Raw genomic sequence first — 72,089 nt, forward strand, 5'->3', positions numbered from 1 at the left:
GTATGCCAATTAGTCTATATTGCAAGCAACTTACATGAAAAATCTTATTTTTCACTGTCATACAAGGTGTCAAGGAATGAACTCTGTCATTTAGGATTCACTAATAATTATAAAGGGGAGTTTGACAGATTATGATGTGATTCCATAAAGTAGTAATATAAAATAGCTCCTCACCAAATGATAAAAGCTTTTATACTTCAGCAGCTTTTAAAAAGGTATACATGGTAATAGAAACTCACTTTGCAAAAAGACAAATAAATCTGCGGATGCATATGCTTTGTGTCAGTTTCATGTGGTTCCTAAACAAGATTTTTACTGAAAATGTTCTCAGTGCAAAAAGATAATAACATAGAGAAAAGCACATTCATCAAGTAGAACACATGAAAAAACAAGACCTCTCTTTATTCTTCTGGGATAAACAGAAGAAAGTTAATAATCTCTTCATAGTCATTGAATTCACAAACCCAGAATACAAAAGGTACTGTAAAGGGAAAGAAGGACTTTCAGACTACATTATGCAAATACCACATGCTTCAGGAGACCATACAGTTCAGCTCACAGCCAAAGATAATCAGTTTCATCATTTGAGTTTAAATTCAAAACAGAAGAATGAATTGTAGGATCTATTATACTTCTAAAATTCTTAGACATCCCAAAAGCTCAGCCTACTTCTTCCAGGCCTTGCCAGTGATTTTGAATGGCTTGTACAATGATAAATGGAAATCTAATTCTTATTTTTAGCTGAGAGCTTCATTTGGCTTTTGTCTTTTGAAAAGCATAAGCAGCCTTTGTTGAAGGTTCATGACAGCACTTAATTAGGTATAAACATGTAATGAGTGTATTAATTTATATTACCTACATACCACTTTGTCTTAAATGAGTAGGAACTTTTATGGTCCCCAAAAATAGTTTTACCAAATAAGCCTTGACAAGACCATTTCTGTCTGAATGATTAGGGCTAAGCTACATTTGCACATCTGGGAAATGATTTTACTCAAAGCAAATATCACCCGTGACTCTCACAGAGAAACACTTGGTCTAGCTTCCTTGAGTCCAGCACAAGGTGTGACTCAGTACATCTGAGGTGTGATTCAGTACATCTACCTTATTCTAATCCCTCCATGAATCCATACCCTTTTTCTGCAACTATATTGATTTTTTTTTTCATTTGTGGTAAATAACTATTTGTTTATTATCATGGAATCTGAAAAGGGAAAATAAAAATTTACTAGGGAAGAAGAAGGCAGAAAGAAGCATGATAGATGAAATCAAGAACATTCATCTGTGACAAAGAATTATAGACAACTACAGAATATCAGAAAGGAAGTCATGATTTCTTGAAAATGCCCATCGTTCATAGAACTGATTAGTGCCTGATGATTTTGAAAAAATACACTCTTTCTCCATATATTTGTTTAAACTATTTCATTGGAAAGAATTTCCAGCTGGTTCTATGATGTATTCATGATCATCAATTATTACTCCAAGGATGCAGCTAGTAATAAGTTTTGAATGCTTTGTTTAAAGTGCTGGAATTTTTAAGCCACAAATATGAGAAATGTCTTTTGAAATACTTGAAAATGCTGAGACCTAAACAACAGCCCATGCCCCTGGGATTTGCTCCTGTCTGAATCCCTGAGACAGAGAAGAAAGCCCATGTCACCACATCATGGGTCATGACGCCCTCTGAGTTTGTAGCATACTGAATATTTCATTTGCATGGACAGTGGGTTAGAAATGGAAAAACACAAGTTATTATATAAGCTAAAGACCCACCTTGTTTCTGTTGTGCATAAGTACCTGAATGAAAGGATACACTTCTCTCAGTTGATTCATTGTTTTGTATTTGTTTCTAACTGTAAAAAAGGCATCTTCATGAAGGCAGAGAAGAAGTTCTGTGAGTATTTGTTGCAGTTTTCCCTTTCAAAGCTTTCAGGTGTGTTTTAGAAGAGTGAAGTTGTGCTAAAACCAAACAAACAAACCCCAAGTGAGTGTTCAATACTTCTTTATTACATGACAGCATGGTAGTAGGAGAGCCCTCCTTTTTTTATTATTATTATTTTTTTTTTCACTCATCATTTGCCTACTGCTGCTCGCTCAGGAGTGTTTTTTCAGACATGCCAATCTCAGCTTTAGTTTGCCCTCAAGTTCATCTGATTGAAGTGCTTGGGAACACCTCAAGGACTGTCATATAGTCCCTGCATACAAGGACTCAGGGAAGAATCTGGAAAGAGTATCTTTAAGAAAACATGTTTCAAGATAATAGTACTAATTTCATCAGCCAAGTATAACCCAGAGGGACTGTAGGTACAATTGTAGTCATAATTTGGAATGTAATAGATGTTCCCAGTCCCACAACAGAAATATACTCTGATAAGGATTGTGTTACTCTATTGTCAGTCTTTGGTTGCAAGAAGATAGTATTTGCTGCCAAATATTGCTGAATTATTTTCCTGGCGCACACTTTGCAATGTATTTCTAATGTGATCACTTATTATTTAGTTCTCTCTCTATTTGATTAAAGCATAAATTAAGATAAAGTTCATCAAGGTTACTGATTCTTTCTGATAATAAACTAAAAATGTTGATTAAGCAGATGATGAGTTTAAGTCAACATCCTTTGTATTAAAATATTTGATGTGCATTTATGGACTAACCTCACAAAAGTTTCACAAGTATAAAAGAAATGTTAAATAATGATAAAGAATATTTTACTTTAGCATAATTTAATATCTACAGTTTTCATACAGAAAGTCATTTAAGTAAGAAAGGACGTAATTAAGCCCTATCAATATACTGAACTGTTTATTTTTTAGATTAAAACATCACAAGTATTCTTGTTCTTTCATCTTGATTCTTGATTAGGCAATGTATTTGTTTTGGATTTTCATGGATATCTAATGAATGTTATCTGATTAAATTAATCTTTTCTTTTTTCTCCCACCCCTCCACTTTTTTTTTTTTTTTTTTGTTTGTTTTCTTTAAGAACAATATAAGAATTAGGTTTTTCGTATTACTGAACTTCCAGGTACAAACCCAGCAATATCTGTACTAGGAATAAACTCTCTTCTTCTCTTCTTGGGAAATTAGAATCAAACCTGAAATGGGAGGTTGTTTTTTTTTTGTTTTTTTTTGTTTTTTTTTTTTTTTTTTTAATGAAGCAGTTACTTTATACTTCTTTTGGTAGTTCCTATCTTCACCAAGAGCTTTTCTACCATCTCTCTCCCAGGCTGCTCTTTAGACCAGATCAGATATTTGTCCATGCTGCTTACTTAAAGCAAACGCCCCTGAGGCCAGTTTTGGAAGGATTTGAGTTTCCTTGGATGTCTTCAGGTGGATTCCCTTCATTTTAGATCATCTCTGTTTCACAGCAGAGAACATATGTGGACAGCCATGGGTACATGCTGCCATCGTGTGCCACGTTCAGCTGTGAGCTGTGCTTCCGATTCTTTAGGTCATGGGGCCTGTCTAGATTGTTTTTGATGTGTCCTCTTGTAATAAAAACAAAGACAACAAAATACATCTCTGGTCTGAACTCAGACTGAATTTAGATGCTTACCTGGTGCCACATGGATATGAAATATTGGCCATAACTTTCTCTGTAGAGCCTTTTCAGTATAAGCCTATCTATGAAGCAGGATCCCTGCTTGTTTGAAGTTCTTTTAATTTCAGTTTCCTTCAGAGAAGCACATTCATTTTATCGTTGTTTGAAATGTACTTTAAATTTATGGACTTTATGGACTTTAATGTACTTTAAATTTATGGACTTCACTATTCACTAAATAAGCAAACTTCAACAATGTATATTGGTCCCTTTCTTTCCCTGGACCTTCCTCTTCACACTTTGTATTCAATCCCTCATGTAGGTAGATTAGCTCGTTACAGCCAAGAGAAAGAGAAAAAGAAATGGTTTGAGTGTATTCAATAACTGTTCAATGTTATTAGTGGTCCCAAAATGATGTTTAATACGATAACATGTTTTCTATCATAACAAAAGTTGAGGTTATTTGTTATTGTTAAAATACAAATAATAAGTAATTAATTTACTATTAAACTGAAAAGCTCACATCTGACAGCAGTTCATTTTTTTTAGAGTTATTTTGCTCAGATCCTGTTAATCTACTTGTAATGCTGAATAAGAACGATCTGTGGATTAAAAATCAGCTTTACAGAACACAGCAAATAAAATACAATAGTAACCTTACACTTCAGATACAAGATGAGTATAATCTGCACAGCAGTCAAGATGGGCTAGATCTACATGGGCTAAGAGAAATTAATCAAAATGTAATGTAAAGTTTGACCTGAAATCTAAAAATGTTTTGAAAAGTCAATAAAGGAGGCTTTATCCCCAGCAGGAGTAAATCCATCAGATAAAGTCATCGCAGCAATGTCCATTTACATCAGTTGAAGATCTGCCCCAATGTTTGTAAAATTAATGGACTACCCTATATTGCTTTCATTTTTCTGCTGGTAGTCTGGAAAGGTAATTAGTACACAGCTGCACCCCCATGAGTGTTGTCTAATAGAACCTGGTTTTGCCTTGCAGCAATGTGTAAAAACATACGAAGAGAAGGTAAAAACTGGACAGCTTGATTTTCCACAGTCTTGCATGTTGTATATGTGTACAACAGTGTATAAGTATAAACTACTGCTTTCCTACTTTGTTACACAAAGGTATGAGAAACAATCCCGAAGACCAAAATGAAAGCAAACATGGAAGATGGGAGAAGACATAAAATATATAAATTTTTCCTTTATATAAAACTCTCCTTTATATAAAAACTCTCCTTTATATAAAAACTGATATTTTTTAATATTTTTTAGCTAAAACAAATAAAACTGTTTACTTGACATATATGAAGTGAAGAATTCAAAGAGGAAAACATAGACCACTACACAAAATAAATATATTTCAGGGAGAGAAAAGAATAATGGATATGTTACATAACACTGAAGGCTTTTTCTTTTCTTTTCTTTTCTTTTCTTTTCTTTTCTTTTCTTTTCTTTTCTTTTCTTTTCTTTTCTTTTCTTTTCTTTTCTTTTCTTTTCTTTTCTTTTCTTTTCTTTTCTTTTCTTTTCTTTTCTTTCCTTTCCTTTCCTTTCCTTTCCTTTCCTTTCCTTTCCTTTCCTTTCCTTTCCTTTCCTTTCCTTTCCTTTCCTTTCCTTTCCTTTCCTTTCCTTTCCTTTCCTTTCCTTTCCTTTCCTTTCCTTTCCTTTCCTTTCCTTTCCTTTCCTTTCCTTTCCTTTCCTTTCCTTTCCTTTCCTTTCCTTTCCTTTCCTTTCCTTTCCTTTCCTTTCCTTTCTTTTTTCTTTTCATTTTTTTTTTTCAGTGTACTGAAATGCACCAACACAAGGAATTAATAAAGGAAGTCTAATGGGAAAAAAGAAAAAAAAAACAAAAAACACTGTTAACTCCAACTCACTTGAGAGGTGAGCAATTCCTATCAAAGCAGGAAACAGTAAGTCCTTATCTCATAATTAAAGTGCTTGAGTAGGAAACACCGAGGGAATATTCTAAATAGAGTAGTATAGCTGTTAACTAAAGCAAAATGAAAAATATTATGGATATTCATTTTATAAATCAGTACAGAAAGTTACCCCACACTTTGAGTCTAATTTTGACCCACTGACCTCAGCTGGACTGGTTATGTTTACGATGTTGAATAACAAGCCTTTTGAAATGAGAAGTGTAGAAAATAGACTGGTGTCTCCTTAGTGAAATTGATATTATGTAGAATCAGTATTCCTCCTTAAATATGAAATTACAAATGGGATTTTCAAAGGAGACTAAGGGAATTAAGGCTTCCAGCTCCTGTTGAATTTTGTTAGGATTTAGAAGTCTAATTCCCTCATGCTTCTTTGACAATCTCAGACTAAATATTTACCTCCTTTCTGCATCTCATGCCCTTTCTGCATTATTTACAACATTCAGAGATACCATTGCTCTCTGGAGCATTCTGTGATTGTGTAGTACTTTCTCAACCATTTTATCTGCTTGTGCCCAGAACAGATAGCCAAAATTTGAAGGTGTACGGACTGTTTGTAGTAGCAGAAAATAAATTGGATGAAAGAATTAGGACTTTCAAAAAATTGATCCTGTTATTTACAAGCAATGTATATTCTCTCTGATTTCCCTAAAGAGAGCAAGAATGCAGCAAGACCAGGTCTTTACTCAGGATTCTCCAGATCACCTTATAGAAGGACCCAGCCAGAAGGGTCACCTTAAGCTTCATGCTCCTACTGCTCCATACTCATACTCCTCCAGACCTTTTTTTTGCTGCCTACAGCTGCAGTCAGGTGCTGCCACTCATTGGCTACAAAACTGAGATAAGAACTCTGCCTTTTTGTATGTTTATCTAGTCCACTTAAAAATTCACCTGTCTTCATTGCTCAGATTCCAGTTTTGAATATGATCTGTGCTCTGAGTGTTGGCTCTTTCACAAGTGATATTAACTGCTTTTTGTGTTTATCCTGAATAAACAATATCTTCTACATTCATCATTTTCAGTTACAGTTCATGCAGCTAACTGCTTAACAAGGAAATCACCCGTGTTCTCTTTTCCAGATGATGTCTTCTACTGAGTAATTTAACACAATCTTACCACAGAATGGAGTTTCATCTGAACTAAATGATTTATTATTTCTCCAAATTTATCTTAACTTATCGACTCTTTTATAACTTCTACTGTTTCTTAGGTTTTTGACTCATTTTTTCAGGATCTTCTGGCTCCAGTGATTTATTGGGAATCATACTCAGCCAAACCATGGGTGGCAAAATGCAATGTGCTTAGACTCCTTGGACATTACAGGTGCAAGAGGAAGGCTTGATCTAAGTGATTATAGGCAAAAGGAGTTCATAATATTCTACATTTGACATTAAGAATGCAAAATTTTATATCCCTCTAATTCAAGCACATTTGGCAATGGGTATTGGAACACATTATCAATAATAGTTATAACGTTTTTTTGTTTTTTTTTTTTTTTTTTTTTTTTTTTTTTTTTTTGATTCTACATGTCCACTTTAAGATCAGTTTAAGGAGATGTGTTTCTCAAATATCACTGGAACCTGGTTACATACCTTCTGTGTACTATTTTGATTTATTTTTTTCTGTATATTACTCTCCAAACTGCTTACATGACTGCTTACAGTGTAACCAGATCATTTCTAAACTCCTTGTTCTCGGTTTATAACTAAATAAACACGGTAAGTATACTGGCATTTTAAATTTTGCATCATAGCACATCTCTGTCTATTGGGATCTCATATTAGCAATCAACAGATATGGGAATAAAGCTACAAAACGTGAAGTTGAATTAAATTGGCTTTTTAGAATATCCCACTGAAAATCTACGTAGTCTTTTTCTTTCTTTCCTCCTTAATAATCACTTTTACTTTCTGGCATGAAATTGATATCAACAGCTGATATCTAGAGCCTTAACAGTTTTCTATCCTGCTAATTCCCTTTGGGTAGATGTCAGCTTTCCTATAGCACTGTCTTCTTCCAAGGAGCAGCAGGGAACTGATATCAAATAATGTAACTTGTTGTCATTTTTCTGGTAAAGACCTGGAGCTCTGGTCATTTTACCAGCAAAAAGCTCATTTGTTTCAATGGTCCCTAGATTTCCATCCATTCTGATTGGAATCTCTTTCCTTAAAGAGACATCATGCACTTAGCTAACTTACAGTTCACAAAATTTAATGTTGCATGTTTTGTATCTGATACACTAGAGGCAATTTTTCAAGTTCTTGCAGCTGCACAACCTAAATTTTGGCATAATCTAATAATATATCTTAGAAATATAACCTCATAAAAGCAGTGTATTATGAGCACTAAAGCTCTGCTATGTCTCAGTCAAAATATCTTTTTTCTTTTTTTTACTGTAGTATTCTACTCAGTATTCATGGATTAGAGTGTGATTAAAGAACCACTCTTGCTTTTGGTGTGCCGATTCAATAATTATTTTCTTTGTTTCTTTTAATATATGCACGAAGTTTCATCCCATGTAAAATATATCATAAAGCTGAGATAACAGTGGAGAGAGACTTCTTTCACAATTGTAGTAGCAAATTGTGGGTGTTTTTTCTATGTATATAAATATCAGCACTGTGTTCACAAACTTATTTTAGCATCCCCAGAAATGTCTTGTCTACATTAAAAGAGAGAGGGGTAAAACAAAAAACACCCTTGGATCTTGGAATAACCAAGGTAGAGTAGGATAAAGAGAAGGCTACTGCGGCTTAGAATTACTTGTATGCTTAGAGACCTCAAGGGACAGAACAACATGAAATATCTTCTGTAATTTTTGAAGACAAATATATGCTTCTAAACTGCTTCAGGATTGTTTGGACTCCTTACAGGTATGAGCACCCAGATCTGCTTCATTGTTCAGTTTTCCCTGACTTCTTTTTGGTCAACCACAGTACTAAGGTGTTCCTTGCCCTTTCTAGGGCACCTCTATATGACAGTTTAGCAGGGCCCACACACAACAGTGTTCCTCCCACTCAGTGGGAAAGAGTTCCTTCTGCAGCACAAAGTGCAGGCACTTCAGCAGAGGGGGTACTCACCTCCATTCTGCCTTTTGAAAGAATGTGTTAAGACAACAACAGAGATCAATATCAAAAGGACTGGAAATGGCAAGCAACTAAAATGCTTATCTGTTTCATTTTAATTTTAATAGTCTATTTTAAAATAATAAGAGCAATAACAGTAATAATAATAATAATAATGTTTTATGAGAAGAAATACCTTGTGTGACACTACTTAATAAACATGGACATTTACAATCTACTGTTATGTGTATATTCTTGGTTGACTACCAGCATATTCTTGGACAAAATGATTGATGATGAGAGCATAAGAAAAAGTGCCCTCTGATTCCTGTGTGCTGAGGTTCTGATCCAGGAAGTCAAACAGAGCCTAAATGGATGGTTCCTCCAGCTGCTTACCTTTTCTTCTTTCTTTCTCAGTGTGTACTTTATGAGTTTTGGAGATCCCTGCAATGATCTGACTCTTCTGGGGTCTTTTTTTAATTGTTCTTCTCAGTACAAACTCTTTTTCTGCTCCAGATATTCATGCACACTAGGAATATCTTTTTACAATTAAACCATACTAATCAGTACACACATCAGTTACTTTGTGTGGGACATCCATGTCTTTTTGTGTGTTCTTGCATGTAAATCAGGTAAGGCTAAGGTTGCATGAGAAAAAAACGTGGAAAGTTGTTTATTATAATATTTATATATATTTATATAAATATATAAACATATATATAATATATTTATACATATTTATTACACATACTGCATATTTTCTCATTACAAATTTTCTCTTAGTAAAACAGTAATTGACTGTCTAGCAAAACTCTTTGTATTGATTTACAAATAATAATGAAATACAAATTACAGCAGTTTCTCAGTTAATTGCACCTCTGACCCCATTTTTGACTGCAGTAAGGGTTTTCTGATTCATCTTAGACATCTGGCCATCAGCCTTCTGGGACCAGAACTCTTGCAGTAGTTCTGTTCTCCTCTCTGTGGATTAGAGACAAAAATTGTTAAGGAATTGGGATCTTTCTATTCACTCTGACAATTTAGCAAGCCTCATGTCAGGTAAACATCTACACTCTTTCTTCCAGGATATGACAGCATAAAATAATGATCTCCAAAACACACTGATTTACAACAAAAACCTTACAGAAAAAACAGATAATAAGAAAATAAACACATTTAAACATGTCCTCTTTGTCTGGGAGCTGACAAAAGACAAGGTGCAGAACTTGACAAGGTTAAGGCCAAATCCATAAAAGGATTTATGTGTCTGGATCCTCTTCAGTAGACTCAAGTACCTAGGGGAGAGAATCAGTTGTTGACGTAAAAGCCTTCAGATGGGATTCAAAGTTTGAGGTTCTTTTTAGAACAAAGGCAATAGAATTGGTGTTAGCAGAGAAATGTTTTCACTATTCCCATTCCACATTCTAATTGTTAAAGAAGATTATAAAAAAAAAAAAAAAAAAAAAAAAAGGAAATAAGAAAATAAGATCTAACCTTTCTAGCATTCACCAGACCAGTTATTTTTCATTATTTTTCTTCAGTGACAATATTGCTGCTGAGAAGTCCTAGGAAGACATTGCTCCCTCCATCCCTTCTGCCCCAATGGATACTGTGCACTATGCTATAGTGCCATTTGAGACCATTCTATTTACACCCATTTAGTACCCATTTAGACCCATTAATATTTGTCACATTGTGTGTATCTCTCAGAACTAGGAACCCCAGGAATGTATGCCTGCTTTTTGCTACAATTCTGCCTAACATCCTAAGGCCCACTGCAGGAGACGTGGTCATATTGCCTCACACCAGGGTTCTGTTTACCTCTAAGAAGTGCACTTGCATCCAAGAAGACAGGTTTTGCCAGTTGCCATACAGAGGTTTTGCAGACTACCACATCTGTGAACCTCAAGCAAAAAGAAAATAGGGTAGAATGGGTAGAGTAGTAGCACAACTCAAAACCCTTCATTTCTTGACTGATATTTTTCTTTTCTCTTTTCTGCATCCTCCACTAATAGACTGCAGGAATCAATGCCTTGCTGGAGAACTTACACTAATATTTTCCTGAAATAACATCTGCAACAAATGTCCTGTGCAAATGCTCAGAAAAGGCATAGCTGAAAACACCTTACTCCAGCATATATCAATAATGGGTATAGTCTTATCCACTAAAGTGGCTGCATGAGCTTGGTTTGAAAGAAGTTCGCACTTGCAGAATTTGGAGTGCTGGAAGTTATAATAGAGGTGGACATTAGTTAATAACCCTTCTGGAATCTCTTGACTGGAAACTCTTGACTGGAAACTATGACGCCCTTCATCTCCTGGGCTAGGAAGCAAACAATCAAAGGTTTTGCTTGAAGGGTTTTTCTTTGTGTCAAAAAAAAAAAAAAAAAAAAAAAAGAAAAGAAAAAAAAAGTGCTAAATTCATGTAAAATCTAAAGAGTGAGAAGTTGTCAGTAATGCCTGGATATTTAGGATGTGGAGGAAATAGAGGAAATACAGTCAGGGTGGAAACAGCAAGGAGACTGACAGAGCTTCTAGTTACTCCTGCCTTCTTCATATTCATTGCATAGCTCTTGACTACGCAATGTCAAGAAAGCTGCTGATTTGATTCAAATGAATTAAAAATAGCCACTGAGATCAGCTTATGGTTAATATGCTTTATTATTATTATTTTTCATCAAAGTGCAGTAGGAGATGAGGCCTACCTCAGGTTGTTATCTGTGTTGATACTTAAAATGTTGTGTAAATGTTGTGTATAGCTTTATTACCATCAGGAAGAAGGAATTAGCCTAGTGCTAATGGTAAAAATTAAGCAGAGTACAAATAAATATTCTCTTAAATATCCTTTTTGATCTGTCTTATTTGCCATAGATACTTATTTTTTCCAAAGCAGTCCTAACTCAAATTTGTCTAACTTCAGGATTTCTAATTTTAATTGTTTACAAAAACCACTCATTAAATGTACATCAGATATATCAACATTTATCATCTATATTGGTGATATTATTAAATCTTAACCTTTAGAAGGCTTATTAAACACAGGTAGCATTCATATGCAACCCATTTCATAATTCTATTTTCTTTTCTATTCAGTTGATAATTCCATTAGCTTTTTTAAATTACGGGGTTTTTCCTATAAGCATCCACAATTCAGTGATGTACCAAGAACACTTCTTAGACCTGTGTTTTCCATTTTTTTGTTTTCTAAAAATTAGACTATGAAAAAGGCCAGAAAGCAAGGCAATTTCATGACATATATAAGTACTAAAATAAGACTGCATGATATTTTAGAGAAAAAGTCATTTAAGGAATTTGGCAGTGGATGGAAAAGAAAATTCCAGATGGACTTTCCAGCTACGCATAGGAACCTTTAGTGTTCCAGTAGCTCTTAGAAAGACTTTGAGATTTCAAAGACACAATCTATTTCCACACATCTCGTAGTGCTGACAGATAGAACGGAATGAGATGGATGACAATTGCACCATGACTGACAGATTTTTCCTTTAGAAGCATGTCTTCCCTTTCAGTCTCTTTCCCACCTCTAGCTGAAGTGCACTGGTTGTGCAGTGAGCATGCAGGTCCCAATACCCATTTGTAATGTTTTGGTAGCAGGGGGCCATAGGGGTGGCTTCTGTGAGAAGGATCTGGAAGCTGCCCCATGTTTGGGAAGGGCCCCACTGCTGACCAGAGCCGAGACAATAAGCGATGTTGTTTTGCGCCTCTGTGAGAGCATATTTAAGACAGGGAAAAAATGCTGCACCACACAGCAGCTGGGAGAGTGAGAGGAGTGAGGAACAGCCTTGCAGGCACCAAGGTCAGTGAAGAAGGAGGGGGAGAGGTGCTCCAGGCGCTGGAGCAGAAGTCCCCTGCGGCCTGTGGTGAGGACCATGATGAAGCAGGATGTCCCCCTGCAGCCCATGGAGTGCCACAGTGGAGCAGGGTTCCACGCTGCAGCCTGTGGAGGAGACCACGGTGGAGCAGGTGGCCCTGCACCGACGGAGGCTGCCGCCTGTGGAAGACCCCTGCCGGAGCAGATTCCGGGCCGGACCTGTAGCCCGTGGAGAGGAGCCCACGCAGGAGCAGGTGACCTGGCAGGAGCTGCTGCCCGTGGGGGAGCCAGGTTGGAGCAGTTTTCTCCTGAGGGATGGACCCCGTGGTACGGACCAATATCTGGAGCAGTTCTGGAAGAGCTGCTGCCTGTGGGAAGCCCACGCCGGATCAGTTCATCAAGGACTGTATCCCGTGGGTGGGACCCCACAGCACAGGGGACGAGAGTCACCGAGAAGGAGCGGCAGAGAAGTGCTGTAGACTGACCATAACCCCCATTCCCCTGTTCCCCTGTGCCACTCATGGGAAGGAGGTGGAAGAGGGTGGATGGGAGGGGAAGGCGCTTTTGATTTCTTTCCTTTGTTTCTCACTTCTTTAGCTTGTTAGTAATAAGCAATAAATCTTACTATTCTCTATGCAGTCTGTTTTGCCCGTTACAAGAATTACTGCATGATCTTCTTGTCTTTATCTCAACCTTTGAGCCCTTTTCATCGTATTTTCTCCCCATTCCTCTTTGAGGAGGGGGATAGAGAGAGCAGCTGTGGTGGAGCTCGGCTGCCCACTCGAGCAGAACCATGACACCATTCCAATGCTTCACTGTCACATGTGAGGGAGAGAAGTTATGACAACATGCTGATTCAAAAGATGTGGCATGAGAAGTAAATAGTGGACCAACAAATAAGTGCAAAAGGCATAACTGCAGGCTCTATTCTCTCTGTCCTGTTTGATTCTCTTTGAGACTTTTAGTTTTAGTGGTATGCAGCAAGCTCTGAATTGTTCTAAATTAAACTTTTCCTGGAATAAAATCTGTGACATTTCCTCTCTGTGTTGTTTACATCTTCTAAAGATAGAGAATCTCTGTGTTCTGATAATTGATTCAAGGACTGAATAAGCATTTAAGAGACACCAGATAGAATTTCATAAGTAGAAGGAGGGCAGGATGCCCTCTAGTCCCAGATGAATCAGATGTGATTCCCAGATGATGTAGGTTATCATTGAACTACAGAAAACAGATTGTCTCTAATATTTAGTCTTTCTTTATGCTTAGTTCCTCAACTATTGATAAGATTGACTTGAACAAGAAGCACAGAAAGTTCCAGATCTGACAGTTGCCTGAGGATTGTTCCTTTCTCCCACAAAATTGTAGAAATTGTCTCCAAAATCTTCCAGCTGAGGAGGATACCAAGTGCTAGACTAAGTGAAATTAAGGACACCACACGTAATATTTTTACTAATTTATACTGCATCTAGAAGGTGGAAGACTAGCAATATCTAAAATTTGTTTTCAGTACCCTCCACTGGTAAATTAGATTAGCTGTGCTCATAATTCCACTTTTAGAGGAACAGCAGCAGAAAGGAATTAAGGTAGGGTGACTGTGGTTTTTTATCAGGGCTTGGTGATGTAGTACTGTAGGATATATGCATGACCAAACTTGCTGTCAAAATTTTAAGATCCAGGATACAAATTGGAGTGAGAAACTCCACAGACGGTGAGGATCCTAAGACTGGAACTGGTTATAGAATGCATACTATATTAGAAAAGAGAAACTCTGGCTGGGTTATTCAGCTTAGTTTTCATGAATTTTGAAAGGAGAGAGTAGAATAGTTTCTTTAGATCTCAGAACTGCTAGTCAATGTCATTAAATATGCTTAGTAATCAATTGGTGTATATGATTGCATCTTGCCCTCAGTTACATGACAACTTCCCTTTTAATTAGATGGGATTGCACCTGTGTAAGTAATGATACAATTGGGCCTATAATATATAGTAAATACTCAATATCTTTGCCAAAAAATCATTTAGTTGCATAATTTAGTGAATGTTAAATAATTATTAGGAACATATTTACTGAAATTCAGTTGTTCAACATCTATCTTCATGCAAATTATTGTTACACTTCAATAAATATTCATAGTAATCAGTGTGTATTTAATTAACATACAATAACTTTCTCATTAAGCCTGAGTTAAATCCTTTTAAGGGGGGAGCATTTCATTTAAAGTGTAACTGGAAATCTCTCTTTGGAAGATTACATAATTAATCTTATTTTCAGTTCCTAACCCAAAAAAAAAAAAGGGCAGTTGATGGCTATGAGGGATTGTCTATTCATAGGATACGATCCTATCTTTTGATAAAAATACAGCCAAAGCTTTTGAGCACGAAGCAAGAAAGAATTAAAAAATGTTTTATTTAGCTTGTCTGTGATTTAAATGATATCAAAATAATTTATGTGGATGTCACAGAAGTTTTGAAATGAAATAACAGTACAATTTAGAATAATAATTAAAAAAAAAAAAGGTACTAATGATTTTAACTTACATCACATAGTAAATCAGGCTGAAGATAAAAAGTGATGACACCTTTAGAAAACACTTCAAGTAATTCCATCACTCTCCTTTTCATTCAGTTTTCACTTTTTTATTTTTTTTTGCTTAATGCTTTGCTTGATCAGAATTATTATTAAAATGGGTTACTTTTTACAATTGTTTAGTTTTCATCTTTTAATCATATTAAGAAAGATTCAAATGTTATGCTTTCCTTATTGCTATTTTTTTTTGTGTAGAACTCTGTAGATTCTATTGTGGAATAAACTAATAGTTTTAGTACACATATGAAAGAATAATTTTCATATTCCAATAATGTGAGATGTACTTTTTTTTTTTTCTCCAAAAATTAACAAGATTTTTAAAATAGTCTCCATTCTCCATTTAAACAAAGCAAAGTCATTTCAAATGTCTTTCAAAATGTCAAGTGCTAAGATGTCATGGAATACCCTACTGCATCACATGTGGGACATCTCAGTATGAGATAATGTTCCAGTCCTCCTGGTATGGACTAGCAGGTTTAACTTAAATGCCCCAGTCTCAACATTCTAAACTCAAAACTAGAGTCAGTCCTTCCTTTACAATGAAAACTCAGTCATTCCTATCAAGAGGAACAGTGTCAAGTTGGAGAAGCTGAAAAATGACAGTATCAGAAGAATTATTATCTTTGTGCATAAGGTATTCTCCTGCATATAGTAGTATTCTCCTGCATATAGTAATGCAAGGATTCCAATCCATCCTGCAATTAATCCAATTATTATCTCCACTAAGTAATGTCCTATTATAGGACACATTAGCTCATAGCCGATATTTCCCCTTGTGTTTGAGGAAACTTTTTGCAAAGTATTCTTCACTGAAACTGATACATCCATGCAGAAAGTTGTATTTTTGCTGAACTAGACTTTTTCAACACAAAATATCAATCAAAAAATTCTCTAAAATGTAATAAAAGCACCTTTTAAAATTGCTTCTCCCTGTTTTGCTTTCTCCTCCTTAGGAAAAAGCGACTGTGCAAGTTGCAATAGTTATAGAGCCACATCCAGGGGTGCAGATATGCTGAGAATAGGTGAAGCTCTGTGGATGTGGATCTTGCTCCTGCAAGCAAAATTTTTCTGTAATTTGCAGTGACACAAGTTTTGCAGTGGCAGTAAGGACTTCATTTGCCTTCCTCAATCTGGGGCCCTCAGACACACTCTCCTCCATCATATAAAACTTTGAATCTTGAAGTTTCTGTGCACAGAAGAGAAGAAAGCATGTAAGTCTTCTGTTCCAAATATCTTATGGTCTGAACATGAGAAGTCCTCCTCTAAGAAGAATGAGATGAATTTGAAACCTATGTAGGAGGGGCAATTGGGCTTTCAAAGTTACTCAGTAACTGTTGAAACCACTCAATCAATCTATATGAAAGGTAAAACCAAGACCTTGTTAAACTGAAAAAGAAAAAAAGTCATACAGATTTAGAAGTAGAGGCACAAATCAGTTGTGCAAGCACAGGCATACAATGACATACAAGTTGATTCCTAAGTGCCTATCCAGAATGGTGCAGGGTGCTGGGTCATATCTGCCACTCCTATGAAGATATCGCAGGTAACGCAGGATGTGTCAGATGGTGCTAAATGCACCAATGTTCAGGGAGGTGAATCACTTCCAAACACCGTGTATTTTGAACAAAATACCTAAGAAGAAATATCTATTCTGCATTATATTTGTCTACAGAGGAATCACAACAGATCTATCAAATTAACACATAATCTGGAAGGTATAGAAGGTTTTGAAGGGTTCTGGTGAAAGGGAAAGGAAGAGAGGAAGAAAGACATTTTTTTCTTCTTTTCCTGTCAACAAGACAGAAAAACTTGCCTGACTTGGGAACTGGTGAAACCTATCTCACGCCTAACAAGCACTAAGTGATTCTGCCCAAAGACTTAGTTTGCTTCCAGCTCACCCCTTCTTCAAAGGCAGATTAATTTTTCTGTGTCTATAATTCTTCTGGCCTGTATATATGATAATTTAAGTACTACATTCCAATATGTAAACCTTTTCCAGGGCTCTTGCTTGGGTTTTTATTTTTGTAAGTACTCATCACTGTTTCTTTCAAAGAGACTATGAAAACTACTTTAGTTTAGGGACTTCGTTCTCCCTCTTATGCTTTGTTTAATTTCAGTCTTCAGATAACCTTTACACCACAAATGTATGGAATTTCCCTTTTTTTGATGCTGAACTGAGTTAAATTGGCAATAAGAACTCATGAATGTGAAGCTCATTCTAAGTTTTCTGCATGAAGGAATTTTGTGGTTCTCATCAGAGTATTTTAACATGTTGCTCCTTGTGTTTAGGTTTGGCAAAACTGAATCATGTTCCCAGCTGCAATTTGTATTTCTTCTGATTTTCTTTCCTTTATTACTCACTTCTTTGTTCCTGTAGCATGTGAACCTTTCACTGATTTTGAAATCAAAGTGAGGAAATTCAGCTGAATAGGACAAGGCTTTTAAAATGCATCTCACTACATTATTTATAATAAATTTCCTTTCCAGACCTCATCACATAGATTATATAGAGCAAATAGGCTGTGTGCTTTGCACTGTATTTCACAGATGAGATAACTGAAGAAAACTCAATAAGAACATAAAATAAGACTAATTTAAAATATATAACAAGTATAAAAGGAATGTTGAAAATGCCTGTGATACTTAGGAAATGAGTTTCGTAACTCATTGGAGACTCTCCTGCTTTTGAGTTACTTTCCTTCCTTATCTCTCGAAAACTGATTATGATTTTCCTCCCTATATTCACTATACTTATCTTCCTTTGTGCAGAAGAGTGTGTGTACATGTAGGAGGACATACATTTGTGTTTCTATATTTATGTATGCAAATAGCATACATAATGCTACCACCAATTCTTCCTCCTTCTTGAATCAGTGTGTTATCGCTTCACCAGACTAACAAATTAAAAACAATTTCCAATTTCTTTCACAAATACCTAGTGGCTAAACATTATTAATGCTTTTGTCGGACTGGCATAAATTCAAAAATTGCTCAGTTAGGAAAGAGGAATATAAAGCATCGATTGTTTACAATCCGTTTTTGTAATCTATATTTTCCTCATGGAGGTGAAAGTTTATCTCACTGTATAACAGCAGTTATAATTTCACCATAACTATTCATCAAAACTGATATTTTGAAGCTGCAAATCATTGCTTTCTGAGGCTACAAAGTAAGCAAGCTGCTGGCCTTTCTTTTAATACCCTCCTTAAAAAAAATAGCTGCCAGCAAGTTATAGGTTTATCTCATATATGTGAGAGTACTCCAATAAATCACTTCTGCTCGCAGCAATCATAGATTATGAGGCTTTTATAATCATGGAATAAACCCAATAGTCCACTGCTGTTCACAGAAGATTGAAAATCACTGTGTATTATTCTCTTTGTGTGGATGAATGAGTCTCTTGTTTCTCAGGGGCTACCGTTGCGTTTAGCCATGTTGTTGGTATGTACCTTGTATATCAGAAATGCTTCCTACAAGTTGGGAAACATTAGAGCATTTTGTCAATTTATGACATCTTTTCCTATGAAAGAATGAAGTGCACTTCAGGTGTTTTAACTCCTTAAATTGTTCTTTCTGTTCTCCTTTCTTTTTCCCCAGGTACAAGATAATCTTCTATAAAACAGTGTTTTGAAGTGCTTTGACACTGCAAGAAGTATATGAAAGCCATTGGAATGAAGTCTGTGAAGGAAGTTTATCTTAATTCTCTCTTGGAACAATTATGGCGATCAGATACACTGATACTTTTGTATCCTTAAAACCACAACATTTGTACAGCAATGATTAGAAGGAGTTTCTTACTGGAAATAGATCTAAAACTATGGTTTTGATGACATCTTTGGCAAAACATTTGTGCTATGAGCAAGATAATGATGACAGATATCAAGGTCAGTGTAATTACTTTCTGTATTTGGATTAGCATTACCCTAGGTGTTACATGCAAACTATCTACAAGCATCAGTCTATTGTTATCCTTTCTTAGGAACAGACCTTCTTACTTTTACATTATGAACATTAATGCATGCACCAAAATAATATACATATATATTTTTAACCTAGAAGATGCATTAGAGAAAATAAAGAGAAAGGAAAAAACAGACCAAAATTGGCTTTAAAGATGCAGATATGCAAACTCAGAAAAGCAGATTGCAAAAATATATTTCATCCAAGAGAGTTGGATTGCAGAAACTAGCTAGCATTTAAAAAAGAACTGGTATGTCAGGTTCCTATTTACATTTTTGATACTCCTGAAATTAATAGATAGCTATTTGCTTTAATCTTTCCGTATCAGCCACAAACTGCTTGTATATGTTGTATCATAATAATTCTGATAGGAATAGAATTTTATTTTAGTGGCATTGAGTTTCTAATTTTCAAACCCAAGTTATTAGATGGGAACTGTGCTTGAGGGTGATATAAAAACCTTATGAAAACAGTGCTTCAGAACTGTATATATGTCTTGACTGGACTAAACCAACAGAGGTAGTAGCACGCTGATTCAAAGGCACACATAAATGAAAAATATTTCAAAGCTACAGTAACATGATCTTCTGAGTTGTAAGTAAAATTTAATATGATAACAAAAGACAAGGTTAGTAAAACAAGCCTTACTCCTTCCGATTCTTTGTTTAATGCTATTCAGTATCTGGACACAGTAAACTCAGTGCCTCCCCACCCCTCATCCACAACAGATCTCCTGAATTATTTGTCTTTGAAATTACTCATTTTTTCCTCCAGCTGTGTTGCAACATTCAGCTGAGGCTATAAATAAACAGCTCTTTCAAATGTCATTGGCTAACATCGTCCTATGCATGGAATAACACTTCCAAATTTCTATTGCATTGTGAACTGGATGTTCCCGGCCTAAAATGTGTATAGCGTGTGGTAATTTGGTATGAACACTCCTGAGTCCATCAAGTTTTACAGCTTCTGCATCATCACTCACAAATTTAAATCTTCTGCCATTTTCATACAGTAAAGTCATGATAAAATGATTCTTAAGCTACAAAGTGTAGGGAAAAAATACTCTTTTTCTCAGTGGTGACAGCTTGTCTTTTTCTATTTTTCATCCACACAAGTAGAACGCTGTAAATCCTGTCCAGAAGACACAGACTGGAAGAATTAATCATAGGTTTGTTTATGAGCTGTTTGGAACAGATTAAATGTTGTGTTGACAACACAATTTACAAATTATCTATCAACATCAACAGAAGCATAGCACCTGATCCTGATGTCAAGGTAAGCAGACCTGGGACTTGACCAAAGAGCTAAGCCAGTGTAGTAGACTCCAAATCAGAGCCTCTGAGGATAGCCCCTAAAGTCTACTACTTGCACCCAAGCCTGTTTGCTATCAGCCAAAGACCCCACGGACAAGGAATGCTCACTGTGGAACTAGTTAGCATGAATGTTCAAGTGGATCAGTGCAATGAATAGGACAGTTTTCCCACTACCTAGAGATAAACATATGCCCTGAAATCCTCCAAGTCCCTTCATTTAGTAGTTTAATATTAGTGAATAGTTTATAGATAAACTTTTTATTACAACATTTAGGCTCCAGTTTTTGCTAGCACTTACGTGGATACAGAAAAAAAAAAAAAATCTCCATAAACATAAGCCAACAATATACCCTTGTGCCAAGACAGCCAACAGCCTCCTGGGCTGTGTTAGGCAGAGGATTGCCAGCGTTTGAGGGACATGATCCTTCCTCTCTGTTCAGCACTGGTGAGACCAGATCCATTTCTCAGATCACCACTGTGACAAAGATAGGGGCTTACCAGAGTTAGTCCTGCAAAGAACCATGAAGGTGAATAAGGGATTGGAGTGTCTGACTTTTGAAGAGAGGCTAAAAGAGCTCAAATGGCTCAGCTGCAAGATGAGATGACTCAGGGAGATCTGAGTCATCAATATTTACAGATACCTAGTATGGGGGAAGTAAAGAAAGAGACATGTTCTTCTCAGTGGAGGACAGTGAAGAGTCAAGGGGGAAATGAGCACAAACTGAAATACAGAAAACCCCATTTGAACATTAAAAACTATTTTTACTGTGGTGGTGGTCAGACACTGGAACAGGTTGATCAGAAGGGTTGTGGACTTCTCCTTGGAGACATTTAAATCCCAGCTGGACATAGCTCTGAACAACGTGCTCTAGGTGACCCTTTTTGGAAAGAGGCATTAGGACTAGATAATATTCAGAGATGCCTGCCAAGCTGAGCAATTCTGTGCTTCTGTCTATCTTTCTTAATTTGTCTTTCCTCTGCATTCCATCAACTAAATGCAAACTTCTGTTTTTGTAATAGGAAATAGATTGGTAAGTGGAAAAAGCATTTTTTTTTTAGAGATAGCTGAATATAATACTGACCCTGAACATTTCCTATTATCAGGTCTTCACCCAACACCTTACCTTTCCCTCCCCACTATTTTCCTGCTGAATCTTTTGTTGTTTGATTACGCAGTTGCTATGCAAATCAAAAAAAATGTTCAAGTCATAAACAGACTCTAGTTTTTACCACAATAGCAGTCAAGAGTAATAATGACAACTAGAAGAGGTAAAACTGTGTGCAGGTGACATTTGAGAGAATCTTCTGTATTATATACAAATAATGTATTTATTTTTCTGTTATTTCATGTTACAGCACTATAGGTATAGCTATATAGTATTCCACAGTGAAATCAAGGGACTCCAGTACCACATGCCACAGTTCTGTGTTGTCAGCACAGTCCTTGATTATGCCATCAACCAAATTTTTTTTAAACGGTTGCTACATGTTATATCTCAATGTCCACAGTACAAGGAACTGTGAAATTTGAAAACATTAAGGCTGATGTTTCTCTATGACCCAAATGAAGTCCCTGTCCTTTAAGGATTTGTACTTGCAATACTCTCCAAACTACCCAGTTACAGCACTGGTGCCAGGTTTTGCGTTCAGAGACATTGCAGGGGAGTTACTGAAGGCTAACTGCACTATTTCAATGAAACAGCATCCAGCCGTATCTCTGTAAGAAATGAAACTATAGTCTTTCAAAGGTCTAAAATGGGAATCCATCTTATCATATTTAATTATATAATTTGTATGTACACATATGTTTATATAGAAATCCTGAATACATCTTTATGTACTTGATATACATATGATATACATATGTATATACTTGATTTATATATAGTGATACACCCAGTTTTACTCCATCAGATAAAATTGAGACAGGACTTTTTTTTTTTCTCCCCAAAATTAAGACCTGTTCTTAAAGTGACTGGTGGTGACTCACTAGTCGATGAGTCCAGAGACTGGATTTCCACTGAGTAACAGTGACATCAGATGAAAAGAAGAAATAATATTTCTAAGGCTCTTAGACTACAGAAAAAGAAACAAAACTATGACTAGTGTGATTCTCTATGAGACATTATTAACTGATGAATATGGGGATCCAGAGACCACCTTTGTGGAATAAATCCAAGGGTCCTGTATCTCAGAGTTGTAAAGGGTCTCATAAGATCACTCCTGGAACTCCCCTTTCCACTTTGGTTCCTCTGTTGTGTTGTTGTTGTTGATGTTCTTGCTGTTTTTTCCCTAGAAACAAAGTTTTAGTTACAGTATCTGATGATCTATTGTTTTTTAACATGTCATGTTACTTCAGCATCTGATCAGAAACTGGGATTTCAATGTCTGATAGTTTCTCATATTCCCCTCCCCCTCCCCCCCCCTTCCCCCCATATATTGTTATTTCTATTGTGATTAAATGAGTGATTTAAAAATAATTTTAATTAGCTAAAGTGCAGCAGTACCACCTACCTATGGTAATTTAGAGTAGGATACACACAAATATGTAAGAGAACTGTGCACTAAGCACATCTGGCTAACAAATGATGACATTTGCCTTAGGTGGAAATTCAGGATTAGAGGGACTCCGGATGATATAAGGAGAGGACTGAGGACAGGACTGCAGTCAGCAAGTCAGCATTAGAGACAACAGATTTTTGTGTATATCTATGTTTATCAAAACTATCAAAGTTCTAAAACAGCCTCCAAGATGATGGACTGGATTTTCATCATCTGACAACTAGCTTGACAATGAGTATTCAGTATTTATTAAAGGTTGAGAAGAAAAGGAAGAGTGCCATGAGGATTGATTCATCTTCTAGACATTCCTACACAAACAACATGAGACTCATTAAAAATACTAGCACTTGAGAATTTTGCTGTACTCTGCAAATTGATTCATTCAAGAAGTGCTGTATTTCTCATTGTCTAAATCAATTCATTTGCAGAAGGTGCAGTATTTCTCATTGTTTAAAGCAATTCATTTGCATCTGCTGAATACTCCCATGCTACAAGATGCTTAAATTGTGAAAAATAAGCCCTTTCTTCATGTTACTGGCACTGTACTGTAAGCAACAGCATACAAAATAAGCCATGATGCAAATTATTTCATTAGGTTATTAGATTCTTAGAGATTAATATTAACAACAGGCATTGCCCCATGTAACAATAGGAGCTTTTTATTGCAACAGCTAGTTTTAAAATGGAGTGTTGTCGTCCATCTTATCATTTAGTACCAGATGAGAGTAATAAGAAAAGCACGTCCTCTATCCAACAGCTGGGAATCCCAGCTTCATAGATAAGAGAGGTTGTGTTAGTTTTGACAAAAACTGAAATGTCCTGAAAATTTTTCTAGGAATAATGGGATCTATATAGAAATGCAAAGGACAATTTAACAAATTTGTACAACCATTAGTCTTATGTTTTAAGCTCATTTTGGAAAATGTGGACCTAATTCAGGTTTCTTTTAACTTGCAGTTCTTTGCAGATTTCTGAATAGTTGTATTTGGATATTCTTTGTCATTAGAAAAAAAAAATAAATTCAGTGATCAGAATGCCAAAAATAATTGCTTCAAGCTGAAGTTTATAGAGTAACATACTGGCATTTAAGGATGTAGAATTAAATGTGTGAAACTTAAATGCAAATCTTTTTAGTGGAGTGAGTGGAAAAGGACATCTACTGTACATGTTAAGATGTCTTTTCAGTGATTTTAAGGAAGGGATATGACATATGCATTCTTTTCTGTAATTTGTTAAGTTTTAGAGAATAACTGCTAGTCACCACAACCTGAAATCCTTGAAAATGTAACTACTTACACTGGGACTGATATTCTCAGCTGCCACCATCTTTTTCCCTTCTTGGCTGAGGGACCCTGAACAATGTCATAAAACATCTCAGTCCCAGGCACTTTGGTCCAGCTTCAGCAATGCATTTTGCTTCTCAGGAGCTCATGAAGAGACATTTGATTATAGCTTGAAAAAACAAAAAAACAAAAAAAACCACCACCAACAATCCTCATTAAATGTAGGGACTACGTGCTCCACACTTTTTTCCCAAAATTGATCTAATAAGGCCCAAGAAAATAAATCTTTCTACTTAGATGTGTTTTCCCAGTCCTCCACAATGTTTTCAAGAATTGTTAGTACAAAAACAAATGCAGATAAATACAGCTGATGATATGGTTACTAGAGATGGTTGTTGAAAAGGTATCTATAGTGAATTTATTAAATATCAGTTTCTCTCTACACTACTACAAGGCATCCCTGAATTACTTGTAGAGCAGCAGTTTGTGAGCAATGGTCAGTCTGAACTCACCCTTTTTCCTTCCAAATATTAACCTGAAAATCTTGAACAGCTCTCAATTTGGGTCTTATAGTATGAAATAAGTATTGAAAGATGCCAGAGGAACACAAAATGCTGCATGAAAGGGCAAGGCACTTTCCTAAGGAAATACATATAATCTTATTACCTAAATATTTACTGTCTTATTACCTGAAACAGAAATGAAAGCAGAAACTAGGCTGTGGTCTGCTCCTGTCAGCAGTGCGGTGTGAGGACTGCTCTGTGCAGCTATGAATAAGGAGAGGATGACGTGTACAAAAAAGTTGGAAACTGAAAATTGCATTAGGAAACTGCAGTTGTTTTATACTGCATTCTCACCCATAGCTGGTACAAGGAACTGTAAAGGAAGGTTAGTATGTCACCTTACATTTTAGAAAAAAAATGAGGCTTGGAGGAAAGAAGCAGCTAGACTAAGTCCTGAATTATGGCTGCAGCTGGAAATAAAACCAACTGTTTTTCTATTATTGTAAAAATCAGTAAGCTTCTAGAATTCATATGTTAATAGATGGATGCTGTGAATATGTTGTAAAACACAAAACTAAAGGTTAAGTATCTTCAAATAGATAAGAAACGTGAATTGCTTACATTTTTACAAATCCTTATGTGACTGCTTATTAAGCTTACCACAAAACCTTTATATTGGGAAATGTTACTTGGGTTGCAAAGTCCAGTAGCTTTGAAAGATAGTAGTTACTCATTTTTATATTTCTCAATATTTTTATTATAAAAGATTTTTCCTAAGAAAAAGAAGCTTTCCTAAGAATGCTATCACCTGTGTAGCTTGTAGCAAGTATTTGAAATGCAGCAAAAGAAAAATCTCAAGCTATAGAAATGCCTTTCCTTTCTCTCTTAAAATTCCATTTGGGTTTAGCCGAAGTATCAATTTCATTTTTTTCATCACTTGTTTTTTTAAGGGGAAATTTAGCTTTTTGCAGAGCTGTAATTTGACAGTGAACATTTTAAAGGTCTGGACCAAGGCTGTTACCAACACACCAGCAGGTAAAATAACAGGCATGGTATTTAAAATGCTTGGGAATGAGGGGAACGCAGGGGAAATTTGGCTAGCCTTTTTTTTTCTGATTGCTCATTCTACCTGACACAGTTGTGCTAGGAGTCACTTTTCACTGGCAGCTGATTGACAGCACCAAAATACCAGCTCCCATACTTCAAATCTTTCAAATCTGTGTTGTAATGGTTAAGGAGCTATGGGAAAGATATTGTGATTGCACATAATGAGAATTTAGAACAAATATTTTACCAGTTAGATGAAAAACCTGAGTTAAAAGACCATCATTTGTTTATAGTAGTGAATACCAAGAAAGATTAGGAACATTGAATTTATAGTTGCCAGACGTCCTTGATGGAGGCCTTATTCACATTCTGAGATATCAAAAGCACGTGCAGAGAACTCTTTCAGGCCCATGAAAGTGCACAGGTGGAGCACAATTAAGATCCTATGGATGATTACATCTGGCATTTTCTGGCTGCTTAGTCTGGCACCACAGACAACTTCTTCTTAAATACATGCTTTTAGTGGTAATTATAATACTTAAAATTACATGGTTGCATTTTGAGGTATATTATTAAATATTTGAAGATATTTATCATCTGTCTAGCATTTCATAATGTGATGATGAATTGAAGAGGATCATTCAAATAAAAAATCTTTCTTATTTATGCTTCTTCCTTCCCCAGCATTCTTCATTAATAAAGAAAAAAAGAAAAAAAAAAAAAAAAGTGTCCTGCAGAGTCTATTCCTTGTTCCTGGGATGTGTTTCAAAAGACCTCCACTCAGGGATAAAGGTTCTCCCGTGTGGAGCAGCTTGCAGGATAGATGCTTTTGATTGTGCATTTTATGGAGGGGATGCTTCCTCCATAGCTCTTTGATAACAGCTTGGCACACTTCAAACACCATGGCAATATAAATGAGGAAAATAAATCAAAGGCATTTTGGGAAACTAAATTGTTTGGGTATAAATTTTGCCTTTGGATATTATGAATGCATGAAACTAAAATAAATGTCAGAGTGTGGTGTGAGTATCCACAGGAATTATTCAACTTTTAAATTATTAATTACACATAACAATTAGTTAAGCAACAAATGGATTTTTAACCACTATTCACAGTGTAAAATAACCTGTAACAAAAGTTCAGGGTGTTATATACCTTTTTAGTCATGATCTCCAAAAATTTTCATAAGGTACATTACAACTTGTTACTGAAGAGAAGATCAAGTGCTTTTTATATTAAGGAGTTCATTAAGCCTATATGTAAAATATATTAACATAAAGCGGAACTATACAGATATATTAAGAAAGAAATAAAGGCTATTTATTCATTATTCAGAATTATCAATCAAAATTCAGATGAGATCCTCTCTTTCAATAACATTTTTTAGTAATATGATGTTTAGTAATATGGCTTTTCTCTTCTTCCTCTAAACCTTTGTGTTTTCATGCACTACTGTTATATAAAAGAAAGAATATTTCAGGTCTTCATGTCAGGATACACACTATGCATTTGGAGATAGGGTGTTTTTCTTTCCTGGAGCATGTTTAAACTTTCTCAGAATAAGGGTATTTTTAATGTGCTGGTTATAGTATACTAAAACCCAAACAAAGCAAGGAAGCTTCAGCTGTAAAGGTTAGCTCCCTTATGGTCCACTAGTGGTTCAAAGGAGGGTAGCAGCTTAAAGTATGGATAAGGTGACCTTCCTGTCCAAAGCACTTCACTTGAACTGGCTCTGTGCTGCAGGGCTACCTACCCTCAAAATGGAGTAATGCAGCCATCCATTCAGGAACTGCTTTGACTTCAGAAGCTGAGCTTCTCGGTTTCTACCCTTAACATAATTTTTACATCGTGTTTCAAGTGACCATTTCTAATAAAAAGTAATTTTAACCAAGCTACTAACTGTAAGTCATATGAAGTGAAGCCGACTACCTACATCACCTGAGAAAAACTCATTTCCTAATTGTTTTTAAACAAGGAAAGGATGTAGGGGGTGATAAGGAAGAGAGGTCATTTCACAAAGGAATTTAAAGTAAATTTGTTGCATAATTTAGATGTATATTAACATTTCCTCCACCTGTCTTCTTTGACATCTTGATATCTTTGACAGAGGATGCAAGAATTACAAATATGCCAATACAAATCAAATTCGCTAATTAACTATCTAAAGCACTAACCAGCAGAGTACTAAATGGGCCCACTTTCCATTCTTTCAGCCCTGGCTCATTTAATTCTGATTTGCTTTTTCTTTTTCTTCATCTTCTGGTTAAAGCCTTGTCTCTGTGTAATTACTGACAAAGACACAGCCCTAGTTCTCAAGAACTTATGTTCCAATTCAAGATAAACTCCAACAAGAGAATAACAGACAGCATGAGAGACAGCAAGGCTAAGGCAAGACCCTACCGAAACACATACATGCACTGCTATTTCCGTGTATAGTTTGGTGGATACCACTCTCTCCCTTTTTAAGGAATAAAGGGACACAGAATCAGAATTGGTATCTCTTTATTCAATGAGAGAAGAAAGAAAATGAATAAAGCCTTTCACTCTCGTTCTCAAGTTTGGAGATAAAGTTACAAATTTTATTTATTTTACTGTTCAAATTCAGGCTGAAAGGGGATTTAAGCACTCACAACTCATACATACCAGGGTAATTTTATCTACAGACTATGCTTTCTTACTAACAGACAGAGTAAGTGCTCTTTCCATTGCATTTATTCAATTTATTACAGATGTGTTTTCTCTGGGAGATACTAAGTTCTAAGCGTTATTTTCTGCAGACACTTTTGTAAATAACAAACCTATTACCCACAGCATTCAAATCTCCTACTTAAAAAGACAGGTCCCCCGTGTTTTCCTGTAACAATAAAGTTTAACAATTACTTCACTTTTCCGTTATTGAATTGTTAAACACCATTTCTTTCTTTCATGTGTTGTATAGTCTCAGGTCCTTGTTATTTATAAGCACATAGTATGGTTTTGCTTAGGAAAGGTCAATCATTCTGAGATATTAAATGATTTTACTGACTACATAGGAGATCTTATTGATTACACCTTGAGATAATATTTATTTTTTGCTCTGTATCTATTTATTCACCATATTACAGATACTTTAAAGCCAATTATCAGAGTTAATACTGAAAAGGTGAGTAATCTCATTGCTTAGCTTCTGTGTATAGGTTTTCCTTCACTTTTACAAATAGTGATTTATGCAAAGTCACCAAGACAGCTATTGCTTCCATTGTGGAGTTTATTATCTCCAATATGAACAGACAAGTCATTAAGCTCTCATAGAAGGATTAGCATACAGAAAGATCACTACATTGTGATTTTCTGGTTACATGGTTCGATACAATGATGGTTTAAGGAAGTAAAAGCCAATTTTAGCACTGTCATTATAGAATACCGTTTATCATCAATAGGCAGATATAAATACTATCAGTATACTATTGCTTCTCCATAAAGGGGTCCCTCTATCGTGTACCCATGGGGTCAGTAATACATGAAATGATTTATGACGAATAGTTTTAGGATTTATCTTTCATATTACCTAAAAGTATGTCTTCAATTTTATCTTTTAATCTAAAAGTCCTATAATGAGGCAAACCTTCTCTTGAAGGTTCTTTTCATGTCAGTGTACTTTTTCTCTTAACAGATGAATTTTCAAAAATAACTAAACTAATTAATCTCTTCTGAAGGATGAAATGATGGGTACTTTTCTCCAGCATTAATTCAAAATGTATCTTGCACCTTCCATTAAGGATGCCCTCTCCGGCATATTATGTTGCAAATTATTTGTATCCAACGCTGAACAGAAATATAATGTTTAGAATTTGCCCATTTTATAATGAGAGTATAATGGAGGAAATAAAACACTTTCAGCTAGGTTTTATGACTGGTTTGGTGTAAGAGCACTCAGAGCACTTCTCTGTTCTGCAAGACAGTCAGGGTATGCAGCTCATATTATCATAGGTTTTGGTAATCAGAAAACTCTATAATAGTCAGCAAAGAGCCTGATGGAAAACATTTCACTGAAAGTACACCCTGACAGCCAGGACATATGAAATACATCCCAAAAATGGGCCTTGAAAAGATCACATGGCTGAAAGATCACATGGCTCCGTCATGTGTTAGGAATGGGACCTGAGTATCACCATTCTCCAATACATCATATATATCGGGCGGTCAAGATTTAAAATCTGTAAGGGTTTCCAAGAAAATGAGTCAAATACTGGCTCTCATTGTGTTCTGTACTAAAAATAATAATAATAAAAAAATCCATGCTTCTGTCTAGGTCAAACAGTTCACGTGATGTGTAAGATACTTTCCTTATGGATCAACACATCACCGTGTACTTTGATGACTCTGAAACATGGGACTTACAGTGATCAAAGGGAAGGGATGAAATACATACAATCCACATGTCCCTGAGGTCAGGATAAAATGGGAAGTAAGAATTAAAGTCTTTCATTCAAAAAGCTGAACTCTAGAAGTAAAACACAGATTTCTGAAAAACAGTTAGGGTGGCTGAGATTTTGTGAAATCTGACAATATAATTAATTCAGATTTAGGATGTGAAAAGGGGTATGTTCTCTGATACGAATAACTCACTTTCTTTGCAGATACAAGCAGTAGCTGCTCAGAAAACAAACTCTGAGAGAAAGGTGAAATTGCATAGAACAGTAGAGAAGCATTTAGAAAAGATCCTTGGGATCTTTTAATAGGGATGAGATTGGGATAATAGGGATGAGATTGACAAACATCAAAAATTTTCTTTGTGAAAATGGAAAACAGTTAATCTTTCTTCAGCAGCTGCTGGAAAGTTGTGGTTGAACACATGCAAGGGGAATGCTAAAGATATATACTGCAAGAAGGTGTCAGCTGGGACTGCTGAAAAAAAAGTCAAGTTACTAACGGGTAGGATTGGATAGAAACTGACAGAGACTACTTCTTTCAAATGCAGTATGTGACTTGTTTACCTGCAATAAAAAGCTCTTGATGATCCAAGAGGTCATGTTCGGTTCCCATTCCCTACTAAAACATTCTCTATATACATCTTTTTTTTTTTTTTTTTTTTTTTTTTTTTCAGATTTGTTTTTGAGTCCAACAGGATTGTGTTTTGATGTTTTCACATAGATTGTTCTAAAGAATTTCAAGAAATAAAGCTCTAGGGCTGTCAACCAATGACCAATTGTATAAACGTGAGAATCTCTTGTTTACACTGAAAGTCTCAACTTGAAAACATGATCATATTTATCTTTGTGTGCATATTTCACAAAGATCAAGAACCTTTCTTTGCTATCAGCTTGACTTGATGATCATTTTATCTAAAATGTTATTGTGTAATGAACATGAAAGCAACATCTGCCTCATTTTACGTTATATTTTCTCAAAGGCAAAAGCACATAGAAGACTTTTGTATACTTAAGAAAATTTGATGGAACACTATTTTTTTTCTTGATTTCCATTTCACAGCTAGTGATGTAGTTTGCCTTCAAGTCTTAATTAAATCCTAATTTATGTATACAATAAGAAGCATAACTAAGATTGCTCTAAACCAGCAGAGATAGATAACTATGAACAGAAGTTCTCTCAAATCTTATCTTCCACCACTGACTAGAGAAAATGAACTTTACACATACATGTAACTTAAATGCTACTTAGAAGAAGGAATTCAAGTCCATAAGTTCTAGACCTGCACAAAGATAGTTATGTTACTGTTTTGTGAAAGGAACCTTTGATAAGATACTTTAGACCCATGAGAAATTCATTGACTCCAGAAGAGCGTGCCACAGCTAATGTACTTCAGCAAGAAGTAATTTATCACTAGCCAGTTCAGTAGCATCCAGTGGCCTAGAATGATGGAGTTCTAATTAAATATTAAAAATTATCAGAGAAAAGTTGTATTTAATAAAACTTTTCTCTGTAGTAGGCCAAGATATAAAAATTAATAGATCCTAAGCCCAGGAGGGTCTCATATTATAATCTAGTTTGACTTCAGAAGTAATATAGGCTAAAGAGCATGGAGCATGACAGTTCTTACATTTAATCAGCAACTGTTTTGAATACAGGAGTTCTTGAAAAAAAAAAAAAAAAAAAGGTATTCTATATTGATTTAAAGACTTCTACAAATGGAGAACCTACCACACCACTCAGTAAGTTAACTTATAGTAGTCAACTACTCTCATATGTAATAAAGTATCAGACATTTTTGTCAAAATTCAGCTTCCAACCATTTGAGTAATATCTTTCTCCGCTAGATTTAAGTGATGTCTGCTATCAAATAAGCCTGCTTCATGTAGACACTTGATTAAGTCACCTCTTAAACGACTGAAGAGGTAAGTTTTAAACAGTCATTTTGAAATGAATGAGTAATAAACTGAAAGTTTTATGAGAATTTTGGTCTTCATATTTTTATGTTGTTTCAGACCAAAAAACTTAGATATGCCATTAAATACAACTATACATGTAATCATGAATTCAAGTGACCTGAACTTTCTTATATCGTCTTTTCTCTCCTATATTGAAACTCAAACTGTTCTTAAAAATGCATAAAAAATGTTATAAAACAAACAAAAAAAAGCAGTTAATGTTTTAAATTAATTTTTCTACACTCATTTACAAGTTTTTACTTTTTATATTTTCAATAAAATGATGATCTTATGAGTAAGAAATTTAACAATATGCTACTACAAAGAATAAATCTTACAGGTGTGTGGGCTGCATTGGATTGTTCAAGTGTTCAGCACTATGTTTAACATGAAGAGAACACTATAAAAGTCAGATTCATGCTGTTGGAAACATTTGGAAGACTTGAGAAATAGGTATTTTTGAAGAAGCTTGATTGTCTGTGGAAAGATATGTAATACATGTATATGCTAAAAATTAACGAATAGATATTTAAAGCTCGAACTCATTCTTCTGGTCTCTTAAGATATACTGGTCTTGCTAAGTGTTCATCAGTAAATATTCTGCAGCTGTGCTTATAGACTGTAATGAATAACATTCAGCAGCAATAGCATAGCATCATCCCTTTTCCTTCAGAGCATGTTTTTCTTGATTCTTTCATCATTTATTCCAGCTTTTTACAGTTACTCCATAAAATCAGCCACACAGTATATTCAACAAAAAGGTTATCAAAAGTAGAAATGTCTCGAATGTTAAATTTGTTTAGTAGGTATCACAGGTTTATGAATATGGCGTATATGAGTTTATCATATAAAGCATAGAAAGGAACTAAGATCTGCAAAGTCAAACAGAAAAAAAAATAATAGTAAGAAAGTGTCTGTCCTGAGGCTAGGAAACTCTTTAAGAAACACAAAATTCTTATTTGAGCTTTCACTTCTAGCCCTTCAGTAGTTTATGTTCTCTAATACTAGTACTTTCGTCTGGGGGAGATAGTAGGTTTTTAATACGGCTATTTAAAACCAATTTTGAAGTTTATTTTCCAGCAATATTATTAGTCTGTTTCACTTTTTGATTGTAGAGGTCTTGGTTGTCTTGATAATGTCTAATTCTAATACAAACAGGAGTCTAACAGAATTATGAACTTATATATTTATATTGTCAAATGACTTCTAAACCTTTCTCAAATCAAGGGAAATTTTAAGGTAAATGAGGTAAATTTGCCATTTTGCCCACGTATTATAAATGCAATAAAAACAGCAGAGAATTTTGTTATTGAAATCATAAAGTGTTCATGCTGTTAAACAATATAAAATTAGTTAAATACTGGAAGAGTAGAGAGTTGATGAAGATAAAGTGAGAGCATCTAGCTGCTCAAAGACAAAGAAAATTAAGTTAATATACTTTGTCTTGCAGGTGTAGAGTAACCCAGTAGTCACTGAAAAAGATCATTAATTTTCATGCAATTAAATATAATTAATAAGTCACACCAGGAGCATGTGTTCCTGAGAGATAATGTCAGCCCTTGGGTGTGACCTACTATGAGATATTATCTCAGCATGGCTCAAATTCCGTACTCCTCCTGAGCTAATAAAATTAAGATTTTCTTCTTAGGTCTACTTTGCTAACTTTGGCTATTGACTTTCATACGCATGACTGGTAACATTAATATGACACTCAGTATGACTATGAAAAAGAACACACACAACAAACTGATCTCTAACTAAATTAGTGTTAGAGGGAGGAGATATATAAGTCAAACTTGGGATAGCACGTCATGCACTAGCAGAAGTCCAAAGAAAGTTTCGAAAACAAAAATATAAAAGAAGTTTAGTAAACCAGCAAGCAAAATTATATGATTAATTTACCTACCACACTTAATCAAAGTTTGAACTAAATATCACCTGAAATAATATAATCTTGATTCTACAGGAATGCCTAATTACACATTAACAAAATTCAGGTCCTCACTGAGGACTAAAAGACTTAGAGATAGCATGCCACTGAGGATGCCTTTCAGAGCCCTCTGCAGTTAAGTTATTTTCTACCTTATAGTTACAAAGAAAATACAAAGGCATCTGGAGATTGTGAAGAATGAACTGGATGCATGTATGAGTACTAAGAAAAGAGTGGAGGAAAGAGGAGAACGATGCTATGAACTGCTAAGATTACATAGAAAGGTCCTCTAGGTATTTAGGTGTATTTGCTGCAGTACCTCTAAGGATATCAAAGTCAACAAAGGAGGCAAGGTAGTACAGAAACTACTGATTTTTTATCAGCAGGTTGTGAAATGGTGTAGGTCTCTCTATAGCAACAAGCCTGATCAAGGAACTGCAAGGTATGTCATTCGAGAAGTTAGTAACGTTTATAGATGACCAGATCTCAGTGACCTCACTGAAACAGAACTTGAGAATTAATAAAGGTTTGGCCTTAGACTCAACATTATGAAGCTCATTAAGCACTTGATGAAGCTGTGAAAATGTCATGTGCAGCAGCCCCCTAACAATCAAGTGTTTGGCAATGTGGGGATGAGGGATTAAATTACTTGTGAAGTCTCATCAGAAATGCTCAAAAATCACCTAAGTTTGGAATCAAGTGATAAACCGGCTGTAAAAAACATAATTTTGATGATAAACAACTTTCTCTAAATACACATCCTTAAATTTTCCAGTAGTTACAATGTAAAAGAATCACCTCTTCTTGTACACCAAATTTCAGAAAGCAAGGAGATTCCAGATTTATCTTTCAAGCACCTGTAGTACTTGTGAATAATTATATATCTGATTGTAATGACATTCTCCTTCAGAGTTTATATGGTTCTGTTTCATGTTCTCATCATTAACATATCTGTGCTTTATTATGTATGGCCTATCCAAAGGATCTCCTCTCTGCCTGTGAAACACGCCATTCCAGCAGACTACAAAATAAACCTCTTGTGTAGGTTTTTGAACAGGTTTGAAGATAGAATCATATCATAAAATTATAGTGTGGTTTGGGTTGGAAGGGACCTTAAAGCTCATCTTGTTCCAGCCTCCCTGACCTGGGCAGGGATGCCACCCTCTAAATCATGTTGTGCAGGGCTCCATTCAACCTGGCTTTGAGCACTTCCAAGGACAGAACATCCACAGCATCTTTGGCCACCTGTTCCAGTGCCTCACCTCTCTCTGAATGAAAAATTTCCTCCAAAAATCAAATCTAAATCTTATTTTAGATTAGCCTCTTTTAGTTTAACACCGTTCCCCTTGTCCTGCCTATGTAAAAAGTCTCTCTCTACCATAAGTTCCATTTAAGTACTAAAAGGCTGCAATGAGGCCTCCCCTTAACCTGCTCTTCTCCAGGCTGAACACCCCCAGCTCTCTCAGCCTTTCTTCACAGGAGAGGTGATCTAGAGCCCTCTGATCATCCTTATGGCCCTCCTCTCAACCCACTCTAACAGGTCCACATCTTTGTGGATCTTTGGATCTTGTGCTGGGAACCCCAGACCTAGCTGCAGCACTCCAGGTGGGTCCTCACAAGGGCAGAGCAGAGCGCAACAATCCCCTCCCTTGACCTGCTGGTCACTCCTCTGTTGATGTTGCCCAGGATGCAGTTGACCTTCTGGACTGCAAGTGCACACTATTGGCTCGTATCAAGCCTTTTGTCCACCAACACCCCCAAGTCCTTCTCTGCAGGGCTGTTCTCAATGAGTTCTTCTCCCAGTCTGCACTTGTCTGGGATTGCCCCAAACCAGGTGCAGCACCTTGCACTTGGCCTTGTTGAACATCATTAGGTTCATGTGGGCCCATTTCTCAAGCTTACCCAGGTCCTTTCGGATGGCTTCCCTTCCTTCTGGTGTATTGACTGCACCCTTCAGCTTTGTGTCATGCACACTTCACAAGGGTGCACATGGTACGTAGTTAGCTGGGAAGTGGACCATTCTAATGTTGGAGAGACTCAGTGTAACTGCATTTAATATAATGTTAATTATATGAAAGTGCTTACATCTTTAGGCATAGGAATATCTTATTGTAAATCCAATAAATATCATTGCATCTGGTTTAAAAATTCGAAATTCATAACAGTAACAAAACATTTAGTTCTACTTTTAACTAACAGATTGTTTTTCTCTCATTGTAAAGAAATCATTGGAAAGAAACAAATCTCCTGCATCTAGAGATATACACTGAAGATATTCTTCAGGTAACAAAGTCTGGTAACAAAGGAGGGGTAACAAAGGAGACCCAATGTCCCAGTTTTCCTAGCAGAGACGCAGCATCCATATTTCATTTATTTATTTATTTATTTATTTATTTATTATATGGGTCACTTTAGACCAGGATTCTAATCCCTATCAAAAAACAGAGAAATGGCAACTCTTATAATCTTATCCTTCTAAATTCCGCAAGGAAAGAAATTTTACTGGAAGAGGCAGGTTTTGGTTTCCAAATCTTTATAACAGCTTTTCAGCTTCATACAAACTAAATCTGTTGGGATGAAAACAACAACAACCTCCCCCCAAAACAAAGGATGGTTTAAAAAAGCAAATTAAATTAGATCTCTGCTACAGCTTCCACTGCATATGTCTGCTTAGGCAGTCTGCCAAGAGGATTTTAATATAATAGTCATTCATCCATAGACCCATAACTGGTATATGCAATTATATAATGCTTCTAATGACTCTGTTGCTTATCTAAACCCTGTAGCTTGCAGTGGTGAAAAGAAGTTGTTCCCTATTGACACCTGGCTTTGAACATGTAGGAGATTGGTCAAGAGCTGCTTTAAAACTCCAAATAAAGAAAGGTGAGGAAGAGTTCTGATTTCATCAACACGAAACGGGTGATTGTATTAATGATGATCAATAGAAAAGACTAGGACAGGTCTTGTTTGCATTTCAAATGGCTGAAATCTTGGGCTTTCTGTTAAAATTTAGGCTTCTGGTTAAGCAAATGTCTCCTTTGCCAAAGGAAGGTATAGAGCACCTGTAGCTGCCATGCTTTCAAGGAAAGTAGCTGGGTTGGGAGCCAGTGAATTAAAAAGTAGCCTATGCATTAAAAGTTTGTTAATGATTTACTTCCAAAACACATTGGGATTGGGAGACTGAAATATACATGTGATGTTATTACTAATTCATTATTGCTACTTTTCAAAGTATAATCTGTATAATTTACTTTGATGGCCATCCTGAATTTTCAAATTTATTTGAGGTAAGGGCTGATTATAACTTTTTTGAAGGGCAAGGGGGATAGTTACAAGTAATACTTCTTATAACAGGTATTATTACTTACATCAGATCCCAATAGCTCTATTTCATTTCTATAGCTTTCTAAATGGTAGCTGAAGATAATGCTGTGAAACATTAGATAATCTCTTAGCCTTTTAAACCCTGTTCTTTTAGCTGAAGGGTTAAATTTTTAAATTCCAGCCCTTGCCCTAAGATCATGGTGTATCCACAGCTCAAGTAACCCTTATAGCAGCAGAAATTGAATGTCTTATTTCAATTATTAACCTAAGTTTATTTTTTTTCTTTTTTTTTCTTTTTTTTATGTCTTCCGTTTGATTTTTGTGAAGCTAAATAAAATTTGGATGTAGAAACATTAATGTGACTAGCACATCTTTACACCATGACTACAGGAAGTCTTTTTGCTTACTGAGGTAAAGGGACAAATCAAAAAATAACTATCTGATTTCTTTGTTTGTATCTTCAACACAGTTCATTCATCTTCTATAACACAAAAGACTATTTCTTGACAAAGAATTATGATGCTATAAAAGAGATCTTGGAAAGGTAAGATTGATACATATATTACATCTGGCAGACAAACGTTCAAAGAGGATTCAAATACACAGTTGTCTTCCTGAGTCTTGACTGCAAATAGTCTTCCAAGCCTGAAGAATACCAAATTCCACCATTGAAGATGAGGTGGCACCTGGCATCCTACATCCACCTCACAAACAACCTTGTGGCTGTAAGGATCTGTGGCTGGGTGAACTGGGAAGCAAGGTTAAAATTCACTTCTTTGGTATTGAATACTGCCATTGCTTCTACTTATGGAGATGTATAAAAATTACAAGAGATGCTTTGTTGATTTTAACGTGGGTTTGTATATTATGAAGAAAAGGTCAGGTACATCCCCTTGCCTCTGTCAGACTTTTTTTAAGGTTACCAGAATTACATGTTTTAGCCCAACCCAAGAGGCACATCATTTCTTGAAGTCAAGAGATATTTCAGAAACTAATATGCAAAACCAAGAGATGCTTCAGAAGGTAGTATTTTTGACTGAATCTCTCTCTCTCCCACCAAGTAACACACTAGAAGACCTCCTGTAGCAAATATGGGTTACTCTTAGCATTGTCCAGGACCAAGCACTCATTTGTGCTTACGCTTATTCATAATAATGAAATCATACAATCATAGAATAACCTGAGTTGGAAGGGACCCGTAAGGATCATCAAGTCCAGCTCCTGGCACTGCACAGGTCTACCCAAAATTTTAGACCATGTGGCTAAGTGCACAGTCCAATCACTTCTTAGGCTTGGTGCAGTGACTACTTCACTGGGAAGCCTGTTCCAGTGTGCAACCACCCACTCAGTGAAGAACCTCTTCCTGATGTCCAGCCTAAACTTCCCCTGCCTCAGCTTAACACCATTCCTGTGGGTCCTATTACTGGTGATTACAGAGAATAGGTCACCTGCCCCTCTAATAATACTAAATAGATCTTTCCTTTAGGCTGTTTCTAGGATGGCAGTATATTTTCAGGAAGAAAAGAGAGACAGGTTCTTGTTCTACCTCCTGAAAACTAATCAACATCTCTTTCTGAGTGACCACAGCCCCGGCATTCACAATATGCTTCCACAGTTGGGCAGTCTGCATGATGAAACCACTGTCGGGTGAGAGAGAGCTGGGACTGTCTAAGGGTTTACCTATCTGTCCTCCATCTGTCTTTACTCACCAGTTGTGCTCAAGCCCCTCAAGCAGGGACAGCAGAACTGGATGCACATAAAATCTCTCTTCAGTGTTTCCAATGTAAATAATTGTTGGAGGTCTGAGAGGCAGAGAAGGAAGATAGATGTGCTATTCAGCTACCACCACCACTCCCGTCAAGGCCCCTATATATGGGAAAAGAGTTGAATTGCCACTTGGATCCAGAAGAAGAAAAAGATATAGAGTCCTTTGCTCATCCTTCCTTTGATCCCACAAAACTGTATCAGGAGCCAAGGATCCTGACAACTATGACTACCTCTTTCAGGTTCCTGTCAAGTGCTCTGTAGAAGAGCACTTTACAGTCTTTGGAACAGACAGACTGACAAACACCAAGACTGCTATTTATTTCATCAGCTACCAAATGGGTTTGAATGCACATTTCCTTCAGCATGCTTTCCTCTCAGCCTCAAGTATGGAGCTGCTGCAAAGCTCAGTACATTTGAAATAACTAGATAGAGAGGAAGGGTAGAATTTGTCACAGATGATCACATTCATTTTGTGAAAATAACTTTATTGTACTTGGCATAACAATAAGAAAGCCTGGCTAGCTGGCCAGTCAGCCCTAAGAAAAAGTGTGCAGCATCTGTTTAAGTCTCTGCAGTAACACAATCCATGCATGTCATTAGGTTGTTGCATCATTTAACACAACATAAACCTCACTCACCTTTTCTTCCCTCCCATTGCTACTTTCTTCCAGTTTCTTCTCACTCTAACTGGCTGCAAAAATGCTTAAACATCTTTCCTCCTTTAAAATTCCTGCTTTTTTCCCCACTAATTTCAGCTCATCTTTTTTTTTCCTATGCTGCCTCTCTGGGAACTGTTGAACCCGCATACAAGAAGCATTATATGTTCATTCTGCTTCGTAAGATGATTTGTGTTTGTTTGTTTGTTTGTTTCTTCCTTTTTTTTCTTTTTTTTTTTGGGGGGGGGAGACCAAAATGCTATACAAAACTAAAATGTATTGTTATAGTAAGTCAATTTCCTACAGAAAGAAGCACAAATCATATTTAATCAAATTTAATGAAAGATTGCCATCAGGTGTCTAAATGTCTCACTTGCCTGTTTAGTTGAGTTATGACAAACAATGGTACTCAGAAAGTTAACATAATAATTCAACACTTTTTTTATTATTATTATGTGGATCTATGTTATGCCAGCTCTATTGAACTCATTTGAAATAATGTGACTGAAAACACCCTAATTCAAATACACAATAGAAAGAAATAGTTCTTTATTTTTCTTGTTTCAAAACAATTGTTTCATTTAAAAATATTAATAAGCTGATAACTGAATCTCTTCATTATAATATAATGCTCAGCTGCACGGGGAGCTATTCTTTATTCAGTGGGTTACACTTTGGTGTATCATGGGGAGAGGAACTGTATTAGTCTGTATTCAGAATTTGTATAGAAAATGAAACTGTAGGGTAATAGAATTGCATTTTTATACTAGTACTGTTATTTGAAAACAGAAGGGCAAATTTTAAATGGAAAATTCTAAGCAGTAACTGTTAGAAAAGTCACATCTACACTTGCTTTCATGCCTGTCTGCTGAGCCATACAGTTGTGTTTTGTCAGCTGTGCATCTCCTCATATGGTAGATTCAAACCAGAAGGGTCATTGGAAATTTTGGTTGTCTGTGCAGCCATACGGTTTCTGTCACCTGTTTCTGATGCCTCAAATACTTTTGTTATTTCTTTTACAGGAAGAAATCGTGCTACTAAACAGTTTTCAGTAGCATACTGCAAATAATGGATAAATGCAGAGATAAAACAAAGATGAAAGAGTTGAACCAAAAAAGACTAACTACAAGATGTTAACCATGTCCACATATTTTATTCTCAGATCATAGTGAAGTTCTGCACTGAGGTCTGCAGCATCCAGGGGTCTACAGTAGAGTCTGAGCTACACAGGAGCTGCAGAGGTGTACAGCAGGAACAGGAGCTGCATATGAGAAACAGCCGCTCAGTGCTCTTCCAGAGTTAATTAGCTCTTCTCTTCAAATGAGCTAATTAGCCTGAGCACAGCCCTGCACTGACACAACCATACTGGTCCTGGAGCTGACTCATTAGCTGGCTTGATATCCTCTTCATTCACTAATGTAGATACTCAGAGCTCAGAAGAAAACTATGTCCTGATAGTTAGGTACTAGCTTCTGTACTAATTAGTATTTGAACATTTTTTAAAATGTGGAAGAATTTCAGCAGAAATAAAATCAATGTTCCAAATCTCAGTGTTTAGGGCATTCGTCTAGAAAGAGGAAGAAAAGCAGGTCAAACTCTTGTTTTTTGAAACAGGGGTAGGCAACATGCATTCTGATTCTAGTTCATTTTTCACAGTTGTTAAAAATGCTATCAAAAGTTGTGCTGTATAGAACCTAAACAAACAAACAAAAATGTTTTCAAAATTCTTGGTTCTTCCACTAAACCAAGATTCAATTACCAGCACAGTCCTAATAGCATATACTTATTATTGACTGCACTTGAGGCCAACCACAATGAACTGCTGCCTGAAGGTTAAAACCATTCCTAGGATTAGGTAATATTGCCTGAAGCCAATCGCAAGGAGCACTTTAATACCTCTGGGCAATAGTTTACTGCAATTTCCCTCAGACCCAGTCAGTGATTAATTAACCTTTCAGAGTCTTCTGAGTTAATGGAAAGTTTGCTCTGGAAAGCTCTAAAGACTGAAGCATGAACTGAGATCATCATCAGCAGTAGCAGCATATACATGATACTGGTAGATGAACCACTGTTTTCAATGGGTGTTAGGCAGTTGCTTCAGCCTGAGGGCAGTCATATGCTCTATTTAGTCAAATGAGTTTATGTGAAGTTATCACAACTACTAAGAGAGGTTTCTGCATGTATAAAATTACTACTGCTTATCTTATAACTGAAAGTTATCTAAAACCAACTCAGCTTGAGTTCTATGTATTTTCAATCAACATGCGTATAAAAGGATTGGGAAATTGCTATGTGAAAGACATAGAGCAACAACAACTAGCCCAAATGAAGAAATAAAGGTTCATATTTCTACTCACTTCAAACTTTGTGCGTATTTGGATGTGGATGTCAGCTGTATGCAAGATAAAGAAAGATGCTTGTAAAACAGTATTCAGTTAATTATATGCCTACCAAATCCTAGGCTTGTCTAGGTAAATAGGGTTTTTGGGTAGGCCCAATCTCCAAGCATGTGTTGGGAAAGTAATTGCAGTACTTCATAAAAACACCTTTAAAAGATTATCAGCTTAACAAGTGTCAAGAAAAATTAAATAACACAATCCTACTAGATAACTACTAACAGTCAGTAGCACAATTATTTGAGACTTCAGCATCCCTACATTCTGAAACTGCTACCAGTTAAGAGACTGTATTAAATGCAGGTCACTTAAGAACCCCTAAAGCCAGCACTGCAGCAAGACATTTAAATGATGACACAATGAGTTACAGTCTGCCAGCTTGGCACAGATTCAAAGTGGCAGCAGCTGAGGTGTGCTTTAAAAATAGGGATTTTTTTTAATTGGATTCAAAGTCAATTAAAATCCCATTAGAAACATAATTGTAGTGATACAAATCATAAAATAATATCTTTTACTATAAACTATAAAACTGAGGAAGCTTACATAATTAATACTACTATGTATTGCACAGATAGACCCATACCTTTCAATCACGTACAACCTACATGTCAAGAGAATGGCTTTGAAATGTAGAGAGTACAATTTCAATAGGAGGCAAACATGCATGGCATGGGATTCAGATTGTATTTCTTCAGATATCTTCAATTTCCATCATGTCTTCAAAGCCCAAGATCATACCTTGCTTTTAGAGCTTAAATGCCAACAAATCTAGATTGTAAAACAATGAGACATGCTACATGATGGTGGCAGTCAATTCAGTAAAGTGGCTAGTGGCCATTCATCACATTTTTGATCCTAGCATGAGAAAATAATCAGCCATTTTTCTGCTGGTGTAAAGCAATGAAATTTTGTCCCTTTATGTTTTATCACTTAATTGGTTTTTGAGAGTTTTTGAGAGTGTAGGTAAAAAAAAAAAAAAAAAAAAAAAAAGGAAAAAAAGAGAGAGAAAAGAAAAGCCAACATCATTTGCACCAAATAACAAGATTAAATTTTGAGTTTATTTTGTCATTAATTCTCGTTTTCCTGAGCTGTCAGTCTTGCTTGGCCTTTCCTATTAAAGCCACCCCCATAGTTCCAGGTGCTGGCACTTAGTTCTTATGCACCATGCTCTAGGCAAGGTTGGATTATTATCTCTTTACTCTCATGGGTTTGTACTTCTATATGTCAGTGTTTGTAGTACAGCAAATAAATTAATGACCCATCTATTTTCTGAATAGTTAAAATGAGAAAGATAATTTTAAAAACAACTTTTCAGATTTATAGTAAACTCAGCTTTCACTAATCTTGTTTTATACAGCATTTTAAAGACAATATTGCATCACTAAAATTTGCCAGTTACAATGCATTATCAAATTTTCTTTTTTATTATTTTGCAATGATGATTTAAATACATATCCCTGTAAAAATTAAGTGTATAATTTAATTGTCCTTGTATCAGATGAAAAAACCGTGATTCCCCACAGCAGCCTATTGACTCCTTCAACCTTGCCTCTTGAAACCTTACTGAACGCAGAAGCTGATACTGCAGGTTTTATATTTATAATGATTAATTAATTCTGCACTAAGCAATGTTCCTGACTGCAAGAACAAAATCCACTTTAGAAAACATAAATGACAGCTTGCCTAAAATAATTAACACCAGTGCTGATAGAATTGGGATGTTCTCCCTCTGCTTTACACTAGCGTATTTGAGAGAATTTAATTACTAATATTTCTGACTAGCAGAAGAATTGCATTAAAGAAGCACTTGATGTGGTAGGATTGAAAACTCATATAAAATATGTTACAGAAATATAATGTGGATTGGATAAATGCTGGTTGAAAATGAAGATATAATTAACCCACGGCTAGGAATACAAGAATATTTCAATTTTTTGAAGGAAACCAGAACATGTTAAAAATAACCTGCATGATCATCTCACTCCCCCACCAGTCTCACAACCAGGTAAGGTTTGGCTATGCAGCACAGCAAGCTAAACTTTTTCACCCCTGTGCAGAACATGTGTGATAAGCTCTGTCCTGATAAGAGGAAGGTCTCACCAGTGAGCAAAGCATGGGTGCTTTGTAGCCTGGCCCATCCTGCCTCCTCAGCTGCAGCAGGAGCTCTCTGCTCTCTATTCATTAGGGACAGAATTTGGCCCTTAGCATGCTGAATAATGTAAACCTACATGTTAGCTTGGACAAGGCCTTGAAACAGGACAACTCTTTCCTGAAAGGGGACAGTGAGTATTTTCTGTGGGCTTGATGGCCTTATCTGCCAACTCTAGCATCGTGTAACTGCTCACAGAATTTATTAACTTCAAGCTGAAAGCTTAGGTGACTGGTTCCTGCGATATAAATAAATGTGGCAGGAGCACATAAGAGTCTGCTGTATTTTCCTTTGAATTGCTGGGGAGATTACATAAAATTATGGTAAAAATGCAGACTCCCAGCCAGAGCAAACAACGTATTTATTGTCACACTGCCTCTCTCAAAATGAGGTCTTCTGTGAGTAAAATGATATGAGAGAATCTTCATGGCTTTCTCCCTGTTAATCCTTATCACCCTACAACCTCCCTATTTCACATGTGTACTGTTTAAAAATCTTAATATTGGAAATTCAAATCTTCATTCCTTCAGGCAAACCTATGTGCGTGGTTGTTAGGCAGAACTGATGCACATCTCCATCTGCAACTGATATTTGTTGTTTACTGGGTGATGTTCAGGAGCTTCACCATCACTTGGAGGTGGAAGTTTATGAAGGTGTAAATACCTGCAGCACACCCATTTCTTGTTTCTTAGATGTTTTTCTTCCACATGACACAAAGAACCTGAAAGCGAAGTCAGTTTTGTCCTTCTCACCACATCTGGGCAGACTTTCAGCACAAATGTCATCAGGGGTATCACAGAAAATCTCAACATTATCAAAGGTCCAATGCTGCAAGACAGAAAGTCCACAAAGATAAATGAACAGCCATCTGGCCTATTTTCCGACATGTTCTATCTTCTCTAGTGGCTTGCAGGCATATGTTTTGCCTACACATAGCCTTGCTTTGCATTGCCTGTAAACCTGTCTCTCTCAATGTGAGTGGAAAAAGGGAGAGCCAGAAGGCTTGATTTACTGAAACAAATGGAGGCAGATGTAAATTGTAGTCCTTAGGCAGTGCATCCTCCACACTCTAGGTGGGATTCCTCCTAATAAGTGGTAGGGATTGGAAAGGGCATGAGAAAGCAATCTGTAATTGCTCTTTAGGTATTCCTGCTTAATACTAATTATTACTTAATAATGCATAACATTTATATTTCCTTGTACAAGTTAAAAGTGCTGTAAAAGCATTAACTGGTTAATTCTCAGGACACCCTTGAGAGGTGGGCATGAGTATTATCTTCATTCCATACTTCTTTCTATAATAAGGAAACAATTAAAATGAAATTGATCAGCTAACTTTATAGAGACCCTAATTCCTACAAATAGGAAATAATAGGTCTAAATGAGTATACTTCTGGGTGTTTAAAAGCAGTATTCATCAGCTGGATTACAGCTGATTTTTCAATGTAATTAACTTTGTATCCAAAAATCAACTTTATTGGTTCACTTCTAGTATATTAAGCACAATAGGAGGGATGCCCCATTTTCTCTGGCAATAATCAGGTTCCCTTCAGCCTTGTAATTGATTCAAGCAGGAACCATATTATTGTCTAGTAAAACAGAGCATCCCTCCTATTATCCCTTAAGTAGCAGTCAGTCTGGGAAGAAAACAGTTACAATGATGTATGAAGTTAAGACAGATGCCAACTAAATAGATATCTGAGTAAGCTAGAAAGAAAGAATTAAATAGTTTGAAGAATCAATAAAGGTGCTACTTCAGCTATCCATTGTGCAACTCATCAACTGATCTCTCATTATTATTGTTCATACCCTGAGTGCCCCAATATTATCACATACTGCACAGACACGTAGCAAGCGCAAGAGGCCTCACAGTCTAATTTGTCAGCTTTCATTTCACTCCTACCGTTTTCATACCCTCTCTCCTGTAGCATACAATTTCCCTGTATTTTGATGTCTCCACATTACTATATTAGTGCACCCCATTGCCAGAAGATCAGAGGACTTACAAGGACTGATCCCACTCACTTGCAGAAGGCCAGGCCCAGATTTCTGGGGCAAAACCAGCCCAGTCAGTATAATTTGCATTTATTTCTTCTTTTGTAATTCAAATTTTAAATGTGGAAGGATTATGAAAAAAAAATACTGTATTTCTGTTGGGAAATAAGCATAAAGCAAGCAGTACACTTATCCCAGGTGAAAGGATATCTGAAGAAAAGTAGACATTATGGTAAGGTAATGAAGCATAGGAGCAGCAAGAGCAATTCTCACATTCCTGATTTTCTTCTGGCAGAAAAGCAGGAATGTGAGAAGTGTCTCAATTTCAGTGCCTGAAATGGCACCTGCAAGAGCTGGATCCACAGCAGTGAGCAGCTCCTTCAAGGACTGCCAGGACTACTAGCAGGGGAGTTGCATCCAAGCTGGCAATGGCAGTAGAAAGCAGAAATCTGACCAGTACAATATGAGGATGCCCGTTCTTTAATACTGGCATGAGTTTCTCTGAAGTAAGAAGTAAGAGATAGTGCACGTTAAGTTTTTGGATTCCTACCTGATCAACTTTGGACAACAGAAGTAGGTGACCTAGTTGAGCTGCTCTGAGAGGAGCTGGACCACTGGACGTAAATTTGTCACATCTTTACAAGTCATAAGAATGTTCTGTCTCAACACAGTACTGCCTAATTTTGATAAGGCTCCTGTGGGTGATAGTTTAAAGAAACTGAAGCTTTCTGGACTAAGTAGAGGCTTGGATCTTTATTGTTGATCACCTTTGCATGGGATATGGTGCTACAAGATGCCATGTCCCAGTTGAGATAGTAATGTCTGGAGATGAGTACCTCTCTTACACTGTGTACTACTGAGAAATAAAAAACATGAGTACCCACCACCTGAGCCTTTTGCCAACTCACAGAACTTTGAACATGAACAAAGAGCATCCCACTGAAGTGCACACTGCTTGCATGACTGCATCTCCCCTGGCCTGCTCCACTGGATAGGAGCTAGGGACATGACCCAATAACACAAGCCAGTTTCAGCTATGAAATTGTGATTCTCTTCACTCCTTGTGCAAAGGCAACAAATGAGGATAAGACATCTGCAGTGTGAATTGTTGCATTTACCCGTGTATTGAAAATGCAGAGGAAAGCCTTTCATGGCAGTCCCTGCTCTCAGTTGGGGAGAACCAGCATCCCACCCTGAGTTGAGGGGTGGGAGTGCCTCTGTCCTGATTTGGATATAGCAGGAGGCTCACAGGGCCAAAGTCCATGGCTCAGACCCAGTCACACAGAAGGTGTAGATATACTCACTGCAGTTTCTAGTGGAGCTGAGGGAGAAAACCATTCTCTTTTCTATTGACTTGGCAGGGTTGCAGTTATACTTATTCTGATCTGTCCCTGAATAGCTGTTATACCTCTCTTCCTCCTTTGCCCCTTATGCTCCCCTCATTAGAAGAAAAACTAATCTGTTCTCAACAAGAGAGTTAAGAGCTCTTATGGGTTTGAACCAGGTGCTAAGGGTGCATGGGCAGTAATTTTACTTTGCCAGATCTGAAATAAAAGTATAATGTGTTAAGGGGGGAGAAGGGAATGCTCTCTACTATTTTCTTGCAACTAGATGTGTTGCACTTGATGGCTGTAGCTGTCATCAGTATTCAGCAGAGTTACACATTTAGGAGGACATTTGAAGTATTTAGAGATTTCCCTTCCACCCCTTCCACGCCATCAGAGAGTTTAGAAGCAAATAAACAAAGAAATGAGATAAAGACAATTGAATAATGCCATCTCATTTCAGCAGTGATCTATGTTTTAGGTGACTCAGTCACATCCAAATATATTAATTTGCTTAACAGTCCCTGTTGGTCCTTTCTACTTTGAGACATGGTGTGATGGCTGCAACTGTGCAACCTTCCCACTTGCCTCACTTGCCTGGGAGAGTGGGAATATCAGGTTCATTCCACTTGAAAAAAAAACCTGTTTTGGATAATTTGGCTCCCAAAGTTCATATGGAAGCAGCAGGAGGATTGCAAGCCTCAAGCCAAAATACTGTTCTTGAAGGAACAGAGATATTATTATGGTTACTACAGCTAAAATTTCCTTGTTCCTTGACATTATTAAGCATAACAAATTTTGCCCAGAAGGTTCATAGAGCAGAACTGAGCATTTATTAACATCATGTTAACAGTATCTCAGTCTTGTACCACATTTTAAGAATGAAGAATGATATTTTATTTTACCTTCTATCTCCTCTGTAGAATAGAAGGCCAATCTCTTTCCCATTTATTTTCAGAAGAAGGAAGTTCTTTCCCCCATTACTCCATGATGCTCCTTAAAACTTTGATTGTGATTCAGAGCAATGACCCTTTCATGTTAGTTTTACATTATTATCTTGTCGATTGTCCTTTCATAGATTCTGCTCTTGGAAGATTTGCAATGTGGTGCTACTACTAAAGAAAATGGTTGTAAATAAAAATAAAAACCATATAAATAACCTCTAAACATTTTAATTTTATTAACAAGAAGATTAAATTTCTACACTTCTTTTTTTCAGATTTTCATTGCCTGTATTTTTACAAATAATATTAATTCAAGGATGGAGATGATATATTCAGTTATTTGGTTAACAAAGTTAAAGTTAAACACTTTTTATCAGACTTTAGATTTCCCCTAGACATTATGGTCTGTGAAGTGTCTCTTCACAGAGGTATAACACTTTATACAAAAGTATACAAAAGTATAAAGTGTTATATGGAGCATGAGAACTGTGCCATTTCTGTGCACTTCCTGTCTGAAAGACCTGGGGATGCCAGATCAGATGAATTCATCTACTGAACATCACTGATAGGTTGCTTGAGATTTCTTTATTTCCCTGCCACACTTAGGATATTCTTCTGGAGGGAAGTTATCTGGATTTTTTTTTTTTTTTTTTAAGATGTATTTTCTACCTTCATTGGAAACTGAAAACTACTTTATCACTAAGATCACAATAAATCAATGCATCTTTTCCTCACATTGTTCATCTTTGCTATTTTTAACTGTGATTTCACCAATGCCTGCCCTCTTCCCCATGGAGGGAGTAAAATCAACCTGCTTTACGAATGAGGAGTTTACTTCAGTTGTTCTACTAAATGGTCCAAAGCAAATCTACAAGACTCTATCCTGGAAACCAAGGAAGTTGAGCCTAGTGCAAGTAAAAAGCTAAGGAAAAAAAAAAAAAAAAAAAAAAAAAAAGAGAGAGAGTTGTGAGATGGAAGAAAAGAGGAGTTGGAGCTTATTTGGTACAAAATACTGTGAAGTCACAGGCTTCTGATCAAGAAAACTCCATTCTGTTCTAGGAAAACAGGTGGAATATTATTATTTTATTTTCTGGGGCTGAATTGGGCTAAGAAAACCAAATTATACAAAGAATATATTTGATTTTTAGCACTGATTTCTTAGCAGAGCAAAAATAAAACAGAAACCACAAATTTGCAAGATTGCTAGAAGAGAACAAATATATTACAAACGTTATTTTTCTTGTAGCCTATGATACTGTCTGCCATCTTTTTACTAATGTAGCCAGAACCTAGCAAGCCTCACACTCCATTTTACTATAAGCCTTAATAGAGATGTAGTATGCTACAAATAAATGGAATGCAGAATAAAATTCAGTCAGGGGAGGCAGTTGTTGTTTGCTTGCCACTGGAACATAATGAAGTCAATATAAAAGACGGAACAGTTTTGAGAGAGTTGAGAGAATATGTAGATTTGTATCACAGGATACCTCTCCTCTCTTTTCCTCTGAGTCTCAGAATTAATGGCGAAGGTGGTTAAATACAGAGGAGCTCATTAATCTGTCTGTGTCTGAAGCGGTTTACAGAGATACCATGCAAATCAATGCCTGCAAGGTAGTTAGCATTGTGCTTATGTAAGCAGCACTATACAGGCACAAAATCTACTCTTCTTTAGCTGCACAATGGTTGAGCCAGTATTTATTTAATTTTGTTTAATAGTGTCAGTAGGCAGCCTGAAACTGTTGGCCTTTTTCTGAAAGAGGTAAATGAATTAAAAGAATTAAAAACAAACAAACAAACAAACAAACAAACAAAAAACCCTGCTAGTTAAAGACACTGAAATTTCACTCTGAATGGAGTTTAAATTCTGAAAAAATATTTATGCAGAAAATAAATATTGCACTTTTCCCTTATATCTTTATGGCTACTGGAAACCCATGTGAAGGACAAAGACTGTTATTGTACCCTTAATGTGATTAAACATTTTCTAGCCATCCAGTTTACAAGGCAGGGAAATAGTGCTTTCTTCATGGCATCACATAAATGCTGTACATCTTTAATTAGCAAAACATATCAGCACTGAGGCTAATACAGACATAAATAAAAGCCTCGAATGCTGTTACACTCTCAGTATAAAACAGAGCGTAGATATAAAGATTAATAAACAAAGGAAATCAAAAAGTTTCTGTTGAGTGCCACAAACAGATACACTGAGAATAGCTAGTCTTTCTCTGAGGCATTAAGCTCAAAGCATTACAAACACGTCAAAATATGAAAGATTTTTATACAGAATATTGTTCAATGATAAAAATAGCTTTCTTCATTCTTGGTTAAATAGAAGAGAAGTACCCTAAGGGTAGTAAAGGGTCTTATCAGGAGAGAACAATAAAAAACTGATGGAGGGAAATAATCTCTCTCATCTCAGAGGAACTGCTATAGTTGTTACATTACACTTGTTGCAGTTTATCTGTATGCAAGACTCTACAGTATCTTTCAGAATAATCTAGCATCTTAGGAATCTGGTATACTTTTGGGGGAAGTGACTCAATTGGGAGATTCATAGTGGGTGTAAATGAAAGCAGCAGTGTTCTTTTCAGAACCAGTTGTAGTAAGAGTTTGAATGATTTGGTGTAGTTGTGAGCCTTTTGTAAATATTTGATGACAGCAGTTGAATACATCTCCAGCATGATTTTGATTAAAAAAGCAACCAAACAACCAAAACCAAAAGCAAAACCAAAACATAACGAACTTGAATTTCATGTTTGAGTAAGTGAAGGATTGAGAATATTTGTCTGTTTAGTGGAAACTGTTTACCTGGCTCCTGTCACCACTGACCCAAACACACATAGCCTACTTCTCACCTCAGATGGGGTTCAGCTTTTGAAGTCCATGGCATAGGCTGCTCTGGTTGTATTGGTTCAGGGTTAGGCAGTAACTCCTGAGAGGCTTCACCCACAAGGAGCAAGGCTTTGATGCTCCATGCAGATGCAGAATTGGGCTCCTTTGTGTCAGGGCTCTTGCCAAATTTCTGAACATGACTGGATGAGTTCATCTTATGGGTGACAGCCACCTCTTCCGTTCTCTGATCCAAATCGTCCATTTAAGACATTTTGTACTGCTTTGGGTTGCTTATCAAATGCTGTAGTTCAGCTGAAACACATAAATATATCTATTTGTACCTCTCTCTAAGGTTTTCTGAGATTAACTTAACCATGTTTGCTCTTAACACAAACCTTGATGTCACAAAAGTTTAAATAAAATCCATTCATCAGCTGTGATATCAGTGACTGTGATTTATCGTCCTGTAGTAAGATTTTAGGACATTTTTGCCGTATATCCTCCAAAATGAAAGGTATGCAACATTTACAAATGGAATCTCTCCCAGCAGACAAGTGTCAATGAATTAGAGATTTAGACCAAATGTGCTATAATGATTATTAAGATAAATAATGAGTATGATTATGAGTTTGAGAGCTAGTTGGAGGTTGAATTTTCTGTTAAGGTATTTAAAGAAAGGAGCAACTGTTTAAACTGACAATGGAAATGGTTTAATTGCATAGTGTACAATGTTTTGACTAAAGTTTAGCTCTACAGTCAGATATAGGAACAATTACAGAAATTTAAATATAGAAAAGAGATACTGCTACAGCTTGTGAGAAATAATTCCCTAACTAAGTGAAGAGAGGCATTCAGGGAGTCACTTTAAGAGCCAAAGTTATCAGTCATAAACAGGCAGGCAACTTACATGGTACTTCCACGGCAATAATAAAAGCACCTCTGTTTCAACTACATGGTTGAACTCTTTGCTCTGGACTTATTCATACTTCTCAGTAGAAGAAAAATTAACATGAAATGTATCACTATTTTCAGTTTTATTGTGATGAACCCACAGAGTAGATAACATAGTCCATCCTGTGTTTTACAGAAGAGCTAGATTACATCGTGCTCTCCATGTGTTGTGGGGGATATTGATTAGACTGCTTCAGAGTTCAAAGAAGAAGAAAAAAAAAAGTACTATGAGTTTCCTCATCTACATATTTTCTTTTCATCTTCCCATTTTCTGGCAATAATTGGTTTGCAGAAGTCAACCAGACTTATTTATTTTCTTGCTTGAAATACCACAGTTGCATTTTTGTAATAGACTCCAGTGAATTCTTCATGTAGAAACTTAACAAAAAGTATTTGGGAATTCTCATCCCTTATTCTTTTGTTAGCTTGAATAACAGGCATCATCTTAATGTCTGTTTGCTTGCAACTTCTATGCACACTGTTATGTGAAAAAAGAAGGGCCACAGAGACGTTCCAATATTGCAGAGCAAGCTGGAGTGAGAAATATTTAATGCCAGTCCAGAGATTCACTGGCAAAAAGCTGCAAATGAAAATTATTACAATGAGTATAAAATTATTATAAAACTGTCACATTTCCAATATTTCATATCACTTCTGACCATAAGCTCCACAGCTATAAAAGCAATATCTTTTACTCTTCAATGTGCACAGATGATGGTTTGCATTCTTCAGGGCTTATCATGTTAAAATGCCTTTAATTATGTCCCAGATAGCTGTTCAGAAGGCATTTTTAAACCTCTTCAAGGTCAAAACCTTACTTCTCGCTGATCCTCAGATCATCATTCTATGATTTCTGTTTCACTAACATAATATCTCTATTATTCTTAGGAATCACTATATTGATGTGCAGGCCACACTGGCATACGATTACATCAACTGTCCCTAAAGGTTCAGATGCTGTTTGCTGATGTCTGTTTCTCATTTACTAATCCTTAAAGGTCAGATGGATTGAAAACTAATGTATGTACTTGCTTCATGTTTGAAAAAGGTAGTAGTATTGCTAAGTTACTTTTTTTTTTTTTTTTTTCTGTGATTGGGTTCATGAATATAAAACATATGGTAAACAGAAGAAGCATCTTACAAACTTGTGTTTCTGATGACATATTGTAATGAAAATGAGAAAGAAATGATTGGTTGCCAATCACAACCATAACTAGGCACCTTGAGAACTCCAGTCCATTTGCAGTTTGTGTTGAATTTAAACGATTGCTAGCTATATAGCACATAGTAATAAACTCCACTCCCAAACCATTAATTTAAGCTCAGACACAAAAACTCAAGGAAGAATCTTCTTCATGGATCACTGCCCTTGTTAACAAGTATCAAATAGGATAAATTGTATATTATAGCACTGTCCACTATCTCTCTATATTTAAATCTTTCGGTGTTTCTATTATTATAACACTCCTTTCTAACAGAATGATAACATCCTCCACTTAAAAGAAAGCTGACATAAACTGAAATTTTGCCTTTTAGTACATGCACTCTTCATAAAATATTCTGGTTGGTACGTATGCTAAGAACATTAAAGAATCAAACTTCTAGCAATCTACACCAGTTCCAAACTTCCCCAATGTTTATTACCTCTCATGCAGAGTCCTTCTTTAATACATACAAACAGAAGAGGCCCACTGTGAATAAATTACTGTAGATATGCTTCAGTTCATTAAATGAATCCACAATACAAAGTACTTCTTTAAAATTGTAACCTAACATACACGGTAAGATAAATAAATATGTTAACACTGTTAAATATAAAATTAAGGACTATCTTCAAAACCAGTCCAAATGTATACCTATATTTCATTCACAGAAATTAAAGTTAGAAAATGAACAGTCCTTTAGAAAGGAATAAAAATTAGAGTAACAATGAAATCAAATGCTGTAATCAGAAAAAATATGGCTTTATCTTACATTTAAGAAAATAGTTCAGTTTAACAAAATTCTAAGTCCAAACAAGTCTTCCAATAGTTTTTTATTGTTGTTTTTAAATGATTAAAATGCAATATTGATATCTTGAATGAATGTATGATGAATATTGATGATGATGAATATTGAATGAATGTTGATGAATATATCAATATTGATATATTACAATGCAATATTGATATACAAGTAACAAACTATTTATGTTGTATTAAATCCATGTTATATAGACTTTATATCCTTATTCAAAAAAGAAAAACATTTTGTCCTTTTGGTCACTTATATGACAGTTTTATTTATCAGCTATGTAAATAGACCAGCAAATCATGGGTAGAAAATGGAAGGAAATAATAATACATTATTTTTGTAGTCTGTAGAAAATGGAATATAATAACTCCCACTCATGGTAACAGAGTTATGTGCTTCATTCTCCATCCATTGTATTAAAAATTGAGCACTCTGCAAAATACAATATCAGTTTAAGTGTTACCTTCTGTAAACTGTACAGACAGATCTTGTCCAGAAAGAAAAATATAAACAGTTTGCAAGATGCAATGTCAAAAAGAAGGTATAATGGGTCAGACTGGGTAGTATAATAAATCATTACTGAATTGCTACATATGGATGGACACACATACTGACACTATACCTGCAAATTACTCTCTTCTTGACTTGACTATGACTTGCCTTGACTACATGTATATTTTGTACTTTAGGGTATGTTTTATTTTCAAATAAATGGCCAAGAGTGAGTAAATCACTGGTCTACATCTATTAATCAATACAGGAGATAAATCTACAAAATGAATATAATTTTTTAAAACTGTTCATTTTTAAAACTCTGTTCATTTTCATTTTGAGTGTATAAGGTTGAAAGGGAAAGATTTTTTACAAGGAAATTGTGTGGTTGATTACTCAAGTAATCTGTTTTTATGAGACTTCCTCCTCTTCCTTATCTGCTGTAATATTCAATAATGAGATTTTAAATGTCTCTTGTGCTATATATTTCTATAGGATATGGTGCCCTTTAAAACTAAATATTTATATAATATTTATATTTATATTTATATATAAATATAAATATTTATATATGAAAAACACAATGATTCCTGACCCAGAACTATATCATTAGAGGATACTAATGAAGACGCTAGTCCATTAACATGTCGAACATTAAACTATTTTGTTTGTCTAGAAAAAGCATATTCACCCCTTCAAACTTTTGTTGTGTTACCTGTAATTAATACTAATTAAGACTGAGGCTCTCAAATATGAAATGGTTGAAGAAATCTGCAGGGTTTGGTTTCCTATTTGTCAACTTTTATTTGAAAACAGCAGGTTAAATTCTGATCTGAGGAATGTTTAGCCTCAAACTATCATGCAGATTGTTTTTGTATCTATGTAATTGCCAAAGACTGCTTTGGTCAAAACTCCTGAACACTTTTTATTGCTAATTTTGGCAATAAACCTGTTAATTAGTTAATTGTGAAGCATTAGTGAATCAAGTAAAAAGGATCCATCTGTTTATAAAATAAGATTTCTTCTGGGCATAACATTTACAAACCACAGTGGTAGACACTATATTTGTTGATAAAATCTCTCACTCCTTTTACAGCTAAAAAGTGACTTTAAAGGAGATTTGTAATATATCACGCATGGTTAATACCATCAGTTTTAAAATCATCAGGGGGGCTTGAAATTGTGGCAAAGAGCTATACCCTTTTTTTTCTCTATGTCAGTGATGCAAATCTGGCATAGACCGATAGCTGCCAGAGATGTGGCCACATTAAAAGTGTTCAGTTCTCCAAACATATTCATGGTATCTCCAGTTGGAGAAGAATTTTAAGAATACCTAACATTTACCATTGCCACAGGGATTATTTCTGTGGGCAGGCTCAGAAGCCAAATGAAGCACCAGGTTTGAGGGAATTTTACCATTGACTTGAATGGAAGCAGGATCATAGATTTTTCCAGGTGAATGCATAAGCAGTCTAGCTTACACTGCTGCTACTTATCTTTTCCATGGCCAATTAAATAGGCTTCTTTTCTCAGAGCTGTCAATGTGGCAGCTTTCATGAGCACTAAATTCATCCTTTAAGGAGAAAAACATGTTAAAAAATGTAATGTCTTTTCTGATCTAAAGATACTGTAAAAAAAGATCTCTTTTCAATACAGAAAACAAATCTCTTGTATATTCATGTGGATTACAGAATAGTTTCCATACAAAAAATATTACATTTCTTTTATCAGAGTGAAGACGATACAATATTCTTGTCTGAGATTAAAAACATATAAGAATGGAATATTGATAGCACCATACAATACAAGGAGGATTGGATGATGTACTATGGGTGCTGATAAGAATTATATGGCTTCTAGCAGAGAAATAAAATGACAGAAAAAGATAGAGACTAATGGCAACAGGAAATGCATCTATAAAGGTGACCACAGGAGTAAACAGGGAATAAGTTTGGATAACTCAGCAGACAGGCATTTAAGGGACAATGCTAATTGAATTATACACTGTAACCAGATAGGGTAGACTGATACTTCTAAACGCTGAAGAAAACCTGATGCATGCTGTCCTGTACCACTATCCTCCACTGCCCCAGTCTTTCCCCAAGAGTTCAAAATCTGCTAAAAACCCAGCCAAATAGGTTGATAACAGCTGTTTTATCTGTGGCCATTGGGGTTGAGTTATTTCTCCTTGGATGCAAGGGGGATATGAATGAGTCTCTAAAAAGACAGGGAATTCAAGTTCATGGTGGAAAATCATATGAGAGACCCACTATAGAAATGTTATCATATGGCTGTGGAGAAAAATACCACACACGGAGAGAAAAAATATCGTCTTTCCTTAGTGTTCTAGTCATACAAATCTAGTCATCTAGATGATGTGCTCACATGTGGGAGGTCTGAATGCTTGCCATGATGCTTACTTTCCAGATGTCTGACATCTGTGGTGGTGTTCAGAGCCTGGAGCAAGATGCCGAGGCTACCCTGTACAGCACCCACAGAAAGAAGGGGGGTTGCAAAAGTCAGTGCAAAAATGTCATCTGGGGAGAGAAGCTACTGAAAGTCCCAAGCAGGTAGTCAGAGAACTCAGAGCTTGCCTCCAGCTGTGATTTCTCACAGCAGACCCTGTTCTAGGAATTAGTCTTCGGCACCAAACTTTCCCCATAAAATACAGTGAGCAGGTTGGGGGGAGAGGTAAGAGAGAAGCAAGAATATGAAGAATATATTTTGTGATTCTAGATCTGAGCTTCCTGAAAGCTGTTGAGAAACAGGATCAGCAGCCTGTTTCTGCAGAGAGTGGAAGTGATGGGAAGACCTGGCAGCTCCAAGCTGTGCACAGATTTGCAGCAGGAACTGCAGCCAGACCTTGGGGCCACTACCAAAAGTACAGCAAAACCAGGCTGTGGTCTCACAGCAACAAGCATGAAATGAACCCAGGGACTGAGGGATAGACACCTTCCCCACAGCTGTTGCTTTATGAACATTTAATCAATGAAGTTGCTAGTAAGGTATGACTACAGGCCTGTTGTCATGAGATATCTGCTGAGGAGCAATGATAAAATTAATGACTTATTATAAGGGGTAAGGAACAATTCACAGCAGCAATCAGTTGGAACAGAGCCCTTTTCACAATGTCAAAATTTTAAATGGGGAAATATTAATTTGATCTCAAAATACTGGTACGCTTTTTGACACTGCAAAGTGTCTGTGTGCTGTGGAGGGCTGCTGTCAACTGGCAGAGGTGCACTGCTAAAGGTGGTTTGGAAGCAAGGACATGGAATTGTCTACTGAAAACACAGGTGGCAGGATGAAACCGAGAGGCTCACTTGTAAAATTCTAACCCCAGGAATGCACATCCAGGACTATGTTTCACAGGCATTTAAAGTTACCTTCAGTTCTTAGTGCTTCCCTGAACAGCAACTGCCTGTCCGGTCTTTGTGAAAATAGGGTGTAGCATGCTGTCTTACTGCTGTTGCCTGAAATTATGATGATTGTTTAAAAGCAAAAAAGTCAACACCCCAACCCAAAGAAGTGCATGCAAAAATCCCACTACATGGCAGACTATTTCACAGTGGAACCATCAGAAAAACTGGTTTCAAGTGATTGTAGAAGTTAACTCTGGCACCTCAGTTTGGAAAACAATGAGTTCTCAAACCACTTCTCAAAACCCTGTTGTTTGTAGGCTTGAAATGCAAATGTTTTTTTAGCTACTTTTTCTCCAAATACTGTTACACTACTTTATTATGATATAGTATTTTTATGAATGTTGGTTACTAAGAATAGTCATTTTTAATATAAGCATAATTTAAAACATTTATTTTAAAATATATTGGCTGTATTTTCTTAAAATAAGTTGGGGATATTTTCTTAAAATAAGTTGGGGATATTTTAGAACAGGTTGGGAAGCTACCATCCTTGATAGGACTAATTTAATATCAATCATAAAATTGGTAACAAGGTAAAAAGAATGGAATTACTAGAGAAAATTCACCAATGAGAGCTTAGCGTATTCGGAACAGTACTAATATAATAGACGGAACAAATCAGCTCAATAAATTTCCATCAATGTAAAGTACCTATACAAGGTCTCACACATTGGCTAAACTTAAATGAGGTCCTTGTACAGATCCTGTGAACAGGAGTGAATTTCACCCTCAACAGCTGAAAAACTGCCTTTCATTCTGATTGCATCAGAAAATTAATTTGCTCCATTTGCTCCATCTTCCAGCAAAACAGCAACTGGTTCAGTCATCAACACAACATTTTGAACACCACAGTTTGTACTACATTTACAAATAATATGGTATCAAGCTAAATAGAGGACTTTTTACTGTTTCTGTGGTAAAAACTGGATAATAAAAGTATTGACATGTGCAGTGTATCAACTGATGTAAGTAAGAGTTATGTAATGAAGTAAGATCTTGACAATAACATTGCAGAAGCACATGAAGATATACTAGTACAGAAGAAAATGAAGAAAAATGTCAGGAAAATTACTGAAACCAAGAAAGTAAAGCTTTAGTGAAAGGCTAAGGAACTGGAAGGGAGACTGAACAAAAAAGGAAGATGCAACATGTTTTGGGCTCTTCTGGGGAGGAATTGGAACAGAATGGTTAATACAAATATGTTTTGGGTACAGATAATCTGCACCAGATGACCAAAAAAACAAATTGTAAAGTGCCAGTTCCTCACCTGGTATAAATTGTCATCAGTGGAACTGTGATAACTTAGAGCTTGTGGACTTCGGTGTCACAAGCAGGCTATGAAAGGATTAAAATATAAGCACTGTTACCATTTCTTCAGTGCTGAAAAAACATATGAAGTGGAGATCAACCATAGGAGGTGCCAGTGATGTCTCTTAGCTTACACTAGTCCCCACAGGAGAGGGCAAAACTATTCAGCAAGTAGTCCACAAGGCCGCATGAGGCAAAAGATTTCCTTCCTGGATGGGCCAAAGTACATCAGCAGCATACCTCTCCAAAGGGAGGAGAGAGCACTGAGTTTGAAAAGTACATTTAAAGAGTATTGAGTACTATAACCATAGCAAGTGATGGGGCCTGGAGTCCTATATATTGGCTTAAATAACATCCCACAGAAGGTCTGTATACTCCAGCCTCCTGCAGAAGGTTGGTTTCACTCAATATGCGTATCGCATCCTCCTAATTATCCATCTCTTTGTATTAATGATGAAATAATACAATCTTCTATTTTCTCTAATTAAGTTTATTATGGAGACATTTTTATGTGCCTATTTTTGAAAAATGAAATTTCATTAAAAGTCAGTGTATCAGATCTTATTAATTCTATTACATTACAACATGAAACGTTTCATCAGGAAAAAAAAGAAGACTGAATCAAAACCAACCCTAGACTTTGATAATACAGATAAAAAAAATCCAATGCATTCACTTTTCAATCTCATTTTAAACACTGCAAAACTTTCCTTGAGTGAAGTTTCTAAATCAATAGAGAATGACTTATCATATTCTACTAAAGAAACATATTTTGTCTACATTTCTGGGGATTTTGAAACACTATGAAATGCCAATGCATTTCACTAAGCCATTTTTTCTTCTTGTAATTAGGAAAAACTAGATAAATAAATTGATAGCAATTACCTTTGGGAAAACCAGGTTGGACTAAAAGACCTTTTAATAATTGGAATGGCAGTGCACTTTGCATGCTGTCAGTGTTCAGTGACAATTGCCACAAGACAATTGATACGCAGTGACGTTTTCTTTGTCATTGCTGGACAGTAGGGACTTTAGTGCCAACGATTTTCTGCCATCATCTGAAAGTGATAGGGGTCCATGAATGGTTATAGCAAGATAAAGGATCCCTTGATATCCTGTAAAGGAATTGCAGTGTTTTGCTGGTCTCCCAACATGTTCCATGGCTGTGACCCCAGGGCACACATAGCTGAATGGTTTTGCTGAGGTTTGGAGTCTTCTTTTTCTTGTGAAGCTCCTGCTCAGCATTGCCAGTGCTGTGATTGTATGAAGGATGGATCACGTGGGGTGGCAGACAGCAGCAGAAATACTGGCTCCATTTGCTGCTGCCAGGGACTGAGGGATGCTTATTTTACTGATTTAGAAAAGAAAGTCATAACCCATTTGAACAGTTGTAGCAGAATATATAGACTGTGTCAGGAGAGTGAAAATTTCACTTGTAAAACACACAGTGGAATGACTTGTAGCACATACCTAATTGACTCAAATTGCTTATTTTGGTTTTCAGTAAACCACAAATTTATGTCATATAATTTCATCTGTTTTCCTTGTGCAGCAGTTTGTCATTCTAGAAGGAAGTGCAACCCCTGAAATTACTTATATAAAAACTTTTTTTCAGCCCTATTTCTTGTGCTGGAATGATTGAGATACAGTTTTAAATGCTTAGGGAGAATAAAGGACTGTTTCTGATGATGCTTGATCCTTCCTATCCATTAACTGCATATTGTTAATCATGGCAGCTAGGGTCTGCAGATCACATTTATTCTCTCAGGGCAACCTAGTTAGCCCAAAGTCATGCTCAAAAGCTCTCTCTTTTCCAGGCAACTCAGGAGGGTTTTGTGGGTGGACAGATTATATGTCATGAAGAGCTGTTTGTTCAAGAGCATCTCACGCACTATGTTTCCTGAATTTCTACTCATACAAAGAATGAGTGGACAGCAAATTCATCATCATTTATGGGGATTTAGTACTTCACGAGAGCTAAAGATTCATTGTAAGTAAGGCCAGGAGTGACTGGCACAGTACTCTGATGCAGATTGGACATTCACAGGGCACATTGTTTGCAAATCGGACAGTAAGCAATGGGTACCATTCCATTACATGGCTTCTGTTGGGGCTGAAGCAAGGGTACACAGCCTTCCAGGCTGAAAAGGTCCAGAGATGTACAGGACACTTATCAGCGTGGCTGGGATCAGGCCTGTAGGGCTACTCTTTCTCTGAGCTGACCTTTGAAAGATAGTGACTCATTTTGGCACCCCATTGTCACCTTTCTAAAGCAAGTAGCAATACAGAAAAATATGGGCAAGAGACTAGGAAAAATGCCAAAACGAAATGCAAGCCTGGATGATTTTACCTGGTGGCAATTTTCAGCAGAATTGGATAAATATATGAAAATGAAACCTTAGTAATATGTGAGACCAAAAAATCCCAACATAAAGATCCTTGACATTCTTTCTTGTCTCTGCCAGCTCCAGTGAGGATGCTGTCAATGATGGTGATCACACCCATCTGCATACCTTGCAAAACAGCGGGCATCTCCTGTGCACAGCCCTGCTTGGAAGAGATGTGTAGGGATATTTCTGTCAGCTTGCCATCAAAAATTCATTTCAGCAAGTAATTCAACAAGTGAAAAAAAAAACAACTTCTCTCTCCCACACAATGCAGATCCAAGCTAGTGGATAGGGCAATAAACTAGAAGAATAATTAAGCCCATATGCACCTGAGCTTGCAGGTCCTTCTGAGATTTCACTGCTCATGTGTATACTATCTTCACAGCCAGCCTACGTGCTATAAATATTTGTTTTTGTGGAAAGCAACATCAAAACCCTTTGAAGGCTCTTTCCACCAGGCTCTTCTGTACAGCCAATGGTAGTCCAGTGATAACTCCACAAGGACAAAGAAATACAGGGGACAGCCAGGCTAGGCACAGTGTGCAGTGAGTGGATACACAAACCAAACTGGAGGTACGCTTAAAGGCAACTCTCTATTCCCTTCCTGAAGTTAATCCGGTTTGCTCTAATTTTGTTCCAGAGTGCCCTCCAGAGGGTAAACAATGACCATGGAATTGCTCTTAAAATACAGGCTGGACATGGGCAAGGACGTATCTCTGTCTGTACTCCTGGGAACCCAAGGGATGTAGATCCCTTTACCTCTGTCTCCACTTCCAAGCTTTACATTTTACATGTAACACACTGCAAAAGCTGGGTGTGTTGAACTGTGTTGAACCCTAAACACAAGGATCCAGGCACCTTTCTCATTGGGAACATACAGGTGCTCCCATAGAGGCATAATGAAAGCCAAGTTCCAAGTCCCTGACTCTCTGGTCAGACTACATCTTTTTTCTTACTTCATTAGTGTTTCCTCCTTGTTGTTTAAGCACATAATGAAACCCAGAAACACTCCCAGGGAGAATCAATTGCATAAATGCAGTGACATTGAGAGTGTTCAAGACATCTCCATGAGGCTGGCAAAAATGACAGAGGATCTGTGGAAGACCCGTGCCTTTCTAGAGTGACAGCTGGAGGCCAGGCAGGATACCATGGCATTTAAAATGCTACTGAGTGAGGGATAGAATAAAAATATATTCAACAAATTCTAATCATGCTGCTTGACGCATTTCTACTCACAACATCCAAATAATGCCATGATATGAGCTATTATTCACTCACTTGTTCCAGTTCTTTTGAGTTCTGACATAACCTGATGAAAGATAGTTTAAGAATTCTAGAAGTGTTAGTTTGGCCTTTTGGACTCTAGCTCTGATAAGTATTGCATATGGAAAAAAAAATATAAATATATATATATTATATATTATATATATTATATAATTATATATATAATTATATATATAATTATATATATTATATAATTATATATAATATATATTATATATTATATATATATGTTTTATATACATATTTTTTTAATATATATATATATTTTTTTTTTAACTAGGAAAAATTTCTGTTAAAAGAAGCTTTATTTTATAACAATAAAAAGAGGATAAAATTCCCTCTGTCTCAAAGGCTGATAATGCTACAGAGATTACAAACTGCAGTCTCAAGAGTGTTGCCTTCATTTATCTGCTTGAGAAGTGGCTTTTTTACACTATAGGGAAGCTAACCATTTCAGCTATTTCATAATATCAGTAATGAAAGAATTGTTCTTCCATTATAACCCCATTTTATGTTTAAAGCACAAAGCAGAGCCTCTGTTTCATTATTGTTTAATTCCAGAACAAATGTTATCCTCATCCTTACAGAGAATTATAAACTGTGTCTTTATTTACTTGCATGACACAATTTTCACACATTTGACAGACCATTTCTCATGTTCTTCATTGTCATGGTATTAGTGAAATGTAGCATAAGCTTTAAATTTGCAACTGCTGTCCAATCAATAAGAAGATCACACCATCCGAATAATGCTATGATATGTGACATTATCTATTCAACTGTTCTATTCCTTGGGACTTGTGAATACTGTCACACTGAAAATGAACACCATTTGCGCTGACAGATTCTTCCTCCGTGCAGCACTTTTAATGAATATATTTCAAAATGAGGTACCAGATTAAATAAATTTCATGTCATATCAAAACAGAGATATTAACATTATTTGTAGCAGCAAAGTTCCAAGTAAATTACACTGAACCTACATATGTAATGTATTTAGCAAGAATAGGGTTTTCAAATAGCATAAATCTTGTTGGATGTCAACTTGCCACAGCAGTGATATGTAGACCTTTTTCTCCATATTTTCATGACAAGAACAAAAGTGTACTTTGGCATAGTTTTCTAATGCATCAAGCTAGTGTTCAAACCAAAATTTATTACTAACACTAAAGTTCTCTAAAGAAGCTCAGTAAACTTCAGTATAAGTCTCTGCTATCTTTGAATTCCCAAACAAGACCATTATTATGCATTTTTGCTATAAAATCCTCCATAGGGCTATTTTTTCCTGTGGCTATGCTAGTTGAATTTGTGCATTGGATCTAACAGACTTTTTTCCTCCACGAGGTATCTTTTCTAATAGAATCATGTCATTCATGGAAGAATGACTCATGGTTTAGTTCTCTTTGGCTCTTATCCTGCAGGGGACAGAACATGATTCCAGTGCAACAGGAATTGCTTGCACAGAACAAACCAGTACTGCCAGACAGACCCAAAATGCATCAAACTTATTGTGTGAAAAAGTTTAGAAGTGGGTACGTATTTTGCTGAGTGTGGTATCTTGGAGCATGAAGGCTTTCAGAGTCTTCAGATAAGTGCGTCTTAGTCTTTCAGTAGACAGTCCTATCAGGGTTCAATTAAATTTATGGAAAATAAAGTAAAGATGACATTAGGAAAGACTATAGGAGAATGGCTTATCAAAACTTATGTGAGTGTTTCAGTAACCTGTTGTACTGTAAAAAAAATAAATAAATAAATTGCAAGAAACATGTCATTCTCAGAGTTGGTCTCATAGTTTCTGTAGTGCAAGCAAATCAATTCAGAGTCCATTAAAGTAATAAGAACTATACATTGTAAAAATACACTTGCAAGAAAACTGGAAATATAATATAGACATCCTATCACAGACCCATTTACTATTGGTGTAGTGGTAAAAAAAAAAAAAGTTTTTAGTTCTGTATGACACTGGTTTAATATACAAAGGCATGTAATACCTGCTACATGAAAAATCTTGATGTTAGATTCCTAGAATGAGCTTCTAACTCCTTACTCTGCTAGCAGTAATATTCATCACACATCTTCTTTACAACCAAGTCTACATGTAGACAGTAGATCTCGTGAGGTCATTCTTTAGAGCAGCTTCCTTCTAGTGGCAAGGCAATATCTGGAAGTAATGGCTTCTCAGCAAAGAAATGTCATACTGTTCAAACACTGGTAGAAAAAAATAAATAAAAAAATAAATAAAATTCTCCTGCAGGCAAGATTGGACTTTTGTTTTTCATTTGCAAAAGAAAGAATGCAGTCTTTCTCTGTCACCATCCTGCCATAGTTCTTCAGATGACGAGTTAAGCTTATTCTTCTACTTTGGGTGGTTGTCACTCTTTTTGAAAATAAAAAAGCACATAGCCGTATTGGGATAATTGTCTATGGCTGGGCAGCCAACAATGAGAACACCCCTTACATACTGGCCAAAAAGTAATAGATGCCTGCAAAAATTAAGGCTGTATGCATATCAAAATTTCAGTGACCAGAAAGCTAATCACATCCTTAACTGCTGCACAAGCATTCCCTAACACAGCAATGCCTCTTGAAAGCCCTTTAGAAAGGGCTTAAGTCTAGGTGGAGGGAATACTTTTATGTCCATACTTTTAAAGAAGCAAAAGCAAAAAGAGGTTCAGTATTATAACTAATCTCATTTCTCTCATTTTATCCACTTGTAAAACAATAAGTTGGTACTTATGTATTAGGTGAATACCAACAAGAAACATGTCTTGATTACAAATAGAAATAGGTAGGCATTTTCCCAACACACAAATAGATAAATAAGACACAGATGTTAACTGACTCTCGTTGTTGACACAAGAAATTGGGAAATAACTTACAAAACACTTAAAAGGCACTCTTTAAGGAAAAAGTATTTAAAACTTTGCCATAATTAGTCCAATTTAAAGCACTAGTGGTATCTGTGTACCTCTCATGTTTTATGCTTTGTAATTAAATAACATTGGCAAAGTTTTATAGGAGAAGGATACAGCACTTCCTTGTTTCTGTGTTTACAGTGATTACTCTAGATCTTGAGGAAGTAGTAAACAGAAATGTAAAGATAACCTGTTTTTAGGATAGTTCTTAACAATTTGAGAATTAGTACCTCTATCCCAGAAAGCTACAACCATGTAGTGGAAACAAAATTAAAACATTTTAAGGCTACTTTTTCTTTTCAGAGATCAGCAGGATGTGTTTGTACCAGTTATGCAATTCATTGTTTTATGATTATCTAATAAAATGTCATGTATGACAATTTCTTTAAACCTCAAGAATTTTATTCAAATATTAAAAATAAAGTGCTTTTTATTCTCTCTCTTTTTATTTTTTTCCTTTTTCTCTGAGTTTTATTGTACTTCAGGTTCTGCATTATAAGCCACCAAGGATGGCTATATCCTAATGTATGGTGATCACTACTGAATATGGTACTCCAGGTGAAGTATATAACTAGTAATTAGGTACTGTTAATTCTATTTAATTTGATTTATAATCTGTTTCTCCAGGAATTAAATATAGCATTCTATTTGACCTGTGTACTGCAGGTAGGGATTCAAGAGCAGGTTAGAAGAGATTGGTATAATAATTCATTGATGGACACTATGCTGTTGGTGTTTTTGTTTGTTGATTTGTTGTTGTTTTTTAAGTATTAACTGTGAATAAACTACTGGCCCACTTAAGTATATAAATATTAATAATAGAAACTTTTGACCTTGTCAAACTCTGATCACTAGTACTTGAGCTATCTTGAATCACTTCATTTGCGATATTCTCATTAGATAGTCAAATTAGCTCTAAAATATATCTTCTAATTGCCTCTAAAAAAATCCTTGTCCTCTGATGTGTTGACATACTGTTTTGACACATGTAAATGAAATTTTTTGTATGAAAGATTTTTCAGCTGAAAACCTTTTTCAAAATGAAAATTTCTGAGAAATGTTGATTATTTTTTTTTTTTTACTTAAAGTGTGATTATTATTATTATTATTATTTTCTAACTGGAAGGTACCAAGCTTCATTTGTCTTATGTTTTAAATTTCAGTTTTACTTTTCTTAATCTCCCTTTCCTTTGAGTTCTTCACTTTTTACTATTATCTAGTTAGAAGATGTCAAGCAGTAAGAAACCAGGCAATAGATCCTTCACATTAAAATTGTTGTAGAATAATTAATATATGATTACTTATAATCTGCAGCATTTTCTTTGTATATGTCTGTGAGAAAAAGAATAAGGTTAATGAATAATTATGTGAAACAAATGGCAAGAGGTAAAGGTAGAACATGGAAGTCAGCACAATGTTGTCAATTACTGTGGTCTCTGCTGCCAAGATTTATATTCTTTGCTTCTGTAATGGTAGGAGCCATGTCCTCCACGTGTGGAACTAAGGTTTCCACTCCAATTGGGATCTGGGTTGAAGGCTTCAGTTCAGCAAAACACTTAAGTATGCGTCCAAGAGTCATTAAAGAGAAGATCTTCAACAAGTGGAGATAGAGGTCTAACAACGTACATCAACTTAGATTCCACTGCACAATCTTCAGAGGACTTGAACAAGTGCCTAAGGGCTACAACCAGAAGTTAATTGGTTTGAACAGATATCTTTTTCTTCCTGAGTCCAGGCAGGACTCAAGCAATACTGAAATAGATAAGGCTAAATACTTAGCTTTAGTAGATCACTCACTTTCTGTTGCAAAACAGCACAACACAACTAGTTAGAAGAAAAGCCTATTGCCTTTTCCTCTCTCCCTTCCCTTCCTCTCCCTTCCTTCATGGTCTGGATGTTAATATATATCTCTGCAAGATGGGTGATGTATTTAAACCCTTTCAAGCTGAGGAAGAACATGAATCCAGCCTTCAAGGGTCTACAGAGGAATACCCATGACAGTTTTAGGAGAAATTTCAGGTCTTGCCACTTTAATCACAGATTGAGAATTAACTAATCACTTTAAAGTTAAACAACTTCTAAAATTACTTTCTATAAACAGATGCACTATTAAAGCTGTTTTGTTTTTAAAGTGATTTCTGGAGATGTTAATTTGTGTGATCAATTAGTAGAGAGCATGAAAAATACGTGCGGCTCTATGCAAACATTTCAAATTTTTATTTAAACAGAACTGAAATGAAACATACTCTCTTTAGTACTCAGATGACCTTCCAGATTTCCATGTACTGTATCTATGGATTTTTAAATATAATTAACAACTTCCATTTTAGTATTTAAGAGCTTCAAGTTTTGTTTCTTTGACAGTCAAAAGCTAATCAATCTTGTTCTCAAATGCTAATACAAGCAATTAAAAATAACATTAATTGAAATACTGCAGGGGCTGTTAGTGTTTTTTTTTTTTTTTTTTTTTTTTTTTAACCTCATGGCAACACTAATTTACAGTACTAATTAGTGAATTGCCCTTTGTATTATAAATCTTTAGAAGGGAGAACTGGCCTTTAAAGCCCAACAGAGAGATGCAGATGGTCACTGTACTTCAGTAAGCTTTCTTGCTAACTATCAGGATATTCACTTCACCATGTAGAGCAAACATGATGGATTATATTGTTTACAATGAAGAATATTAATTTCTGCAAAGAAAAATGTATTGCCCATTTGTCCTGTTGTAAAACATGCAAATATCCTTTATAGGATAGATGATATTCTGCCCAGTTGTCCTAATTGGAAGAAAGAGTATAACTGCCTCATGCAAAACACGGGAGGGAAAGGTAAACTTACAATATATTATAAAACTAGAGAAGACAACCTAAGAAACAGATAAAAATATACTATGCATACTGTTTTTAAACAAGTATAATTGAAAACTTTTTGCTGTGGAATTAAAAATTTAAAAATAAAAAGTAAAACTTAAAGCTATTAAGTAACAGTTAAAACAATATAACTGTTTACCTTAACAATTTTTTTCCACAAAATCCAGTTTAACATAGATGTATGGCCATCTTTACTCTCTATACCGAGACAGTTTATTGAAATTTACCACAGGCTAGAGGTGACTTTCATGTAAAAGCAAGGCTAGGAGTCTTTAGTGATCACACTAGAATCTAGTCAAAAGAAATTCTGATTCACCTTTAATGTAACGTTATAGCAGTGTCCTGTGTACACATGTAAACATGGAAGTACACTTAGCTCCCTCTATATTAATGAAGGCTGTTTTTTTTCAAGCAGTATTACTCTTGTGGGCTTTAGAAACCTGGTAAGAATTTGTAGCTTTTAAATAACAGGGAAATGTTAAAACATCATATTGCATTTTCCAGGGAAGTCATCATCAGTTGAGAGGTGAAGTGAAGGTAGATGACCACAGTAAGGTGTCATAAGCTTTTTACACATACACATCCTGAGGGATTGTGTATGATCTACAGTGATTGCTGATGACGCTCTAATCTTCCAGAAATGCAAATATTACAATAGAAAATCATGTTGGGTCCTAACTGTCACCAGAAGAAGTAAGATGATAAGCTTTCTGCCAGTGATGTCACGCCTCACAAGCAAAAACCATACTTACGGGGAGACCCTAATTTAAACATATAATGCACTTAGGGCTCGGGATGTGAAACTACTAATAAAGCAGGTAGCTTTTGAATATGAATATGAAAATAGATTTTTAGGCCTTTACTGGGTTTTCCCTGCTTAGACAGTGAAAGGAGGAAAGTAGGATAGTCAAGACTGGCAAGGTAATGATTAATTACTAGTAAATGTTGATATAAGTAACCTTTATTTAAATTGTTTCAAACCTGTTCCTGAAGGAAGACTATTTATTAGGATTCTCTCCTGCCACAGCTTTAGTCCAGACAAACTTGCACATAAATAACCACAGTGATAATCTGATGCTGGCTGCAGGTTTATGGTTCTCTGGCTGAAGCTGAAGCACCCAGAGAATAATTTAGTGGAGCTTCTCTGAAGTGCAGGATGATGGTAGCCTTGAGGGATCAATATAGCCGCACATTAGTGATACCAGGTATACCCACATTAACAGGGATTGTGCTTTTAACACATGCTCTCAGTCTCCTCTATGCAGTGGCAATACCATTGCCAGCACAGGGTACATGGTTCTCTGCAGGTCTCCTAATGCCAAAATCACCAAGGGAGACAAACAAACAACAGTATAAAATCAAATTGAAAAAGGTATAGTGTGGATGATAATCTTGGAAATAATGTACCTTAAAAAGGGGTGTGGGGTGCAAGCAAAGGGCCAGACAGAAAAGTAAGTTAAAAAAAGAGAAAATTTTATAATGAGATAAAGAAATCACGGTATTTTGAGTTTAGTCTTCATCCCAGCACCACTCTAAAGTAATTGTGACAAAGAAACCTTAAGCTGTAGGTGGTAAAATCATCTCTGTCATCAGCTGTATCAAAGGGCAGTAGGCTAACGTTATGAAAAGAGACTGGCCAAATATTGAGATATTATTGCAGCTTGTAGCTCATTTGATTCCTAGATTCTGAGAAACTGAAGTGCATAGAGATGACATTTGCCAGACACTGCAAAAGAAGGAGCAATTGTACAATTAACCATCACCATAAGATCTGAAAGTAAAGCATTATTTTTTATCTAGCTTCTTCCTCATCTGTAAAATGCAGTATGCATAGCACTCCGAGTCTTAGAAAGACACTTTAAAGATGAAGTATGAAAGATCCTTCTGAAAGTAAAGACAAAATTTTATGACTTTTTCCTTTTCTCCTCCCCCCAAATGCCAAAAGGAGAAAAATAAAGTTATTTCAAGGACAGCACCTTGTTGTAACACTGGAAAGTGTCCTTTATAAGAAAAGGAGGGAACAAAGCAAACAACTATTCATGCTTACATATTAAATCTTCTGGTCTTTTGTAAACAGATGCACATTGTAAGCACTGTGTATAAGCACTGTGTACAACTTACTTTTAATCTAAGCATCATAGATATGTGTGTTGTTTGTTTGCTTGTTTGTTTGTTTGTTTTCCCCCTAGTAAGTTACAGTAAGTTACACAAAAATTCTCCCACTTTTCATTGAAAGAAAGATTCAGCCTTTTTTCTCTCCATTGTCAGAAGGCAGGTGCTTAGCCAGAGCAATGAACCTCTTTCTGTGAGAGTGTCCTAAAGCAACGAGTCACTGACAAAAAAGCCACTGACAAAAGATTTGAATCAATGTTAATATATTTTACGGGGATAGAACAGCAACATTTTCTGCATTGCCTAGAGAGCAATAATGAAGAGATGTTATGCACATTTAAAAGAAAGAAACCCCCACACCAGTGGCAATACTAGCTGGTGCATAGTACTAGCTGGTACCATGGCATGCTGATGCACTTCAAGCATTGATTATAGCTAAAAGAAACATAAAAATAACATCAACGTTTCACCTATTTTTGTTAATTTACCTTTCTCACTTGTCAACATTTTCTGTGTAATCACTTTTTCTTCTGCAGTCATTTCAATCTATATGTTCACATTGGATAAAAATGAGAAGGAAACAGTTATTGTTATCAGATAACATTCCTATTGCTTTTGTTCAGCTGATCTTGTTTGTTTGGATGACTTTTGCATAATCTTTTGCTGATGTACAAGAAGCATTTGAGTTTTCACAATCAATGTGGAATAGTCCAAATCAACAGCTGCTTCAACACACTTGTTCAAAGTTATTAGAGGGATCACAAAAAATATACCGTAATTTGGACAATATCAACAGAAATGTCTGGAGCTAAAATACAATACATAATTGCAAATGTGGAGTGTATATCAGTTCAGGTTTTTATACTCCACCTTTTAATGAGTCAATGTCCCACACTGCAACACTTACTATTAATAACCTCTATTTTTGTGAATGCAGTCCAAAGGATTACTCTTTCCCCGTTGTTCATAAAGAATGTTTGGCAACAAAGCTGGCAGACATGAACATAA

This window comes from Netta rufina, assembly GCF_964035555.1.
Source record: "Netta rufina genome assembly, chromosome: 4".
Lineage (NCBI taxonomy): Eukaryota > Metazoa > Chordata > Aves > Anseriformes > Anatidae > Netta > Netta rufina.